Consider the following 60,948-nt stretch of genomic DNA (forward strand, 5'->3'; position numbering starts at 1 on the left):
TCCGTGTCCAATGCCTGCATCGCAACTCTGTCAGAATTAGTTTTGGGGTGGAAAAAGGTACCCAGATACATAGGTTTGTACAGTGGAACCTCTTACACTTTGCCTGAAAGGTGATCCAAAGGAGCCCTCAGGAACCAAGACCACAAAGGAGCTGCTTTTGAATGGAGAATTTTCCAGAGTTCCTTCCAGTCGTTGCTCAGAGGAACTGAGGTTTTTATCCTTGTATCTCTGCAGAAAAGCAGGGTGGAGGGAACACATATGGTGAGGTGCTCGGGTGAAATTGCCCTCCTTGCACAAACAGCCTGTTTGTGTCCATGTGATGCACGGTGAAGAGAAGCCTGCTGTTCTGTGAGTAAGCCTGCCAAAAGGGAGTTCTGGCCTTTTTGGCAAGTCTCTGAGGTGAGGTCTTTAGACAGGCTGGTTGTTTTGCAGGGGAAATGCCATTTCAGCTGTTTGTTGCCACGCTTGGTTGGTGCTTGTATGAAAAACATTCATCATCTAGACAAGCAGTGCTCTAGCACCAGGGAAGGGAAAAACCTCATGTACATCCAGTCTTCTCCATGAGCCTTATGTTGCCTTTCCACAGAGTCTCTAAATGCCTGTGGAAATCACGGGGGGGTGGGGGGGGCAAGGGGATGGGGAAGAGATGAGGGGCAGTTTGTGCGCATCCTGTGCCCACGGAGCAGGTATTACCTACAAAGAGCTAGGAACCCTTCACGGCATCCTGGACTTGTTTACTTTCCTTTTTGAGCGTGATGGTTTTGTAGGTACTTTGTGCATTTTAAGTAACTGTCAACTCTGCTGAGACAACAGGCGTCCTAGAGAGAGCCTCGCCGTACCCTTTTTGTTCGGGCTGTTTTATTCCCTCCTGAGATTAAAAGGGACTGTGGTCTTGCTTAGCAAAGGGAAGCGTGTGCATGCTTCCAAAGCAAAGGCAGGTAGGTGCGTGCTTGCTTAGCAAAGGCAGGTAGAGGCATGTGATGCGAAGGCAGATGGTTGCTTGTGAAGCCATGTCAGGTGGTGTGTGCGCTTCAGTGCTGGTGGGTCAGAGTTGAAGATGCACGAGCTGTGTGACAGCTCTGAGAGTGGGATGGCCAAGGAAGAAGCCTATGGTCCTAGCCCCCTGGGGAGAGAGTGAGATCACTAAAGGGAGGGAGGATTCTTAGACTCTGAGGGGTCTAGAAAGGGAGCTGAAAGGTTTGGGGCTCCCTTGCTGTGCTCTGCGCAGGCTGTGGCAGTGCTGGGGTTTATTTTGGAGTCAGTCTGAAAACAAAATGAGACAAGGGGGTTTTCTGTGCAGTTTGAAGCCCTGCAACTCTGCTGCCGGGGCTGCAGCCCAGGGTAGGCACCCTGTCCCCACAACTGCTGACCACGTTCTTTCCTTCTCTGCAGTGACCACGTCCAGCCCTACGAAGACACTTTACATCATGTCGGACACCAAAGTGTCTGCGCTGACCACGTCTGTGATGGGTGAGGCTACCTCAGTCCCTCTCAAACTGCCAGGCATCCAACCTTCCTCCTCCGCCAGCTCTCCTCCTAGCCCTGTCACCTTTGCCACCTCCCCATGTTGTGTCGTGTCATGGAGATCTGTGGTGCTGGGGCAGGCCTGAACTCCCCTCCCTGACAGCAGACGCGTTTCTGAAATCTGCTCATTTCCTCATCCTGCTGGCTCATTCTGTATTTACAGGTTTGTGTCCTTTACTTTTCTTGGATAATTTAGGACTGGTTTAAAGCAGCTGTATTTGCTATTGCCTTTGTCTGCAGTTACCCTTGTGGATGATGGTGATGGGATATACCCTTTTGGGTTAGGTTTTTATGGAAGGGGAAATGGTGGAATCACCATCCCCAGAGGTGTTCAAGGAGTGTTTAGGTGTTGTACCGAGGGATGTGATTTAGTGGGAAATGTTGGACTAGATGATCTTAGATGCTGTTTCCAACCGTGGTGATCCTATGATCCTAAGGTTTACACTTGTGGATTGTGATGAAGTGTTAGTGTTTAGTGCTAGAGCTAAGTGCTGAGGGTAACCCTTTGGGGTTAGGGTTTCATGTTACTGTTTTCTGTTAGGTTTAAAGGTTAAGGCTTAACACTTGATGTTAGTGATGGTGGGGGTGTGCCCACCTGGTTGGGGGTTTATGGCTTGTCCTTTTTGTTAGGGACAACAGCAGCACTTTTGAGATGGGAATGAGGGTTAAGCGTTAGCATTTTGGATTAGGGCTGAGGAGTATCTTTTGGGGTGAGTGTTAAGGATTAGCCTTTTAGGTTAAGGTAAAGGGTTAAGGGTTGTCCTGTGGAGTTAATGCTAAGGGATGCTGTAGTGTAAATGCTGAGACATGGCTTGAAACCTGATTTTTCACCTGGTAGAAAGGCAGGGCCAACCCAGAGCATGCAATGTTCCAGAATGACAGAAGGGGTGGAGCCAGGATCCACCCCTTCCCAGCCCTCATTGAAGGGTTGGCAGTGTAGGCAAAGGAGATCCCTGCCTACCTGAATCCTTCTGAAGATAAGCAGCTTCTTGCCTTGATTTCTGTGCCCACGGCTGTTGCCTTTGAGCAAATTCTCCCTTGCTGCAGCCTTGGACCTTGCTCCTCTGCTGTCATGGCATGAGGCCTGGCCTCATGGGGCGCAACCCTGCTGACTGATAGATGTGTTGGTTTGGTTGGGGGTGGATGCCGTAGCTAATGGCAAAACCATTTCCTTAGTGCAACTAAGGAGGTAAGTGAGAAAACAAGAGAGTCTTGAGAGGAAAGAGTGACTGATGGCAGCGCTGTACTGGAAGCAATAGAGAGGCTGACAGTGGCTGTCGGTGGCAGTAGAGCAATCCGAGTCTGTGTCTAAATGGTTCTTAGAGCTGTGTCTGTTCCTTGGAGAGGCCAAACAGTGTGGAGGTACTTGTACTCACAGTTGTTTGACTTAGGAATGAAGTGTTTCTCAGCTCATGCACCTGACAGCGTTGTGTTTACTTGTGCAGCTTTGCTTTGTGCATTGTAGAGCTGTCAGACAGATGTGGATTCATTTGCCACTCACTCAGCAGGAATGAGACTAGTAATACTTTCTGTAAATGCATTTCAGTTGAAAAAATGAGTTTGTTTTGGCTGTAGAAATGGTGTATTGGAGGGATTTTGGTGGATGTGGGCTAACAGGATAAGGATTCTATTGGCAACTGCTTTCTGTGACATGGAAAGGCTGTACTTTATTTTAGGGATGGAGCATGGGATTCTATTGACTCTTATTGAGAAAGGGGGAAATGGAAAGCCTCTGTGGGTAAGAATGTTTTGTGAGCTGTATTTTGGGTACTTTCATCTAAATAGGACTGTGTGAAAGGGTGTGTGTGATGGAGGAGAGAGAAAAGTGCCTCGTGTTGACTGTAAGGAAGGCATAACGTTAGAGCAGTGGAAAGGCAAATTTAAGAAACTGTGCTTGAAAACTTGAAGTTAGTGGCTGGCTGTGCTAAAATCTTCTTCCAAAGAGTTGCTCTTCAAGTATTTCCTGCTTTCTCTCTGTGAGAAACTGACGCCAGTGGCCTTCCACTGCAGCATGGCCATGCGGAAAGGCTGGGGAAGAAGACAGAGCTGGAGAAAGCACCAAAGAGAGGTACAGATACATAACAGGCATCTGGACTTGATGCACTGTCTTTCTGCCCAGGCTTTCTGTTTCTTCATTGCTGGGACAGTTCTCTGCAGTTTGCATCCCAGCTTTCTCCCAAGTCCTGGCTGCACAAAAATGCAAGCATTCAGAGGAAAAGGAAAAAGCAGAGGAGTGGGCTTCTGAGAAAAGAGTTGAGGGGGAGCGTGAGGAGGTTGAGGCAGAGTTTCAGAAAAGTGGTGCTTTCACTTAGGATTGCTCTGAGATTTCCTTGCCCTGGGTTATGATTGAGTGTAGCTATTGGTTTCTTGGTTCCTGTGTATGCATTGTTGGTAGACAGATTAGTGTGTGGAAAACACAGCTGAGAATCCGGGACATGGTAATGTACCAAATGGACTGAACTACTGGAAGGATTGTGGGAATGAGAAGAGAACCTGGATTTCTCTTGCACAACAAGCCTGTATCAGTTGTGTCTCCTTTCACTGAGCTGAACGCACGGTGTGTGTGAAGCCTTCTGATGGGAAACCCACGGTCCCACAAAGTGGGCGTGGAAATGAAATGGAGCTGACGTGCATCTGTGTGCTGAGTCATACTGCTGAGGACAGAGAGGAGCCCCAGCTGAAAAAGCAGCTTTGGTAAGAATAGTGGTGAAAGTAGGAGTGGGTATGGAAGGTTTAGACTGCTCTTGGAGGAAAGGTGAAAGTTTCAAATGTTCTGCAGATTCAGTATGCCTTGGTGTGCCACATCTGCCTGCCCTGTCAGCACTATGTCAGGCTTTTTTTCCTTTCCTTTTTAAGGTAGGAAAAACAGTTTCTGGCTAGGAGAAGAAGAAATGCAAGTCTTCCCTGCATTGCTCCTTGGGCAGTGGGTGCTGATGAGCAGTCCTTGTATGAGAATAATGTATTGTCATTTGATCTGTCTTTCCATTCCTTCAGCAACTGGGGTGTTGATGCAGCTGCACGTATCTCCTGTTTTGTCCTGCTTTGTGTAAAAGAATAGTATAGTATGCAATCTCTGTGTGAAATTTTCTTAAAGTATTTTACTTTATTTGCCCCTAGGAAGCAATGGCTTGGAAATGATGGCAGTGTCACCCAGCAGCCCACACAGTGACCTGATGTCTCATTGCTTGCGTCTGTTAACAACCACCACGATGAGAAAAGAACGTTTGCATGGATTCTGTGCTGACTGTGTCAGTACAGCCCTTAGGAGTGGTGTGGACATGGCATGGCAGGGAGAAGGGAATTCCCTTCTGATGGGAAAGTGCCCGAGGAGTGTTGACATCCCGTGTGTTGGTGCCCCATGCCCACCCCATGCCCCAAGCACTTCTGAATGAGCAGCACAGCTTTTGTGTCATTCAGCCACCTGTGGCAGAGCAGATCAGGCTTTCTGCAGGCGTCAGCAATCATCCCATCGCTTTCTGCCTTATAAGGAGTTGAAAACCTTTTCATTTTGGAATCCTACTTCCAAGCTTAACCACCTCCAGTGAAGCAGATGTCATTTTTCTTGTATCCTTCAATTCTGAGTCCATATTCTTCCAAAAGCAAAAGAGTTTGGAGGTAACCACCAATAGTTAAGTGAGTGATTTCAGTATGTATTTCTGATCGTGACAATTACTTCAGTTTAGAGGTCACAGTTAATGTACTCTGCCTGTTTTAATTCTGACCAAGGTTGTAGTTGTAGCTGACTTCCCAAGGCTGCAGTACGTGGTGGTGACACAGCCGTGGGCTTCTGCATTTGCATTAATCCCACATTTCCTTGCAGGTCAGCTTGTGCTGGAAGTGGACGGTATCAGAGTGTGAGTGAAGGTCAGTGCAGGAGCAGCTGTTGATGGGAGTCCAGGCTAATGAACTCTGGAGCATCTCCCAGTACGGTACCGGAGGAGGCAGGAATGATGTTAAGGAGCTCCTCAGCAGGAAGGTGGCTCATCCAAATGCTTGCTGACAGTTTGAAAGCCCAGACCCTTCCAGCCTCCACCTCAGAGGCAACATCTCCTTTGTCCGATCATGCAGCACCTGAGCAAGAGGGGGACCTGAGCTGGCTACACAAGAGTCATCTTAACTTCTTTGTTATTTTACTTCAGATAACTCCATTGGGTGACCCTGCTGTTGGTTTCTTAAAATTTGGATTACGTCTGATGGAGGCCCAGAAGTGATGTGGGCACTCACAGAGGTCACAACTGTTGCTGGGGTGGGAGCGTTTGTCCCACAGCTGGTGAGCAGAGCTGGTGCTGCACGCAGAGACTGGGCTCTGGGCCTTCCTTGAGAGAGATCGCCCTGTGAGAACCCGTCAGAAGCACTGCTGCAGCACGTGCATGAGCTGGGCACAGCTCAGGCTGAGCAGGCCGAGTGGGTGAACTGGGTTTGGTGCTGGGTGGTTGCTGGGAGGTGTCTCAGAAGAAAAGCTGGGCTGGGGTGGGCCCGCTGTGTCAGCCCTTGTCCCAGCTGGTGGTGAGAGCAGGGTGGAGGCTGATGGGTGCTGCCCACTGTCACTGCTGCTCTTACCATGTGGCACAGCAGTGCTCTGGTGTGTGAGCTGGGAGGGAGAAGGACAGCCACTGTGCCTGGCTAAGGCAGAGCTGAGGTCTGTTGAACACGTGGATCGTACCAGTGCAGCTATTGTGGCTGCAGTAGGGGTGGAAGACAAAGGGAGTTTTCTTCATGACAGCAACACCAGCCACTTGCTTCAAGGTGTGTAAATGTTGAGGAGATGGAGAACACTTGCTGTCAGAAATCATGGCAGCTGTACAGAATCTAGTTGTATTTTGGGGATGGTTCTTGTAACCAGTTGATTTTAAGACACTGTGCTACTCAAGAGTCTAAAGTGCATGATAGAAGAAAGCTGGGAAAATGCTTCTCCTTACTATTTTTCACTTGCAGATTCTTTCTTTAGGGATTCTTTCCAAAAGGAGATTTTGGGGATTGAGGCAGTTGAAGAAAGAGTGAAGCCAGGGGGCAGTCCCTGTGGAGAGGACCCCAGGAACTGAGCTTCCCCACCACTGTCTCAACGAGAAGACAGACGCAGTTCCCATTCCTGCTCTGCATATGGAAAAGTATGGCTGGATTTATTTGTTTGGGTTTTCTTCCCTTCTCTCATTTTGAAGGGGAAAAGCTGGAGCAGGGGGAGCACTACTGGTCCTTTGTTACCTCCATAACCGGTTGGATTCTGCATGTGCTGCAACAGGACAGCATTGCCAGGCTCCTTAACCTGCTGGGGCAGGGTGGGAGCAAAGAGCGTGAACTGCCCTCCTGCCAGCTGCACCTAGTTATAGTTTGCCAGGTCCCTGCTGCCCTGAATTTCACCTGAAAGGTTTGTTCTAGCTGCTTGCAGTAGTAAAATTTAGGGAAGAAATGGAAGTCAAGAGCTAAGGCTCTGCACAATAACTTTGCGTGGATTGAACTGTGGCACCTGAAGACTGTTTCCTGAATAATGCTGGCATTTTGCAGGTGTGTTGGTTTAACCCACTGAACTGATGTCTGTGAGCGCCAGTCTTCTCCACCTGAACAGTAAGAAAGCTGGGATATGCCCAGAAATTGCAGCAGTTGCTGTGAATACTCTCCCAAATGTTTGTTTCCTTTAGTGGTAGCTAATGACTCAGCACTGTGATATCCTGTCTCTGGCACGATCTGGAACGCTGCATCTCTTTGCAGATGTTGGGTGCCCATTTCCATGGACCCTCCTTTCTTTCTCTCCTCAGAAGCAGCACAGTGCGGTTCCCTGCGTTAGGGAGCAGCAGCCAGCAGGCTGCCAGAATGCCAGCTGGGCCTTGCAGCGCGCAAAGGGACGTGTTGGGGATGGACCATCCTTAGCACCACGCAAAAGTGAGTCTCTTCAGTCCTCTGTCATGAAGTATGGAAGAATGCATTTTAAGTATTACTTCTGAGCGGGTGCAGGACTGTAGGGATGTCAGGTAACCATGGTGGAAGCACTGGGGAGGCCGACAGCAGCAGCTGATGGCAGCAGTGTGACAGAAGGCCGTGTATAAGTGGTGGTGCTCAGAGCTGAGTGCATTCCTGAGAAAGGCACTCTTGACTTTATGGCGTTTTCTTTCACCTAGTGATATGTAGAAAGTTAGTGAAGAAAGGAACAACAAGAACAAAAATACCCTACTGCAAGGGCAACTGCATTTGGATATTTACAGCATGCTAGAGCGTTATGTGAGAACCAAGAACTCCGTGACCTGTAGGATGCAATGTCTTCTGAGAGATTATTGGAGGACTTTGTGGACGGAGACGTGTTTAGCTCACTCTGCATCATCTACACTGCCTAAGGAAGTTACACTGCAGTAAGAAAACCATGCTCTCTGAAAGCACAGTTTCCCATTGAGAAGAATTATTTGGCTGACCACCTTGGGGTCAAACTATAAAGCGGATTACAGGGCAAGTACAAGGGGCGAGACAAAAACGCCTAAGGCATGGTTTATTACTTCTCAAAGTAGAAATTAAGAAAGGGTTAGCTGAACTTCTCCCTAGAAATGCCTGTTAGTTTTGCTGGAATCCTTAGTGACTAATTCAGACAGACATCTGTGCTGCAAATGTCTGTAACTGTATGGATAAAGTTTATGATCTGCACGTCCTGTAAAGCTATAGCTACATTGTCTTTGATTTTTACTTAACAGATTGCAATGTCTTGCCTATGCTATATGAATTGCAAAGCTTGCCTGCAAGCTGGATCATCCAGCAGCTTTCACACTCTCCCTTTGTGGAAATGTAATCAACTCATTCAATGGTGGGATCATGAATGAGTCCAACGAGAAGGCAGCATCAACAGTGAAAGTTTGACTATAAACTGAAATAATGAATTACCATGGTTGAAGCTGAACCAGTAGTCCAGTAATAGTTCTATGAAGTCTCAACACCTACCAGATACTTTCTAATGAATTTAAAAGATTCTTAATGATAACTTCATAGTGCATGAGTTGGTTCCTTTACACAGGTTGGTTCTTCCTTAACTTATTCCATACAGGTTTTAGTATCACTCTAGGGATTTTTTTGATAGAAAAGGACTTCTTGAAGGTTATCACTTGTACATTATGCTTTTACATAACGTACAGTGTGGATTTGTTCCTAAGAAAATTGCATGAACAAAACGAGGAACAAATAAACTTTCATTTATTTCTTTCAAAAATTTTTTTTTAAATATGTATTTGCTGACCAACTTCCACACGGAGCTTTTGATCTCCTTGTTACAGCATGTAGATCATGGGATTAGTCAAGGGAAGACAACCGTATGGAAAAGAAAGGTTTCCCAATGGAAACCTTTTCCATTGGGACAGCCTCAGAGGGTAGGACATATATGTAGACAGCTGGGCCAAGCATGACAAAAACTACGATGATGTGGGAAATGCAGGTGGAGGTTATTTTGTTCTTTGTTTTGGTGTGTCTGGAGCTTCAGCAAGAGGATTATGTAGGAGATGAGGAGAAGTGCAAAGCACATGACAATGACAACTCCATTGTTGAGGAACATCAGAAGTTCCGCCGTGTAAGGTCAGCACAGGCCAAGTTCGCCAACTGACGCACATCACAGACAAAGTCGTCCAGGACGTTGGGGCCACAGAAGGGGAGCTTGATGGTGAGAGCAAATAGAATGATGCCATGAATGAAGCCACCGCCCCACGAAGCTCCAGCCAGGGCACAGCATACAGTCCTGTTCACAAGCATGGTGTAGTGGAGAGGCTTGCAAATAGCAACGTAATGGTCACAGGCTATGGCCAACAGCAGGAAAGCTGCTGCTGCTCCCAGGAAGTGAAGAAACAAAGGCTGGGTCAATCAGGCCTTGTAGGAGTTGATCTTAGGATTTGAGAAAAAGTCAGCCAGCATTTTGGGTGGGGTCACAGAACAGTAGCAGATATCCAAGAATGCCAGATTAGCCAGGAAAAAATGCATGGGTGATCCCAGCTGGGAATCCCCCTGAATTGTGAGAATGATAAGGATGTTGCTTGGGAGAATTATGATGTAGAACAGGAGGAAGAAGAAGAAGGGAATTGACTGGACTTTGTGGGATTGAGACAATCCTAGCAGAATAAACTCTCTAACTACAGTTTTCATGCTCCATTTTGACTCTTGCAAGCCCTGAAAAACAGACAGCAATAAACACACAATGCCAATATGTTGCAATATTTAAGCAACTTGGGCTACGCTTAGGCTACTGAAAATGCACATCCTGTGACCGTTACCTGGTTTTATGGAGGACCACATCCCTGTATGTAAAGGAACATCAGATTTATTGGGCCATACCATACGGCAGGCCGCCATTAACCATTCTATTATTGAATGGTTTTCATCATTATATTGATTACCTGCATATAATCTCTGTCTAAGAGCAGGATGGACGGTCATTGTGGCCAATTTGGCTATTTCCAGGCCATTCACCAGAACACTTTCTGCCCCAGAATCCCATAGTCTTAATAACCAAGCCGGCACACTTTCTCTAGGTTTCTGCCTGAATCGTTGGACTAAGTCCATCAGTTCTGTTGCCGTGTACGGTTGGGCTGTTACGTGCAAGTGGGTTTGAGTGGGGGGCCACTGATCAGGCGGCACCCCTGCTGGTCTGTCCTGTACTTTTTTTGTTTTTTGAGATATAACAGGACGGACTTCTAGTGCGTCCGTCAAAATTGGGGATTCAAGATCCGATTTAGATGGTTTATTTTCCTGATCAACACAGTCCGTTGATTCAGGAGCCTGGTCATTGTTTGTTGAAATACTACGAACTTGACCTATTGGAAGACGTAGAATTGGGTTTTTTTCCTGTTAATAGGCCAAGTTCCTGTTCTAACTTTTCAATACGATCTTTTAAAAGTTCATTTTCATTCACTGAAGTATTATTCCTTATTTTGGCATTGTTTAAAGCATTTAATAGCAGCCATGCCACTGTAGAAGCAGCTAATTGTCTCTCTCTAGTGACTAATATATCTTTGCCTAGTCCCTGAAAGTAATCCGCTAGGCGATATGGGGAAACGTTTCCCACAACACTTAGGGGACCCCATTTTTCAATGATAGTTGCCAATTCATAATAAGGGGATCCCGCAAATCCTGGGATCTGCCCTGGAATTATTTTATCTAGGGGGGTAGTGTTCTCCCCCTTGAACCATTTACAGAAATTCCAAAGAAAGGACATAGTGTAAGTTTCAGTATATTCGGCTTGCCTGCCTGGCTCGCCAAGTGTATAATCAATGAAAATTATATAAAGGAATATTATAGGAATATATATATATATATATATATATATATATATATATATATTAAGGAATATTAATAATATTAAGATGTTATAGTAATGAAATAAGCAAGAGAGTTAGGCACAGTGAGACAAAGAGAATAAATAGAAGGCTCACCCGTGTCGTGGGCTCGCTCAGGAAAGACCAGTGGAGTGGATCTTCCGAAGAGAGAGAGAGAGATCCTTCCCCACTGGTAGTCAGCTCTTAAATGGGTCTAGGAGAGGTGCAGCCAGGCTCCACCCCTTCCTGCAGCACAGGCGAATTGCTTTCACCTGTGTTCCCAGGGCTGCCTCATTACTCGCCTCAGGTGACTAATCAGAGGTTCAGGCCGTGACTCAGCAGTTCCCATACACTGAAGTAATCTACCTGGACTTGTGCAAGGCTTTGATATGGTCTCACTCCACATCCTTATCTCTGATTTGGAGATACGTGGATTTGAAAAGTGGATTAGTAGCTGGCTGTATGATTGCAGCCTGAGGGTTGTGGTCAGCAGCTCTGTGTCCAGGTGGAGGCTAACAATAAGTGGTTATATTAAGGAATCCCTCAGGGTTCCATCTTGGGACTGCTGTTTTTAATATCTTTGTTGGTGATCAAATAAATTCTTCACTGTGGGGGCTGTCAGGCACAGGAAGAGGTCCCCCAGAAAGGTTTTGGATTGCCCCATCCTATGAGGCATTCAGGGCCGGGGTGGATGTGGCTCTGGGCAACCTGATCTACTGCATGACAACCCTTCCCATGGCAGAGGGGTTGGAACTGTATGATCTTTAATATCGCTCCAACCTAAACCAGTCTATGATTCTCTGAATCTAACTCGGTTCAGTTGGTCAATCTGGGACCCAAATAAATATCTGTATAAACATGCCAAGGCACCCTAACAGCCTAACACAAGTGCACGTGGCTGGCACAGGATGGATCCCCTTCCACCCCAGTGCAAGGAGAAAGGATGAGGAAAAGCAGACAGGTTCTCAATGCCTTTTTTACATCTGTCTTTAATAGTCAGGCCCGTTATTCTCAGGGTACTCAGCCCCCTGAACTGGAAGACAGGGTGGGGAGCAGAATAAACTCTCCACAATTCAGAATAAAACAGCACGTGACCTGCTGCTCCACCCGGGCTGTCACACATCCGTGGGATTGGACTGGATCCACCTGAGGGTACTGAGGCAGTTGGTGGACGTGGCATCCTAGCAGCCCTAATCAATCAGGGAGTTCCCAGGTGACCAAATACTTGCTAATGTGGTGCCCATCTACAATAAGGATCATCCTGATGTCCTCCTATGACTACATGCCCACCTGGTGGATGAGATGCTGTGGGTGGAAGCTACCTGGACTGGAGCAAAGCCTCTGACACCGCCTCCTGTAGCATTCTCCTGGAGAAGCTGGCAGTCCATGGCTGGGATGGGTACACTCTTTGCTGAGTAAAAAACTGCTAGGAGGGCCAGGCCCAGAGAGATCCAGATGGAGTCCAGTTCTGAGAGGCGTTCCTCAGGGGTCGGCGCTGCAGCCTGTCCTGTTCAGTGTACTCACTGACGAGTCGGATGAGGGAATTGGGTGCACCCTCAGTAAGTTTGCAGATGACACCAAGTTAGGAGGAAGCGTCCCACAGACGGACTGAGATAGGCTGAATGACTGCGCTGACTGCAACTGCATGAGCTTTAAGAACGTCAAGAGCTGAGTGCTGCTTTTCGGCTACAGAAACCCCAGGCACCGTCACTACAGGCTTGGGGCAGAGCGGCTGTAAGGCTGCACGGACGAAAAGGGTCTGGGGTGCTGGTGACAGCCGGCAGTGCCCTCCAGTGGCCAAGGAGCCCAATGGCAGCCTGAAATGGGGCAGTCAGGAGCGGGGATGCGATCGTCGCTGTGATTTGCCAGTGGCCCCAGGGGATCTAAATTGCTAGCGGTTGTCCTTGTCCCATCAACTGCAGCCCAGCCCAGCCCAGCCGCTCCCTACAAGAAGACATGGCGGCCCTGGAGTGTATCCACAGAGGGGCACCAAAGCTGGGAGGGGTCTGGAGCGCAAGACTTAACGGGGAGTGGGAGAGGGAGCTGGGATGGTTCCGTGTGGAGAAGAGGAGGCTCAGGGCAGACCTTATCGCTCCGTCCAGCTACCTGGAGGGAGGTTACAGTGAGATGGGACCTCTTCTCCCAGGTAAATAGCAATAGGACTACGGGGAATGGCCTCACATTGCACCATGGGAGGTTCAGATTGGATAGTAAGAAAAGTTTCTCCCAGAAGGGGTGGCGAGGCATTGGCACAGGCTGCCCAGGGAAGCGGTGGAGTCTCTGGAGGTGTGTAAGGAAAGGGTAGCTGTGGTACTTCAGGACAGGGTTTGTTGGGCAGTGTTGGTGGCAGGTGGATGGTTAGACTGGATGAGCTTTCCAACCTTAATGATTCCGTGATTCTCCTCTCAGTACCTTACGTTCGCAGAAGTAGCACTAAATATACCATGGATCTTTCTAAAGTGCAGAAGGTTACAGTGAGCTGTGTCTGTTCCATAATGTTCTTCCATTGGCTCTGGAGCATCGTTCTCCAATTGATGTGGATCCAGGGTGGATCCAGGGTGTCCCTTAAGGAGACCTGCATAGGCAGGAAGAGCAGTTGCTTAATCTGACACTGCATGGACAACGTGACTGCCCATCTCCCCAGCCCTGTCTGCTTAATGCCACCTGGCACTTGCCTTGCTTTTCCTTACATCAGACTTCTCTTCTAAAGTCTGCACTGAATGTTTCAGATCCTTTGTAGCAGCTGCCACCTGCTCTCCTCAGAGGACACGGGTGCAGAAGGGTTTCTCTTACCTTTAAACAAAGAACAGTAAGCGTAACAAAGCGTAACACAGGTTACCAAGAAATAGAACGTACTCCTCAGCTGTATGCCTCCACTGAAGTTCTCTTTCCCAAAAGATGACTGTACAAGAAATACATAGATAGGAAATGATAAATATTAATATGAAAGGCATATTAATTAAACAGTAAGCTGGCTAAGGACACAGTGAGACAAACTGCTAAGGAGGGACAAACATTAGCTCCCTGAAACTCAAAGAACTGCACTCATTAAAAGGGCTATAAATGATCAGAGATTAAGGGGAGAGGAAATTGGGATAACAATAGAAACTGCAAAGGTTGAGACAGGCAGCTGGAAAGGTGGCTTCCAACGTGGTCAGCCTAATCAGGGCAGGTGGAAATACCTGTAAAATGAGGGCAGTTACATGCACAGAATGAGAGAGAGTTGTCAGTGCAAGAACAGCGGAAGATTGGTATTTCTTTCCATACAGTGAATATCCATCCTGAAAGGTCACGTTTTCTCATGATAGAAATTCCACTTATTGTGTGCGTGTTTCACTGACAGGATTGAACCAGGGCAGCTCATGAGGAGGTGCTGAGTGTTTGAAAAACACTGAAGATGACTTCAGGTTTTCAAGCAGAGCTCCACCGTGTGACCACAAGCAGCCGGTGCCATCTCGAGAGGCCCTGGTGTTCCTGAGGTACCTGCCTGGGACTAACAGTTGTCAGAGAGAACCTGCAGGAGACCAGAGCCCTTTGGGACTGCAGATGGAGCCTGGAAGGAGAGCCCCAAGGGATCTGATTGCTAGCAGTTGTCTTTGTCCCTGTACTGCAGCCCAGCCCGGCACTAAATCCTCCCCCCCACAATAAGACAGTGGATCGTTGGGGATGATCCACAGTTGAAGTGGCCACTGGAATCCAAGAAACTCTTCCTGGTTCTTAGTAGATATCCAGATATCCACGAAACATGCTGGATTATCTGTGGCAAACTCAGACTGAAAGAGTCGAGTGCAGGTCACGCCAAGTAACTGTGGTAGAATCCATTATTTGGGGAGAACATCTCCTTCCAGCTAGGGAAGTTAAGTGGAACAGTGTGAAAAGATCCATCCGGCCAATCCTCTGAGTAAGGGAAAATCAAATGTATTGTGCTATAGTGGCAGAAGGCAAACATTATTGGACTGTGCCTCAATTTACTAAAAGCTGTCTAATCCACTTAACCCATGAGCAAAAACAAATGGTCTAAGCGGAGTGAAGGACACTGATTTGTGACGTAACATGAGGAAGACAGTAGATTGCTGATGTAAGAACTGTCATGCTTGTGCCCTGACCAGTGCTGATTATGCTGGAGTAAAAGCCTCAGGCCAGCACCAGTGTACCGAAGGCCCAGGGGAATGACTGCAGATTGACTTTGCAGGACTCCAGCCCACGACAGCTCAGAGCAACAAATGCATCTTGGTATTAGTAGTTCCTTTTTGCAACGGGGCAGTAGCCATTTATCCCTTCACAAATGCCAGTGCTGAGAAACCAAAGGCTCTACAATATCGTTCATATATCTCTATGTGTAGAGAAAATGGCTTTGATCCAAAAAGCTAATAGTATAGACAGATAACAGAGAAGGCAGAATACCAGAAGGCATGCCACAACAGCAAAACGACACATCAGTGACAATGAGCTTGTCTTTCTCTGTTTATTTCAAATGTGTTTTTTTCTCTCTTCTGCATTGATTGCCATATTGTAGAAAGGATTGAAGGGAATAAAAAGCTAAATATATTAGAATATATAGAATATATAGATAGATAGATAATATATAGATATAGATAGATAATATAGATAATATAGATAGATAATATAGATAGATAATATAGATAATATATAGAATATATATATTAGTCGGGAAGAAAATGAATGTAAGCAACCTCAAAAACACTTCTTTATTTTTTGCATAAGCTTGACTTAGTAAAAGGTGCTCCTTTTCTGTAGGTATGAAACAACTGATACACCAGGAAATTTTGGCTGACCTCCCCAGATCACAGCCTTTAAAGGGATCATTAATTGCAATGGAGAAAGATTTTGGTGGGCTACGTCAAGGGGAAAATGAAAAAGCTTTGTTAGGATTATAAAGCACCAGGACTACAGCACCCTCTTATGGCTTCAATTCAAATGCACTGGGTGCCCTGCCACTGGCTGGGAGAGCGGGTAGAAGGCAAGGCCAAGTGAGGAGGAATTGAAGGAAGAATGGAGGGAGGGATGGAGGGAAGAAGAGATGGAGGGAGAGGGAAGCAGAGGGCAGGGGCTGCAGCTGCCCCACAGGGAGAGTGCAGGAGGGACAGAATGCATCCAAACGGCACCAAAAGGAGTCAGAAATTGTGCTGAGGGCTCCAGAGGACACTGGGTGCTACCTCTGGTGGGCTGTCCCCCCCAGCGTCACTCAGTGCCATCTCCTCGACTTCAGTACTGTGTTCAACCCACTGGATATCACAGAATCGTGGAATAATGGAGTTACTGCAGGGATAATGGGTACACATGGACAAAAGGACAAAGGGACTGATGGATGCAAGAATAGAGGGACACACAGACGCAGGAGCTTTGCTGGCGGTGTTTATTGGTGTTTCTTTATGGGAAAACAGACTGTGTTCTTTCAAAGATCTGGTGGCGATATGCAGGGATGATCAAGTCCTTATGGAACATGGTGGGGACAGCACCAGTGTTTCATCCTGAAAGTCAAAGTGCAGGCGGTGACCTTATGGTCACTTTATTTGGTCTGTATGGCACCAGAACCCTTTGTGTTCTTTGGGTGACCTTATGGGGTCCTTATGGTACCACGACGATCACCTGCACCTTACAGGGATGACACTGTTCTTCTTGGATCCTTTTTGATCTCCTCCACACCTCCCAGTCCAGAGGGATTTGGGGTCCCCCCACAGCCCAGGACCCTGCAGGATACAGGGGTCCCCCAGTGTCACTCACCTTGATAGGAAGATTCACAACCACGGGATCTGGGAGCACCAGCAGAGGGGGAAGGGAATGGGAGTTCCGTTTTCCTCGTAGCAACTTAAGCTGCAGTGGGAGAAATGAGGAGATCCCAGTGGGCACCAGAACCTCCTCAAAAACCACTGAGGACCTGGGGCTCCCCAAATGGGAGGCACCTCCTGAGGGCACCGTAGTACTCACTCCTAAATCAAAAGCTCCGCTTGCTCCCACCAGGAGCTGAGGAAGGAGGATGAGAGACAGTTTGGGTTGGAGTTAATAGGAAAGCATATGGCAGCGGGTGATGCCTTCGCAACAACCCCATATGGCCTCCCCTTGGTCTTAAAGGGAAAATCCCTACTGGTTCCCACAGACCCAATTGCTTCCACATGTCATCTGGAGTCCCTGGAATGTGGGGATCGGCTGGGGGTGGAGACCAGAAGGTGGAGATCCAAAGAAGGAAACAAGGGGACCCAAGAAGGGGGGCCGAGAGGATCCAAGGAGAGGGGACAGAGGGGACCTAAAGAGGAAACCCAAAGAGAAGAAACCAAGAAGACCCAAAGAAAGGGAATCAATAGGACTCACAAAGAGGAAACCAAGTGAACCCAGGGACCCAAAGAGAAGGAACCAAAGGAACCCAAAGCGAGGAAACCAAGGGGACAGAGGGGACCCAAAGAGCAGGAAGCAAGGGAACCCAAGGAGAAAGTGGTTGCGAGCCAGCCCGTTACCAAGAACCCGTCTGCACACCCTAGCCTGTGCCTGGAGGCACATGGAGGCGAGGAGCAGGAGCACGATGACAGCAACTGCTTTCATCTTCCACTGTACGCTGGGAGCTGGGTGAGGCTGCAAGAAGCCAGGGCTGCATTTATTCTCTTGGGACCCCCCTCATGTTCCCAAATGCCCCTGGGCTTGGCAGAGTCCCCTGGCACAGGCTGAGCCTGGCATGCAGCCAGCCCCTACCTTGGCTCCAGGGCATGGGAAGGAGCCAGGGATCAGGGGAAGGGCACTAAGTGCTGGGAACCCAATGGCACCGAGCCCCAAAGGGGGGAATCCTAATATCATGCCCGAATCCCAGAGTCCTATTGTCCTAGAATCCCGGAAGAACTAAGTTGGAGAAGACCTCTAAGAACATCAAGCCCAACCAAGGATGTGCCATGCCATTGTCCCCGCACCTACTCCCCAGCACCACAAGCCCGGGGCCCAGCAGGGTGACATGATGCAGATATGGTGACATGTCACAGGCTGTGGGTTTAGCGGTGGAATTGGCAGCACTGAGTTAATGGTTGGATGACCTGAGAGGTCTTTTCCAAGTTAAAAGAAGCCATGATTCCATGCTCAGCTGCTGGCTGAGCAGCCTGAGAACCTCGGACCCCATCACACTTTACGTTTCAGCATTGTACAGTCACAAAGAACTTAGGATTCCTTTTTAGATATCATCAAACCAGCAAAGAGGGTTTTCCTGAGTGGAACCTTTAATGTGAAGTTACTACCAAGTATCACCCACCTGCTTTGCCTTTATCTTAAAAACAGTCTTCACCTCACCTAAGTGTGATGTCAGTCTGTATTTAAATACAGCAAATAACACAGCACTGATAAGCTCCCTGACAAACGCTGCAGAGCAGAAGCAGCCCAAAGGAAACTCTTCCAGCTGACTGCTCTCTGGGCAATTTCCAAAGCAGACATTCAAGTGATCTTTTCAGAGCACAGCAGCTCTCTTATCTATGGGAAACGTCCCACAAGGCCGTGACCAGCTATCCATTCTGCCAGACATAACACTTAAAATTAGCACACCGCTTTTCCTTGAGGAACCGTTGAGCCATTTACAGTTCTGAGCCATTTATCAGTGTTTTATTATTTCTTTTCATCTGGATAAAACAAGAGTCACTTTCTTTGAAGCCATGACAGGAGGCTGGACCATCACGGGAACAAAACCAGTAGGACACCTTTTGTTCTGCTGAAACTCAGGCACACAGCCCAGTGACTCCAAACCCCAACACAAATTTTTGATTGCCTGACTGCGTGTCCTAAGGACAAATTGTCCTCATGGACAGAGGCAGCACTACTGCCGTTTCAGATTCACGATGCAGATTTCTGGATGTAACGTGGTGACTCCTGATGTTGGTTATGAGCAGAAAATACATGACGTGTCTCCTGATGAGACTGTAGGGGTCTTGTCACACCCAAGTGACTCCTTGACTTTATAGTTCTACGATACTGTGATTCTGTGGTTCCATGATTTGTTCATTCTATGAGTCTAAGACCCCACGATTCTGAGATTTCAAAGATCTAAAAGTCATGGTCTTTGGGTTTTGCAGCAGTAAATGACAAGGAAACCCAGCTGCCACTGCCAGATTTTTATTCACTCCCGATCTCCTGCTTGGCAACAAGGGCGCTGAGTGGACACTGCCAGGGACGCGTGTCTTTGTTGTCCTGTATTCTGATGTCCCTGTCACCCACCTGCTTCTATGTGTCCCCCTGTCCTCATGTCACCACGATGTCCCCGTATCACCATGATGTCCCCACTGTCCATGTCCCCATTGGCCTCTCACTTCTCAGTGTCCCCAGATGTCATGTTCCTAGGGCCCCAAGGGATCGGTCTCTCACCTTGGTGCCTCACAGGACTTAAGAGGACTCTGGCATACCTACTTGGACAAATCCTTGATATAGGGACCATCTCCAGGTGGTCCTGGAAGACAGAAGGCAAGTACCAGATGCTTGATTTGGTGGCTTGGGGCTCGGTGCCATTGGGTTCCCAGCACTCAGTGCCTGTCCCCTGATCCACGGCTCCTTCCCATGCCCTGGGGCCGAAGTACGAGCTGGCTGCAAACCAGGCTCAGCCTGTGCCAGGGGACTCTGCCAAGCCCAGGGGCATTTGGGAAGTTATTCAAGAGTTAAATAACTACGGCTGAAAAAAGGACCTGGGCTCATGGTCCTTTTTTCAAGCTGAGCCTTGCTGCCAACTCCTCGTCTCGAGTCCCCTCATCTCGCCTCACCTCCTGTCTTGTCTTGCCTTTTGTTTCGCCCCTTCTGGTGCCCCCTTCTGTCCTCCCCTCATCACATCTCACCTTTCATCTTGCCCTATCTGGTGTCCCCTTCTGGAATCCCTATCTGGTGTCATCTCATCTCACTTCTTATTGACCCCCTTCTGGTGTCCCATTCTGGCATCCCCTTCTCCCATCCCCTTCTCATCCCCCTTTGTCTCCTCTAGCCTTTTGTCTTACCTCTTTTGGATTCTCCTTCTGGCATCCCCTCATCTCACCTCACCTCTTTTGCCATCCTCTTCTGGCCTCCCCTTACCTCGTCTCGCTTCTTGTCTTGCCCCTTCTGGCTTTTTTTGTATTCCAGCAATACCAGAAGACATTCATTTTGTATTTTTTGTCACTGATGACACACTCCCTGGTGGTTCTCTCAGTCAGAAGGCAGCATCCAGAGATGCTGGAGGAATACGCTCTGAGGCACGTGATTTGATGTCCAGGAGCTGACCTCGATGCCCCTTGTCTCGTCTGAAGCTTCTCTCCTCCTACCCTGTGGGTTCTGTGATCCAGCAGGGATCATGCAGGGACACACACACAGCAGCAGTGGGAACCCAGAGTCCTTTCAGAGGAGATCCAATTCTGTCATGGCCTACTAACGGGGCAAAAAAGGTGACTCTCACATCCAGCGTGTTCTGATGGTAATAATGAAACTTAATGGTGCACGATTCCATGACTTGCACAAGGGGCAACGGGAAGGGAAGGGAAGAGAAAGAAACTGGTGGGAGATGCCACAAGGTAATGGAAGAGAAAGGAGACCAGGAGGAGACACCCCATGGGAAGGGAAAGGATGGAAATGGGAGAGATGACATAAGGGAAGGGAAGGCATGGGAAGGCAACTGTGGGGAAATGCCGTATAGGAAGGGAGGGCGACAGGGGAAATTGTGTAAGGGAAGAGAAGGGAATGGGATTGGGACTGGGAGAATTTGCCACATGGGAAGGGAAGAGAAAGAAACCAGGATGAGACATTACAAGGGAAGGGGACCAGGGGGAAAGGCTGGAACGAAAGGGAAGGGGACCGGTATGAGATGCTGTAAGGGAAGAGAAGGGAAGGAAACCGGGGTGATGATGCAAGGGAAGGGAAGGAGACCAGAGGGAGATGCGGGAAGGGAAGGGGACTGGGGGGAAACGCCGCAAGGGAGGGGAAGGGAAGGAAACTGGTGGGAGATGCTGCAAGGTAACGGCAGGGGACGGGAACGGGGCAGGGGAGAGACGCCGCAAGGGAGCTGAAGGGAAGGGGAGCGAGAAGAGAGCCGGCGGCGCCGGCGCTGACCAATGAGAGGGAGGCCGGTGGCGGGGCGGCGCCGGCGCTGACCAATGAGAGGCCGGGCCTTCGCCGTCGCCCCGCGCCGATGGCGGCCGGCTCAGCCTGCGTGCCGCCGTTCCCCACGGCTGAAGCGGCGGCCGGGCGAGGCTCAGAGCTGGCGGGCCTCTGCCCGGAGGGACCGCGTGCAGCATGGCAGGTTCGGCTGCTCAGTGTGCGAGGCCGGGAAAGCTCGCGGGCTGCGGCTCCAGGGCGGGCAGAGGAAGTCACAGCGCCGGTGCTGCTGGAACCCGCGTGCTGTCACGCTGCGTTTCCACGAGGACGGCGGGCCCTCCCCGAGGAGCCGAGGGCGGCTTTGCTGCTGTGTTCGTTACCCGATGAAGCCCGACGCAGAGGGGCTGGGCAGACAGTCTTGCTAAAGAGGCCCGTGCTAGAGCAGGATTGACAGCACGACTCCTTTCGTTCCCCTTGAGCCCTGGCCAGGCTGCGGGGAGAAAGCCACGAGGAGAAAGAGGGCAGCGGCTGTCCCCCCACACCGCTCCGTACGTTGGTTTATTCCGTGCGAGAAAGGCTGGAGCTGCTTGCAGCGGCTCTGGACGCCTCACCGTGGGATGGATGCATTGCTGTGCAACTTCCCCATGGCTGGGAGAGGTTCTCCAGATCCTCATTGCAAACGGGGCTCCGCAGTGACTGCGGGTCTGGGTGATGGTAAAGTACTGGGGCAGTTGGTGATGCACCTGAGCTCACGTGGCAATGAGGGATCGGGAGGGGGAGGGGGCAGACAGGTGGACCCCGGGGGTCAGAACGGGGGAGGCACAGACAGGAGGGGTGGAAGAGGACTACAGTGATCAGAATGGAGGAACTGAAAGGGGGAAAAAGGGGAGGGGAGGCGCAACCCCGGGGGTCACACAGAGCGACGGGGGAGGTTGTGGGCGACCAGTGGCAGGAGGAGGGGAGGAGGGCAGTGAAATACACGGGGCGGGGGAGGCGGGGAGACACAGGGCAGCTGCCCCCGCCGAGCGGAAGCCCCGAGCGCCACAGAGACCCCGCGGGGCCAACGCAGAGCGGCACGTGGCCCCCAGCCCCCTTAACCCCGGCCCCGCCCCGGTGCCCCCCCCGAACACCCACCTGTAGAAGCTGAGGCGGCGCTCGGAGCCCCGGGGTGCGCCGCCCCACTTCCGCCTCCTCCTCAGTCGCGGGGCTGGTGACGTCACTCAGCGGGGACGGCGCAGCGCCACAGCGACGGAGCGGCGCAGGCGCGCTGAGGCGCTGTCGCCATGGGGACGCCATCACGCATGCGCTGTCGTCACGAGGATGGCTTCACGCGCTGCAATGAGGGAGGGCGCACAGTCGCCACGGCACCAGATGGAAAACGGCGCTTGGAGACTGCAGCTGCGGGGCAGCAGCTCAGCACAGCGCTGCCGATGACTGGAGCCGAGCGAGAAGCGAAGGCGCTGGTCGGACTCCGTGCCGGGCTCGAACGCGCCTCGATCCGCGCGATCGCTCCCTCTCTTCCGGGGCTGCCCGGCTCAGCCAGGAGCCGCTCCCGGACACCGGGCGGGTCCCGCCTCTCGCGGTCAGCCGCCGCTTCTCGCAGCCCGGCAGCGCCTCGCCGCAACGACGGAGGACGGCTCGGTTCCTCCTCCGAGGGCAGCCGGATTCTGACGGGGGACGGACGGGACGGTGCCCCCGCGCCGCCTTCCCCTGACCGCCCGGCGTCCCTGAGGCACGGGGAGGGCGGCGGCGGGGACGCGGGGCGGCGGACCGCCGCTTTCCCCGCGCGGAGCCCCGTGGCTCCGCCATCCCGCCGTCGCCATCAGCATCTCCATGGCGGCGGCCCCGCGTCCGCAGCCGCCATTGGCGGAGAGCCCGCGCTCGGCCCCGCCTCCTCCGCTCTGTCATTGGTCGGTTCGCCGAGTGGGGCGGGCGCTCCGCGCGGGGTCCTTTCTGTCCGCGGGCGCGCCGTCATTGCGACATCACCGCGCGCGTCCCCGTGGCCCCGGCCCCGCTGCCCTCGCGATGCCTGCCATCGTGCGCCCGCTCCGCTTCCGGGGCCCCGGCTGCGGCTGCGGGAGGAGAAGGGCGGGGATGTGGGGGACCTCAGCGGGGCCGGGCCCGCGCCGCTCCGCCCCGCTCCGTGCGGGCCTTGCTGGAGAGCGGCGAGCGCGGGCTGGCGGCCGCCGGCAGGTGGGGGAGCGGGGCGTCCGGGCGGGCGGCGCGGCCCGGCGGTGGCGCTGGGGAACTCGCTGGAGACGAGCGGCTCCGCGGGCACCTTGGCGTTCCGCTCCAGGCGGTCGCGGTGCCGGCCCGAGGCCGGCGCTGTGCGGGGCGGGGCTGAGCGCGGGGCGATCGCCTCCTGCTCCTGCTGCCTTCGCTGCTGCCGGTAAAGCGGGCTTCTCGGCCGCCTGCACAAGGCGCGCTGCTGGCTCGCGTTCAGCCGAGCGTCGGCCCGCAGCTCCAGAGCCTTTTCCTCCACGCGGCCTTCCGGCCGCTCTGCCCCAAGCCTGCAGCGGTGCCTGGGCTTGTTGTGAACAAAGTGCGGGACCCGGCATTGAGTGATGTTGAACCTCGTGCCGCTGGCATCAGCCATCGATCGGCCTGTCTGTAGCCCTCTGCAGGGTCCTTAGGCAGATTATAGGAGGATGCCGTAGCTGAGGGGCGATGGGAGACAGGGAGGGGAGCATCCTGCCGTGCCACCGGCAGCCCGGGGACCACGTGCTGTGGGTGCCAGCACGGAGCTCCTCCATCCGTCAGCACGGGAGCTGCGGTTCTGGCTGCAGCGGCAAAAACTCAGCGCAGCCCTGCAGAGAGCGGTCCGGCAGCACGAGAAGAAGATGACGGCCGTGGAGTGCGAGAGCCTCAGCAGCGTCTGCAGCCTGCGAGGAGCTGAGCGGGGCTGGGAAGAGGAAGCTGTGGGAGTCCTGGGGGGGGACGCGCAATGACAGCATCAGTGGCAGAATCATCTGCTTCCTCCTCCGCTCCTGATACCGTGCGCTGGTTTTCTTTGAGAAGCCAGTGCAGAACCAGACTCCACTGTCACATCTGTGGGGTTCCACAGAACACACAGACATGGGGTAAGTTTAGGTTGGATATCAGGACAAACTTCTCTACAGGAAGGTTCTTAAGCACTGGAATGGGCTGCCCAGGGAGGTGGTTGAGTCACCATCCCCAAACGTGTTTAAAAACCATTTGGATGTGGTGCTCCAGGACATGATTTAGAGGAGGGTTGTTAGAGTTGGGGTACTTCAGGTTGTGGTTGGACTCGATGCTCTTGAAGGTCTTTTCCAACGTGAACGATTCTGTGATTCTACAGGGACACAGTGTGTTGGATTGCTGTTTGTTGCAGAACACCAGCACAGGGCAGGACTGGGGACTGGGAAGATCACAGAAGATCACAGAAAAACCAAGGTTAGAGAAGACCTACAAGATCATCCAGTCCAATCATCCACCTATCACCAATAGTTCTCACTAAACCATATCCCTCAACACAAAATCCGAATGTTCCTTGAACAACTCCAGGGTTGGTGACTCTACCACCTCCCTGGGCAGCCCATTCCACTGCCTGACCACTCTTTGAGAGAAGTAGTATTTCCTAACGTCCAGCCTAAATCTCCCCTGGTGCAGCTTGAAGCATTCCCTCTAGTTCTGTCACCAGTTACACGAGAGAAGAGGCCGAAGCCCAGCTCACTACAGCCTCCCTTCAGGTAGTTATAGAGAGCAATATGGTCTGCCCTGAGCCTCCTCTTCTCCACAATGAACACTCCCAGCTCCTTCAGCCCCCACCCATCAGGCCTGTGCTCCAGACCCCTCACCAGCTGTGTTGCCCTTCTTGGAACACGCTTTGGGGGCATCCTCCGGTGGGTTCAGATGGTCCTGTAGTCTTCTGGAAGGGTCTGGAAATGTTCCTGAAGTGTCTTGGGGTGTCTAGTGGATCCTGGACTCATCCAGAAGGGTCTAGAGATGTCCCAGAGGGTTTGTTGGGGTGACCAGAGGGTGCCCAGGGTTTCCTGGAGTGTTCCAGAGTTCTCGAATGGGGATTTTGAGGACAACCTCACATAGTGACACGTTCTTATGCTGCTTTGTCCCCATGGGATCGTCCCCAAAAATATCTGTTTCCATTAAAATAAATACTATGTCAATTTTGTTGTATTTTTTTCGCCACTTCCTTTCAGAAATGGATGGTTCTCGCTAAATCTCCGTGCAAAGCTCCACAGAAACAACTCCCCACAGGCCACCAGGTGACACCAGGACAACCGTCAGCAGTGTCGGCACCGGGACAACCACCTGTCCCCGAAGTTCTCACTGTCACTGTAACCGTGGAACCTGGGGCCATACCAACCCGTCTACCTCGAGAGCCCCATCAGCATCCTACAGCTCCTGGAGCCTGGTGACGCTGTCACCCTGGCTGTCCATGACTGTCCCAAGCTGTCCCCCCTGCCTTGGTGGCACAACTGCAGCATGGTGACATCCTCATTGAAGAGGTGACGAGGAGGATTACAGGGAGGGAGCTGGGGACAGTGGGGGGACACATGGGGTGTGACATGGGGTTGGTGGTATCATCATTGGTGGTACTATCATTGGGTGTCACCTTCACTGGATGCCATTGGGTGTCACTGAGTGTCACTGTCTTCAGGTGACACCATGACACAAGGTGACCTCGATGTGGAACAGCCATGACGCAGTGTCCCCATCCCTGGCTGTCACTGTTGTTATCGTCATCTGGTGTCACCATCACTTGTGTGTCACCATGTCTTGGATGACACTATTCCCTGTACACTGAGCACCACACAGAGGGTGGGACTCGACTGTCATCCGGCCCCGCAAGCCCTGCGTTGTCACCATGCTGTCACTGAGCCTCTTGCTGTCCTTTGTCACCCCTCCAGGTCTGCCTACAGTCGGCCTCTTGTGAGGTTCAGATATGCTATGTGGATCAGGCTTTGTTTTTAAAGTCCTCGGTGGCTGCTTGCTTTGTACTGCTGGCTGTTGTTTTGATAGGAGCAAGAGAAGTCTTGTGTGCTAAGAAGAACCTGGTGGTGGAGGGGAAAAAAATCCTCAGGGTTTGGATGCTTCCGTGTGTTACGAGTGATGGTGATACCGCTGCTCGATCAGTTTGAGTGCATGAAACAAGTCTGCAATCTTTTATTAATGGAGTAATGTGAAAGGAGTCCTATGGATTTGAGAGTTGACTTTAAGTCTGTGGGCATTTTCCAGGAGCTGGGGTAAGGGATGAGGCAAGGAAAGTTGTGGTAAGAGGATGAGGTGTAGGAATAAGAACAGCTTCCATTGATATCAACTCCCGCGGTTACTTTTTGACTTGGAATGCATGCTTTTTTTAATAAAGAACAAACTCATTGTGCAGCTTTTGAATGAATTCATTCACACCTGTTACTGTTTGGTGTTCTTCTCTACATGGAACTGCAATTGAAATGGAGACTCCTGGTCTGATTGCCAGCCCCCTCCCGCATGCTCAGATCAGCCAAGTTTGCAAGGCCTGGCTCTTGGTGCCCAGTTGTGCCCAAGGTCAGAGAGTTGGCTCTTCTCGGCTTTGAGATGTGTTTTCCAGTTGCATGTTGTGTTATTTCTGTTGCGTTGACCTCTTGAGCTACAGCCCCAACTGGGGATCCAAGTAAACTAACACAGCAGGAATGGTTGAGGTATATGTGAACTTGGATTGGAAATGCAATACCAAGGACTGCACAAATGTGGGACAGTTCTGTCAGTGTAAGGAAAGGCATCTGCTGGCTGAGTGCTTTGCTGGGTGGGCATCACCCTGCTGAAGAGTAGGCAGCTGTTGTCTTTGCAGAAGCCACATCCATGGGGATTGGAAAGCTTTTTCTGCCTTCCAGCTCTTGGCTGTTGATCTGAGAGCGGAGGTTCTTGCCTGGAAAGAACCACCAGCAGAAAGGATCCCATGCATGGCTTCTGAGCCCTTTCAGATAAACCAGCTGGATTAACGTGGCCTGTGACCTTGGTTTGGAGTTAAGCCAGCAGGCTTTGCCCAAAGCAGAATGACCTGTGGGCACAGCGTCCAGCAGGTAGAAGTGACCAACAGCTGGAGACAGCAGCAGCTTGAGCAGCGCTCTTGAGGGAAATCCTCACTGGGAACAAAGGCCCAGAAGAAGAGAGTAGCTTGTCCCTGTGTTCACATAGTAAGGTTTTCCTTTCTCACCTGACTGTTACCTCTCAGGTGGTGCCTACAGCTGTGTGATGTGCTCTGCAGGAATTGCTAATGTTTTGCATTTAACCTTGTCTTTCATCTTCTTTTAAAGCTTAGAGGCAACCTTAATTTCTACAGTCCTGAGCTCTGTGCCACAAGAGCTCTCCAGTTTCTACCTGTGATGTGAGACTGTATTGTGTCTACTCTATGTCAGGCTCTTCTTCTCTTTTCATTTTAAGCTAGGAAAATTCATTTCTGGGCCAGGAGAAGAAGAAATGCAACAATCTTCCCTGCACTGCTCAGTTTGCCTGAGTTGCCAAGTGCTCCTCATTTTTCTTGTATCCTTCAATTCCAAGTTCATATTTTCCCAAAAACAAAAGAATTCAAAAGTAACCACCTACAGTTAAGTAAGCGATTTCAGTATTTATTTCTGATTGTGGCAATTACTTCAGTTCAGAAGTCATACTTAATTTACGGTGCCTGTTTTAATTTTAACAAAGTTTGCAGTTGTAGCTGACTTCCCAAGGCTGCAGCACATGGTGGTGGCACAGCCTTGGGCTTCTGCATTTGTGCTAATCCTCTGTCTTGCAGGTCAGCTGGTGCTAGAAGTGGACGGCATCCCAGTGTGAATGAAGGTTTGTGTAGGAGCAGCTGCTGATGGGAGGAAGGAAGTGCAGGCTAATGGACTCTGAAGCATCTCCCAGTACGGTACCAGGGGAGGCAGTAGTGATGTTGGGGGGCAGTTGCAGAAGAACACGAGGAGCTCCTCAGCAGGAAGCTACAAACCCTGCAGAAAGCTGCAGGAGACTCAGAGCACGTGTGGATGCCCAGGAGGAAATGGAGGCCCAGTATTTGAGCAGCGCCTGGCCATGGAGTGCTTTCCAGTCCAAATGCTTAAAGCCACAGTCCAGTTAGAGAGGCTGACACACGTCCTGGGGCCTAAAGATGCTGCTAGAGAAGCCAGGACTGGCCCTGAGGCCTAAAAACAGAGCCAGAGAGACTGGCAGTGGCCACAGGACCTGAAGCCACAGCCAGAGTGGCCAGCAACAACTCTGGGGCATAAAGCCACAGCCCCAGCCAGAGAGGCTGGCACAAGTCCTGGGGTATAAAGCCACAGCCAGAGAGGTCTGCGCTGGCCCTGAAGTCTGAAGCTCCAGCCAGAGAGCCCAGCACCAGCCCTGGGCCATAATGCCACAGTTATAGCCACAGAGGCCAGCACCAGACCAGATGGGGCTTAAAGCCACATCTACAGCCGAACAGGCTGGCACCAGCTGTGGAGCCTAAAGCCAAATCCTGAAAGGTCGGCACCAGCCCCTGAGCCTGAAGCACAGCCAGAGAAGCCGGAACCAGGCCAAGGGCCTAAAGACAAAGCCACAGCTGGAGAGGCCTGCACTGGCCCCAGGTCCTAAAGCCACAACCACAGCCAGAGAGGCTGGCACCACTGCTGTGGCCTAAAGCCGAAGCTGGAGAAGCCGGCACTGTCCCCAGGACTTCAATCCACAGCCTGAAAGGCTGACACCGGCTCCAGGGCCTAAAGCCAGGCACAAGAGGCCAGCACCAGCTTCGGGTCTAAACCACAGCCACAAAGGCCTACGCCGGCCCCGGGGCCTGAAGGTGCAGCCACAGCCCGAGAGGCCGGAACCAGGCCAAGGGCCTAAAGCCACATCTGCAGCCCGAGAGGCCGGCACCAGCCCTGGGGCCCAAAGCCAGAGGCACAGGCCAGCTCCGGCCCCAGGGCACACAGATGTGCCTTCCTATTGGTTTCTACTGATTCCTATAGGACTCCATTGACCACTCTGAGGCCATACTGGTCCTTACTGGTTTTTACTTAGCCATACTGGACTTTTCTGGTCTATACTGGTGTGCACTCCTCCCAGTTCCTACTAGTTCCTCTGGGACTCTACTGACCACAACGAGGCCATATTGAGTTTTTATTGGGCTGCATAAGAGTCATGTTCACTTCTCTGTTGCTTTACTTCAATTAACCCCCATTCAGTTAACCCCATTCACCCCACTGGGTGACCCTGGTGTTGATTTCCTAAAATTTGGATCTAGGAGGTGACCACTCCCTTTGCTTATGATGAAAGCACAGAAGTGATGCAGGCACTCTCTGAGGTCACAATGGTTGCTGGGGTGGGAGCGTTTGTGCCACAGCTGGTGAGCAGAGCTGGTGCTCTCGTGAGCGTGCTGCACACGGAGACTGAGCTCTGTGCTTTTCTTGAGAGAGATCACCCTGTGAGAGCCCATTGGAAGCACCACTGCGGTGTGTGTGAGCTGGGCACAGCACAGACTGAGCAGGCTGACCAGGTGAGCTGGGTTTGGTGCTGGGTGGTTGCCAGTGATGTCTCAGCAGAAAAGCTGGGCTGGGGAGGAGTTCTCAGCTCCAGCGCTGCCCTTCTGAATGGCTGTTTCCAGAGGAAACATGTTCTTCTTGAGATTCCATCCCATGTTTCGGTGAGGATGACGAAATGTCATTCCTCCCCTGGAAAATTGCTGCCAGGCCCCCACCTTCATGTCAGACCTAAAAAAGGAAGCAGAGTGCAGACTTCATAGAGTGCAACTTGTGTCTCACTGCTCCATGGATTGCTTGGTGTGCCATACCCAGCAGGTGTTTCAGCAAACCGCGCTGAAGTCACGGCAGAGAGCCGGGTGCTCAGCTGGGCACATGGACGGTCAGCACACCTGTGGGGGAAAAGGGGACCTGGGGGCACTTGCTGACAGAAGCCATGGCAGTCAGACACAAGCTGCAGCTAGTGATGGGCAATTCTTGCAGACAGCTGAGATCCATGCATTGCCCTCCTCAAGAGACTACATTGCGTAGCAGAAGAAAGCTGGGAAAATGCTTCTTCCTCATGATTTTTCACTTGCTGATACTTTCTGTAAGGGTTCCTGTCCAAAAGGAGAACTCGGAGATCAAGGCAGTTGAAGAACGAGTGAAGCCAGCTCCTTCTAAGAGCGAAGGAGGTTCCTGTGGAGAGAACCCTCAGACCTTGCAAGTCTTCCTCTGACACTTCAGCCATCATGGCTCAGCAAGGAGATGACCGTGGTTCTAATTCCTGCTCTGTGAGAGGAAAGGTATGGCTGGGTTTCCTTTGCTTGATGTTTCTTTCTTTTTCCCATGTTTAAGGGAAGGGGTGGAGCAGGAGGAGCCCTACTGGTCCTTTGTCACCTCAAAAACCACTTGGATTTTGCGCTCCCTGCTGACAGTCTGGGCTAATGACGTGGACATGGCTTAGGCTGTATTTTCCCTTAGTGATAATTAATCTCTCAGCACTCTGATAATCTATCTCTGGCACAATCTGGAACCTCTCTGCAAACCTTGGCTGCCCGTTCCCACTGACGTTTCTTCCTTTCTCTCCCCAGAAGCAGCGCAGCGCGCTTCCCCGTGTTTGGGAGCAGCAGCCAGCAGGCTGCCGGAGATCCAACCGCATCTTGCAGCGCGCAGAGGGACGCGATGGGAACAGAGCGTCCTTACTGCCACGCAAAAGTGAGTTTCTTGAGGCCTCTGTTATGAAGGATGGAGGAATGAATTTTGAGTATTACTTCTGAGTGGGTGCAGTGCTGCAGGGGATGTCAAATAAGCCACTGTGGAAGTGTTGGAGAGACCGACAGCGGCAGTTGGTGGCAGCAGTGAGGCAGAAGTCTGCATATAAATGCTTAGAGTCGAGTGAATTCCTTTTAGAGCCACAAAATGTGTCTCAACTTTTGCACCTGATGGTGTTTTGTTTGGTGATGCACCTCTGCTCTGTCAAATGGAGCTGTCAGGGAGGCTGGGGTTCTTCTGCTGTCATCTGAGCAAGAATGAGACTTTTGGTTTTTTGTTGTTTGGGGGATGGATTTGGTCTGACAGGACAATACTTCTACAGGCTACTGGTTTCTGTTAAATCAGCAAATTGTATTTTGTTGTAGGGACGGAGCCTGCGCGTCTGTGGAATGGTGCTGGGCAAGGGGGGAAGCGGAAAGCCTCCGCAGGTAAGCAGCTCTTGTGAGCTGTGGTGTGGGTACCTGCCTCTAAATAGGGCTGCATGCAGGGCTGTGTGTGATGGAGAGGAAAGGACACTGCAGATCTGTGTTGACTGCAGAAATGGCACAGTGTTGAATCAGCAGAAAGGCAAATGGAAGAAACTATGCTTGAAGACCAGAAATTTGTGTCTGACTGTGCTAAAGTCTTCCTCCAAAGAGATGTTCTTCATGTCTTTCTTGTTTCCTTTCTGTCAGAAGCTGATGCCAGTGGCCTTCCTCTGAAGCGCAGCCTTGCAGAAAGGCAGGGGGAAGCTACAGACCATGACATGGCACCCAAGAGAGGTACAGACGCACAACAGGCATCTGGGTTTGGTGCACTGTCTTTCTAACTAGGCTTTCTGTCTGTTCTTCCTGGGACTGTTCTCACTGCGTGTTGCTTGGGGTCTTAATCCCCGGGACTTATAGTTACCTTTCCTGTGCTGATTTGAAATACAAACCCACAGTTCATCCACGATCCTAAGATCCGTGACTGTGAACACTGCAGATGAGATGTGCTAGCATTGTGACCCATTTTGCAGACCGAAAGTAGTATTGGACTCTTGTTATATCTTCTTGCTTCTTCTTTCTTGCCAGAGATAGGTGCTGAGCCCAATGGAAAGATCTACACGAAAGCGGTGCAGGAAGTCCTTTCTGAGAGAGCTCATCTCCAGGCTGGAGGGCTTCCTACAACAGCAGGTCCCAGCTCAGGGAGAAGACCTTCCCCTGCAGCGTGCCCCCGCTCTGTCTCCAAGTCCCTGGCTGGATGTAAACGCAAGGGCTTGGAAGAAGAGCAGCAAACAGCAGCGCAGTTGCCTGCTACCAAAAGAGCGAGGGGTCAGAGCGGAGACAGCGTGCCGGCTCCAGCAGCACAGCCTGGGCCTGCTGCAGCACGGAGCTCCAAGCTAAGAGGTAAGAAGGTGCTGTGGTACCCACCCTGTAGGGTAGGTGCTGCCCTTATCAAGCACACTGAAGTTGCATAGGGTTTGCTTTGCTTTTTCCTTCTCTGCAGAGGGGAAAAGAGTTGAAGCCTACAAAGTCCAAAGGCAGTGAGGTGCCACAGTATGTAACCCCGACTCCATTAACTCCATGGTAGTCTTCTGCACCTTTCCACTGGAAATGTCATTCACTGAGAGGCTTCCAATTTCCTTTGTCTTTTTTCTGCCATCTGTTTTTATGGTACCCATGTTTCTGCAGTTTTGCTGCTGACAGAACGAATTCAGTTTTATTCTTGCTTTATAGCAAGAAGACAACGAAAAGAGAGAAGAGTGGAATTGAAGAAGGCTTCTCTGAGAGCTGCCGCTGCACGTGCAGAGGTGAGTCCTTGGTGAGCACAGACACGGCTCTTGTTGTTCTCAGTGCCTCTGCCTGTCAGACATGAAAGCTATTGCAGAATCCCAAGGCAAGCAATGTAATAGAAAAACACCCAGCTGTATGTTTAAGGAAATCACACTGTCAGTGACAGCTGCCTAGGGGAGCTTGGATGCCTTCCTCTGGCTTGAGAAGGACACTGTTGGTAACGGCTGGAGGGTTTTTCTGTGATAAAGAGCCTTGCCATGTCAGGCACTGCGACCTTTGGGACCTCGTTCCCCCAGCAGAGCATGAATCTTACCATAGGCAGCGTGTTATGAGAAGGAATGTCAGTGACCTGAATGGCAGGAACGTGCTGTGCTGCATGGGGCCGTTCTGGAAGGTTTACTGATCAGACTTTCTTAATGAGATCGCCCTAGATTGTTTCTGTCCTATCTCTATACTTGCCTTATTTCTTTCCAGTCATCCGCAATGAACACCCTTGTGGAGATGATGCAGAAGCTGCAGCTGAAGGACTGAGAGGAAGAGCATCAGAAGGCAGCGGCTGCAGCACGCAGAGTTACAGGGCAGCGTTCTGAGTGCCACCCAACTTGGCACTCCATGTTTGGTTGTAGTCAATAAAAAATAGTCACAATTAGAGATTGACAAAGAGCGCACGGCCTGATTTGTCCAGTGGCATTCCATGAGCTGCTGCACTACTGCTGGTCCAGAGTAGAAACTATGCAGCTTCGGACCACCAAGCTGCCATCCTGGCATTGTTCTTCTTGGAGGCAGTGGAACTTGGAGGTTCTCCTGCTGTTGCTGACACCTGACGTTGCCTAGGGAGGACTTGGCCACTGCACTCTGCTCCACCCCCTGTGCCACACACACACGAGTGCAGCCCACCACCCTTCCACCTGCCATGCAAACGCACCATCCCATCTTGCACACTTCAGCCACATGGCTTTCCTCCTCCTCCCCCCACCAGATCCCATTCCTGCTTCCCCTTCCCCACCCCGCCCCCCCATTGCTTTGGCCCCAGTAGCGTGCCACCCCCCGCAGCCCTCCAGTTTGCATGAGGCTTTGCTTCCTTCGTGCACAACCCCTCCATTGCTGTGCCCCTTGTTGCAGCCTTCTTTTGCAGCACCATTTAGCGATTTCACAGAATCACAGAATTGCCAGGGTTGGAAGGGACCTCAAGGATCATGAATCTCCAACCCCCCTGCCACACGCAGGGCCACCAACCATTCCACCTAATGCTAGACCAGACTGCCCAGGGCCCCATCCAATCTGGCTTTGAACACCTCCAGGGACGGGGCATCCACAACCTCTCTGGGCAGCCTGTTCCAGTACCTCACCACTCTCTCCGTAAAGAATTTCCCCCTGACGTCCAACCTAAATCTCCTTTCCCTCAGCTTAAAACCATTTCCCCTTGTCCTGCTGTCACTCACCCTTTCAAAGAGTTGATTCCCCTCCTCTTTGTAGGCTCCCTTTAGGTACTGAAAGGCTGCAATGAGGTCACCCCGCAGCCTTCTTTTCTCCAGGCTGAACAAGCCCAGCTCTTTCAGCCTGTCCTCGTAGGGGAGGTGCTCCAGTCCCCTGATCATCTTCGTGGCCCTCCTCTGGACCCTCTCCAACAGCTCCCTGTCTTTCTTGTACTGGGGGCTCCAGACCTGGACGCAGTATTCCAGATGGGGCCTCACAAGAGCAGAGTAGAGGGGAGCAATCACCTCTCTGTCCCTGCTGGCCACCCCTCTTCTGATGGAGCCCAAGATCCCATTTGCCTTCCGAGCCGCAAGGGCACACTGCTGGCTCATGTTAAGTTTGTCATCTATCAAGACCCCCAGGTCCTTCTCCACGGGGCTGCTCTCAAGGACCTCTCCTTCCAGTCTGTAGGGATGCTTGGGATTCCTCCGGCCCAAGTGCAAAACTCTGCACTTTGCCGAGTTGAACCTCATCAGGTTCACCCGGGCCCACCTTTCTAGCCTCTCGAGGTCCCTCTGAATGGCATCCCGTCCTTCAACCGTGTCAACCACACCACTCAGCTTGGTGTCGTCAGCAAACTTGCTGAGGGTGCACTCGATTCCGTCATCGATGTCATTGATAAAGATGTTAAAGAGCACCGGTCCCAAGACAGATACCTGGGGGACGCCGCTCGTTACTGGCCTCCACCTGGACATGGAGCCATTGATGACCACCCTCTGTCTGCGGCCTTTCAACCAGTTTCTTATCCATCGAGTGGTCCACCCATCAAATCCACATCCCTCCAGTTTGGAGAGAAGGATGTGGTGGGGGACCATGTCAAAGGCCTTGCTCAAGTCCAGGTAAATGACATTGGTCGCCTTTCCCTTGTCCACCGATGCCGTCACTCCATCATAAAAGGCCACCAGGTTGGTCAAGCATGACCTTCCTCTGGTGAAGCCGTGCTGGCTGTCACGGATCACACGCCCTTTCCTCATGTGATCAAGCATGTCATCCAGGATGATCTGTTCCATCATCTTCCCAGGCACAGAGGTGAGACTCACTGGCCTGTAGTTCCTGGGGTCCTCCTTGCTCCCTTTCTTGTAAATGGGAGTGACGTGACCCTTCCTCCAGTCATCCGGGACCACACCAGACAGCCACGACTTCTCAAATATGATGGAGAGCGGCTCGGCAACCACCTCAGCCAGCTCCTTCAGAACCCTGGGATGCACGCCATCCGGCCCCATAGACTTGTACACATTCAGTCTCATGAGGCGGTCTCGGACCTGCTCTGCCCTCACAGCAGGGGGGGATTTACCACCCCAGTCCCCACCCAGAGGTGTAGGGATGCAGGGCTCAGGGACGGAAGGAGTACTGGAGTCCTGGCTGCAAGTGAAGACCGAGGCAAAGAACTCATTCAGTACCTCGGCCTTCTCTTCGCCCGTTGAAACCAGTTCTCCTTTTACATTTACCAAAGGAGGTACACTCGCTTTGGCCTGTCTCTTCTGGTTAATGTACCTATAGAAAGTCTTCCTGTTGTTTTTCATGTCCCTCGCCAAGTTCAGTTCCACCTGCGCCTTGGCTTTCCTGATCCCACATCTGCAAGTCCGGACAACATCCCAGTATTCTTCCCAGGTGGCACGCCCTTGTTTCCAGAGTTTGTACACACCTTTCTTCGCCCTCAGCTCCCTCAGCAGGTCCTTACTGAGCCACGCCGGCATCCTCCCTCCTCTGCCCGCTTTCTTGTTCAGTGGGACAGAGAGTTCTTGCGCTCTTAGGAAGGCGTCCTTGAAGAGTAACCAGCTCTCTTCAGCATTTTTGTTTTTAAAGAGAGCATCCCAGGGGATCTCGGCCAACAGTCTATTGAACAGCTTAAAGTTTGCTCTCCCAAAGTTCAGGGTCCTGATGCCACTCTTCACCAGGCCCACAGTTCTCGAGATCACAAACTCAACCAGAGCGTGGTCATTGCAACCCAGGCTGCCTCCAACCTTAACACCATTAATTATTTCCTCCACATTGGTGAGCAGCAGGTCCAGCAGCGCTTCACCTCTGGTCGGTCTGTCCAACACCTGGACCAGAAAGTTATCATCAACACATTCCAGGAGCCTCCTGACCTCTTGCAACTCGCCATGTGATCTATCCAGGAGATATCCGGATGGTTGAAGTCCCCCATCAGGACAAGAGCCCGTGAGCACGAAGCCTCCCGCATCTGAAGAAAGAAAGCCTCGTCAACAGTCTCCCCTTGATCAGGTGGCCTGTAGTATACTCCTATCACCAGCTGGCCTTTGTTAGACCCATTCCTAATTCTAACCCACAGGCTCTCAACCTGATCATGACTGTTTCTCAGAGGAAGCTCCTCACAGTCTATCCACTCTTTGACATAGAGGGCTACTCCCCCACCCTTCCTACCTAGCCTCTCTCTTCTAAAGAGCTGATAGCCCTCAATGGTGGTATTCCAGTTATGGGAACCATCCCACCACGTTTCCGTGATAGCAACAAGGTCGTAATTTTCTAAGCACATCACGGTTTCCAACTCATCCTGCTTGTTTCCCAGGCTGCGTGCATTAGTATAAAGGCACTTCAGCTCGGCTTTCCATCGCACCGCCTTTATAGATGGTCTAGGTTCCCCTAGAACAGCAGCATCCCCAACACCCCCCTGCCCCAGTCCATCCCTTCGTACTTGACTGTCGTCGCCCAGCAGGTTCGGTACGAGCCCTGGAATGACCCGCTCAAGCTCGACATCCCTGATTTTGCTCCCTTCCCCCTTCATACCTAGTTTAAAGACCTGTCAATGAGTCCTGCTAGTTCCTCAGCTAAGATCCTCCTCCCCCTCAGAGACAGACTACTTTCATTTGCTGCCATCATGCCAGGTGCTGAGTAAGTTTCCCCATGGTCGAAAAACCCAAAATCCCTGGATTTGCACCAACTTTTGAGCCATTTATTTATGAGGTGTGTTTTTTGGTATCTCTCGGTATCCCGCCCTGCCACTGAAGGTATGGAAGAAAACACGACCTGCACACTCGCTCCCTCGACTACCCACCCCAGTCCCCTGAAGTCTTTCTTGATAGCTCTGAGACTTCTCTCTGCAACTTTGTCACTGCCAGCCTGGATTATCAATAACGGGTAATAATCAGAAGGGCGAATCAGACCAGGAAGTCTCCTAGAAATGTCTCTGACCCGTGCCCCAGGGAGGCAGCACACCTCCCTGCGGGTAGGGTCAGGCCGACATATAGGACCTTCCGTTCCTCTCAGCAGGGAGTCTCCTACAACAACCACCCTTCTGTCCTTCCGGGCAGAGGCAGTCTTGAGGCGTGGGGCCAAGTGCTTTTCCCAAGGCAACCTCACAGGTTGACCTCCCCCTACATCCCCACTCACCTCTCCCTCGAGTTCCAGGGCCTCAAACCTATTACTCAGAGGCACCTGGGGAGCCGAGGATGGTCGGGATGGGGGACGCCTACTTTGTCGAGCCGGTATATGTTTCCACTCCTCCCCCTTTCTTGAATTGTTCATAGGAGGAGGAGAGGACAGGAGGCTCACTGCAGCACTTTCAGCCCGCCGGCTCCCCGCACCCACGTGCCGCTTCCCCTCTCCCACCTGTTTACGAGGCAGGGGGGAGTGACGTGCTCTACATGATGCCTCAGTTATGCGCCCAGATCTCGGGGCCGATAGGGACTGGCACCACCAGTCAATCTCCTTCTCACACTCTTTTATGGTCCTCAGCCTCTCTACCTCCTCTTTCAGGTCAACCACAAGGCTGAGTAAGTCATGCAGTTGGTCACATCTTATACATCTACCACTGTCATCACCCAGCACTGCAAAGGCCGGGCTCTGGCACTCATGACAGCCAGCGACCTGTGTACTAGCATCTCGCGTTGGGGCCTCAGTCTGAGTCTCCACACTCTTTTTGGCCGCAGTGTTTTTTCTGCGGGAGCATGGGACTTCCGCCTGGGACTCCACAATTCTTGTGCTATTAGCCTTCCTCCGGGGTGCAGGCATTGCCAACCAGCAGGCACACCAACACTATTAGATAGCCTTAACGGGGTGTGCCTGATCAGGCCCGCCCTGCTGCCCGTAGTGCTGGCACTGCCCCGCACCGCTGCCGGGTCGTTAACAGGAGCCCCGCACTTATCACTCACCCTGGCAATGACAACCGTCCCTGCTGGGGAGTTCCGTGCAGGAGTGGCTTACTGAATCTCCTCGACAGATAAGCCCAGGTGTTTCCCACACACCTTCTCTGGTGGGCAGCGACGCGTCGCTCCCCGAGGCTTTTTAAAGCAAGAAGGGGTGGGTGCGGAACCGTTGCCCTGGCAACGCCCCCGCCGCGACGTCCGCTCTCGCGAGAACTGCCCGGCCGAGAGCTGCCCGGCTACTCTGCTCTCTCCGGGATCCCTGAGTGAGGGAAGCGACCGAAACCCCCTTGTACCTCGCCATCAGTCGCTGCGCTTCTGGCTGGACCAGCTCCGAAGCGGCGATCCTCGGCAATCAAGGCAAGGGCAAGATGTGGTCTTTTGAGTGCTGCTCTCTTTCCACTTCCATGCTTTCCTTTTGTACCTCTACACTCCTGGTAGCCCTGGGGTCTCACATGAATTGAGAGCAGTCCTGTTGTCTCCACAGTGGCATCCAGTGGCACCCAGTAGCAATGAGGTAGCAGGCAGGAACAGGCAATATGTACCAGTGTGTCAGTGTTTGTCTCGCTGCTGCCAGCACCATAAGACAAGGGGCTGCTTGTCACAGACTAGGAACACGACACAGGGTTCTTGTGCAAAAATTCCCCTTTATTTTCCCATGCAAGGCTTTTATAGTCTAACACGTGTATTCAGGACATTTCCACTAAAAATCCATTGGCTAGAAGGCAAGCAAGTTTCAAAACAGATCTTCATAACAGCAGCAAGTGTATCTTACGCTTAGATACTGTAAGAAACATGCTCAAGGTCAACAATTTCTAATCAGGCAAAGATCTCTGTGAAGAGCAGTTTGTTCATTATTGCAATAATGGGCGCACAGCTCCTATTGACCAGGGAGAAATTGTACAACTAGTCAGCAAAATCCATCCCGTTATGTACCCTGGGTCTGACACAAGTAAAGCCTCTCCTGGCACTCATTGGTTGAACATCTCAGGCTCACAATCTTCTAACACTATGGCTACATTACACTTCCATAGCTACATTACACTTCCATAGCTACGTTTACACTTCCACACAATGTCTGCTATCAATCCATTGTCTATGGGAATATTCTGGACTTTTTATTGTGATAGAAGGACAATATTTTCACTTGTTCTGTCTCTTCTTTACCTTAGTGAGTGTACCAATTCTTCCTAGGTCGAAACGCCCCAGTCTCAACTTGACTCTGTTCAGGAGTTTTCTTTGTAAAAGGTTTCTTATCCTATGCTATATACAGAAAATACTGAAACTTCCACCGCAAAAAAAACCAATCTGCCTCTCACAGGCCCATGGCCATTCTGGGCCCTTCTGGACACAAATGAAAGAGGATTGTATTTGCACCATGGTAAAACATAGTATCATTATTATGATTATTAATATCATTATTCAACCTGCTGGATCATCCTGAAATCTAGGTCCATCTGTCCACATGTGGGTCATTCAAGTCTCCTGTAGACACAAAAGGAAAGAAAATGCACTCAGTCACATTTGATTGCAAGCATTAAAAAGGTGACATCTATCAGGTGCTTATTCAGGATAACTTTACCAAACACTTTCTTGCTTCTCACACTTAGCGATTTTTGGGTATAGATAGTACCACTGATATTGCTCCAATCTGAGGCATTTTCAGCAGTACAGGTTGTTGCAAAATCCCATAGGATCTTTTCCTGGCTTGGTATGAACTTCTAGGATGGTTGTATTCACAGATAGACAAATGGCTTTCATGTTGAGGCAGCCACCCCTACTTTATCTATTAGTTAATTGGTTGGCAGCATTATACAATTGCAAACACCACCCAGATTCAAGTATTTCTGAAAGAAACTTAACCAACTAGTTGGTGTGTTCAGCGATGCCCTTAGCCTGAGAATAGCAGGGAGTGTGGCATACCCAACAAACCCCTTCCTACATGGCCCAGTCTTAGAATCGTAGAATCATAGAGTCCTTAGAGTTGGAAGGGACCTCTGAAGGTCATCTAGCCCAACTCCCCTGCAGTGCACAAGGTCACCACAGCTCCATCAGGCTGCCCAGGGCCTGATCCAGCCTCACTTGGAAAATCTCCAGGGGCAGGGCATCAACCACATCAGTGGTCCATGTCTGCCTGTGCCTCACCACCCTCACTGTAAAATACTTCTTCCTTATATCTAACCTAAATCTACCCTCTTTGAGTTTGAAGCCATTTCCCTTTGCCCTTGCCACAGAAGCTACTAAGGATTCTGTCCCCTTCTTTCCTGTAGCTCCCCTTTAGATACTGACAGGCTGCTCTCAGGTTGCCTTGCAGCCTTCTCTTCTACAGGCTGCACAGCCTCACCTCTCTGCCTGTCCTCGTAAGAGAGGTGTTCCATTCTGTGGATCAGTTTTGTGGCCCTTCTTTGTATGTGCTGCAACAGCTCCATGTCTCCCCTGTACTGAGGACTCCACATCTGGATGCAGTACTCCAGGTAAATTCTCAGCAGCACACAGTAGAGGTGCAGGATCACCTATCTTACCCTGCTGGCCACGCTTCTTCTGAAGCAACCCAGAGTACGGCTGGCTTTCTGGGCTGTGAGGGCACATTGCTGGCTCACGTCCAGCTTCCCATCCATGGTCGTGTCAACCACACCTCACAGCTTGGGATTTCATGATTGACAAAAAAAAAAAAAAAAGGATAGCACAAATGGCGTTGGAACTGTGCAGAGTGTCACTCGCCCCACGCTTCAAGGTAACAGCTATGTACCATCCTGTGGTTTTACCTGCGTGACCATGGAGAGGGTATGAGGATGTGGGATGGCAAAACCCACCTCAGCCCTACAGGCATGGGTATGTGAAGTGCAAAGGAAAACAATCACAAGAAAGGCTCCTTCCAGGAAAATGGCAGCTCCACTTTCCAGTGAGCCTGATGGACTGATCTTATCTCTGAGGTTGTCAGTGCGCCTTCTGGTTTCTACACACAAAAGATGAGTTATGAATACATAAATCAGAACTCGAGGAGCCCTGCCTGCGGCTAGGTAGAGGAAAGGGGCAATTGGGTTTATTGGACTGCATGGATTCAATGGCCTGGCACATCAGGGCCACGGAAATAGGAGGCTCCAGCTGACACTGGTGCACAGTGTACTCTAATGCCATCAAGTTATAAAGGAACAAAACCGATTTGTATTTCAGGAGTGACAGGGGAACACAAGAGTTAACTCTGCTAGAGGCCAAAGTGAGCCTAACTAAATGAGTGGCAAAAGAATGTTTATGATTACCATTGTGACTGGCCCAGAGGCTCTGTGCATCCCTGCTCCAGATTGCTTTGGGAGATAGCACTTCAAGGACCCAAAAAGAGTATTGGTGGGCTTTCAGTACAGCTGCCTTGGAGATGGAGGGCATTAAACAGCTGTATAGCTCAGCTGGTCTCTCAGAGGACCCTTCTGTTGCAGGATTGCTAAGAGCAGAAAAACAGCAGGTGCCGATCGCTGCTGAAATGGCATGTTGACATCAATATTGCATCAGCAGGGACTCCCTGTTTCTCATTCATCATCTGATTCACCACCTGCAGAATCAAGGAGTAATCAGCAAGATTCACTCACCCATTTGGTCGTCTAGACTCACTAATGTCCTATTTGGCCCAATAGTCTAGTGGGGAATAGAGGATGAGAGGACTATCATGGCCGGAATGAAGTCACGCCCTTGCTAAGCACTGCTGTGCCAGGCATGCTAGAATTCCAGTATGAACTGGAGTCAAAGGCAGCCAAGTGATATGTCACAATGACAATGGCAGTGCATTTTTCTCCACCCGTCTGGCAGTAGAGTGCAGGCCATATTTGGCTTTTAGTCAGAGGGGCAATATGGAACAGTATTTAGGCATGTGTGTTATACTCAGCCACCCTGAATATGGCTAGGCAATGAAGGATGTACATGAGACAGAGACCATTTTACCCCCAGGGCAGCTGGGGAATACAGCTTGGGCTGAAGAGAGAGAGAGACGTAGTTCTCCTTATGGCACATGAATCCATTTTCTCAGCTCTGTATTTCTGGGTGCTGTTTTGCACAAAATGAGTAGAGAAGAGGTTCAATTGACTCCACATAGGTATCTTTCACTTAACTTATAGAGATTTCCCACCAAAAGAATATCTCCAGATTCAGAACGAGGTACCTCAGTCAACTCATCTGAGTAATTTTCTTCTGCTTGGGCACCTGTGATCCCTGCCTGTCACTGCCCAGGTGTCCTGTCTGTGTTGGGACAAGGGAAGGTGGCTTTTCCACTTAACTCTGTCTCTGACAGGAGCAGTGACACTGCTGGGAAGGAAAGTGTTCTCCCACACAGAGGAAAGGAACATCAAGGACTCCTTCAGTATTTTTCCACATATCATCCTGTGGAGCCCTAGGGACATCTGCAGGGAGCCCACAGGGATGGAGAAAGGGATCCCTTATGCCTCTGCTGCTGAGCTGGGCTGGGCTTCTGGGACACAGGGAGCTCATACAGCTGCTGGTACAGGAGCAGCTTCTCTGCACAGTGCAGGACTTTGAAGACATGACCTGTAGGTGACAATGAGGAGACAGAAGGGAGAGAAATGCAACACGCTGTGTAGAAGGGAGAAGGCTGAGTTCACGGAAGGATCAATGCTCGCAGACCTTAACACAGTAAGTCTACATTGGCAGGGCAAAGTACACAAGACCATGCAATCTCTCCTGGTCCTGTTAGACCAGCATATCAGTCAGGAGGCACTCCATGCTTCTTTATTGCAGAGCAGGACCTGCCCAGCTGAGGGCTTCGGTGCTGCAGCATCAGAGCACAGCCCTGAGGGCTGCGTGTCCCAGGACGGCTGCAGGCTGTGCAGCCGGGGCTGCAGCCGGGTGCCCAGGGCTGTCCTGCAGAGCAGGTCCCTGCTGTGCCCCAGGGGCTGTGTGCCGGGGCAGGGACTCTGCCGCCTGCCAGGCTCAGCACTCCACACTCAGCACTCAGCACTCAGCCTGCCCGGGGAGCTGCCCAGGGCGCTGTGGGGAGACGTGGGGGGGAAGGAGCCCCCGGCAGGGCAGGGCAGGGCAGGAGCCTTCTGCTGCCACAGCTGCTGCCTGAGGTAGGGGCTCTTGACACTTCTGTGGAGACTTTCCATGTATCCATCTTTCACATAAGGACCTTGCGGAGTATGAGTTTTATTTTTCACCTAAATGAAAGCACAAATGTGTTTGAATTAATCACTGAGGCTCTTGCATCAAGAAGGAGATATTTGAAGCAGCTCCTGTAAGGAACAGCTTCAGAATGTAAATATGGGCACGGACAGATAGGGAACTTTTGAAGTAAGGCTCTGCAATGCGGTTTTGGACTGTGCTGCTTGGGAGGTGTGTGTGCAGCTGGGTAAGGAGCAGGCTTCCTGGAGTGCCCCCTGTAACCGCACTGCTGATGGGGGATGTTAAGCTCCAGTTCTGCTACAGATCCTGTCCTAGGGGAGTTGTCTTAAGACCATGTTGCCCCTCCCCTTAACACTTCTGACGATTGGTGCAGTGAGATTTTTTCTGATTAAGGAATGAGCTTGTTCTCCGCAGGAGACATCAGCTCGAGGCTACCACTGTGGCGGTGCCCTGGAAAGCTGCCGCAAGCCCCAAGATGGGCACAGCTCCTGTGTTCCCATCCTCCAGTCTGAGAGCCTTTGCTCCTATGATGTGAATCAGAAGCCTCACCATCTCCCTTTCCTCCTCCCCCACAGAGCTGAGCTGAGAGACAGCAGTTTGGCACTGGCCCTCTGCACAGCCCGGGCTCTTCTCCAGAGCAACCTGTGTGTGCAGCCATCCTCCAGCTGAGCAAGGGGCAGCATGGGGCAGGTAGGAACAAGCCTGATGGACAGAGCAGCTTGACTCTTCTCTTAGTGACAGTGAGGGGGTTTTACATCTGTGCACTGACTTATGCTTACACCTGGAAAGCAAACTGATTTAACAATTTCACAATTTATTTTGTGGGGAATCCTAATCCAAAAACAGGTGTGAAGTTTAATCATTTGGAGACTGCACACAACAAAGGTTTTTCATCCTATTACTCATATAGAATTTGAAGAATCTGCATTCTGCAAATTGATTTGAAGTCAGGTTTTTCCCGTATCAAAATCGCAAAATGTGAAGAGGTTTCGTTCAGTGCTGATCTCATGAGCATCTCTCTCTCCCTTTCCCAGCATATCAGCATGAGCTCTGTGATTCTAACTCTATGGACCCATCTCTGAAGGATAGAAAAGTAGGATAAGAAGAATCCCATCTCATTTTCTTACGCAGACTGATGGACAATGTGCCAATTTCATGACTCGTGATAAACAGAGCCACTGGAGAGAAACTGAATAATTCAAAGCAGGGATCCAGGTGCAGAAAACATCCCCTTCAAATCTAGAAGACTCTGGTGGAAACCTCCAGGTCCCGAGAGATTTAGAAAAGAGTGACTCTTCTGAAGACTTTTTCCACAATCCTCATGTCTTATCCTTGCACAGAACTACATCCCAAGAGGCAGCAGATGCCGAACAGCAGCTCCATCAGTGAGTTCCTCCTGCTGGCGTTGGCAGACACGCAGCAGCTGCAGCTCCTGCACTTCTGACTCTTGCTGGGCATCTACCTGGCTGCCCTCCTGGGCAACGGCCTCATCAGCACAGCCGTAGCCTGCCACCACCACCTGCACACCCCCCTGGACTTCTTCCTCCTCAACCTCGCCCTCCTCGACCTGGGCTGCATCTCCACCACTCTCCCCAAAGCCATGGCCAATGCCCTCTGGGACACCAGACACATCTCCTATGCTGGATGTGCTACACAGACCTTTATGTTTGTCTTTCTGATATCGGCAGAATACTGCATTCTCACCATCATGTCCTATGACCGCTACGTTGCCATCTGCAAGCCCCTGCACTACGGGACCTTGATGGACAGCAGAGCTTGTGCCACCTTGACAGCAGCTACCTGGGTCACTGGGGTTCTCTATTCCCTGCTGCACACTGCCAATACATTTTCCCTGCCTCTTTGCCAAGGCAGTGCCATCAATCAGTTCTTCTGTGAAATCCCCCAGATTCTCAAGCTCTCCTGCTCAGAATCAGACATCCTCAGGGAAACTGGGATTCTTGCTTTTATTTTTTCTGTAGACCTTGAATGTTTTGTTTTTATTGTTGTGTCATATGCACAGATCTTCAGAGTTGTGCTGAGGATGCCCTCTGAGCAGGGACGGCACAAAGCCTTCTCCATGTGCCTCCCTCACCTGGCTGTTGTCACCTTGTTTGTCAGCACTGTGATTTTTGCCTACCTAAAGCCCTCTTCTATTTCCTCCCAATCCCTTGACCTGATGGTTTCATTTCTGTACTCAGTGTTACCTCCCACTGTGAATCCCTTCATCTACAGCATGAGGAACCAGGAGTTCAAGGACGCTTTGCGGACTCTTAGAAGAATCCCACAGTAGCTCAGAAACTATTATAACAATATTTTGTTATTTTTCTTTGTTGCTATTTCTTAAAACTTGGATTTTGAATTTAAGCCTCCCACTTGTTAGTTGTTTATTTTGACCCAGTCATCTCATGTACCTACAGAGGTAGGGTTCCTCTGTAGATAAACACTATAACTGAGCCAGAAGAAGTTCATTTCTTCCAGCAGCCATTTCTCTCCTTCTGCTCTGGACCTGGTGGAACAAAGTTGTTATGCAGGAGGATTTCAGGGACCAGAAGCCCAGCTGCCAAATGGAACAGCAGCCCTGGTGTCCCTGGGTGATGCTCCTCACTGCCTGGTTGTCTCCCGCTATCTGTGCCCACTGAGCTGGGGCTGCTTCTTTGCTGGGGCCATGGCGATGGGCAGGGGCAGGAGGTGGTCTTTTGAGTGCTGGTCTTTCCACTCCCATGCTTTCCTACACTCCTGTACCCATGCTGTACCTCTACACTCCTGGTAGCCCTCGGGTCTCATGTCATTTCACAACAGTCCTGTTGCATCTCACAGTGGCAGTCCTGTGGTTGCAGAGTTGCTCTTTTCTTTTTTATTTGCTGGCGTTCTCCACAGACTGAAGGACACAGGCTGAGAGGCCCAGGTGATCTGGAAGTGATTGAGTGCTGAACCAAGAGCTCCTTTCTTGGTGGCATTTATTCTGGTATTATAAAACCATAGAATGTCTTGGGTTGAAAGGGGCCTTAACAATTCCTTCCTAACTACCCGTCAAGAGAAGGGTTGCCTCCCACTAGATCAGGTTGCCCAGGGCTGAATCCAGCCGGGCCTTGAGGACCTCCAGATTGCCCTCTTTCTCTGTACCAGTGCCTTCCCACTCCCTGAGTAACTACGTTCCTGCTATTGTATAATCCAAATGTCTTGTCTCTTGGTTTAAAATGTTGCCCCATTTTGTATCACGTTCTTCCTAAGCAAAAAGTTGGTCTCTCTCCTGTTTATAAGCTCTCTTTAATTATTTAAATGCTGCAGTGAGGCTTCTCTAGAACTCTCTCCAGACTGACCTCAACCTATCTTCACATGAGAGGTGCTCCAGCACTCTGGTGGTGCTGCTCTGGACCCACTCCAACAGTTTCACATCCTTCTTGTGCTGGCAACCTCAGAGCTGGATGCACTACTCCAGCTGGGGCATTACAAGGGCAGAGTAGAGGGGGACAATTCCTTCCCTCCACTGCTGGGCACTCCTATCTGATGCAGCCTGGAACACAGTTGACCTTCTGGGCTGCGAGAGCACATTGCTGACTCACGTCCAGCTTTTCACTCATCAGGATTCCCAAGTCCTTCTCTGCAGGGCTGCTCTCTACGAGATCTTCTCCCACTCTGTACAAATATCTGAGATTGCCCTGACCCATGTGCAGTGCATTGTGCTTGACGTTGTTGAATCTTATTAGGTTCATGTGGGCCACCTTCTCAAATCCAACCAGGTCTCTCTGAATGGTGTCCCTTCCTTCTGCTGTGTCAATTGCACCCTTCAGCTTGGTGTGATCACCAAACTTGCTAAGGGAACACTTGATCCCATTGTCTATGCCATTCATAAAGATGTTACAGATCACCTGTCCAAAGGACAACATTCGTCACAGGCCTCCATCTGGACATAGGGCTGTAGATTTGACTTGAATATCCAGGAGTGTGTCTACACATCTTTTGGTTACATCTTTTGATTTTGATTTTCATTGCAGGGAAAGAAATTCTCTGGGCAGCCAGTTCCAGTGATCAGCAGCCTCCAGTAAATAAATTCTTCCCTGGACTTGGACGAAATGTTATGTGTTTCATCTGGATCCATTTGCCCCTTGTCCTTTTGCTAGGCATCACTGAGAAGAGCCTGGCTCCCACTTCTTCTGGCCTCCCCTCAGATGTTTATATACACTGTCAAGGTACGTCTCCTTGGAGCTTCTCATCTCCAGGCTGGACATGCCCTGCTCTCATAGCCTCACCTGTTAGGAAGGTGAACCCAGTCCACTTTTTGAAGCTCTTTGTTGGTCCTGTTTCATTAAGCCAGTGCTCCGTGTGTACTGGTGAGTGAGTGATGTTAGCAGTGCTGAACAGAGAGGAACAATCCCCTGCCTTGATCTGCTGGCTATGTTAGCCCTACTGCTGCCCAGCAGCTTTCAACCTCCTTTGCAGAAACAGCACATTGCTAGCTCATGGTGAGCTCGTTGTCCACAAGGAGCCCAAGTTCCTTCTGACAAAGCTGCAGGGAAGATCACAGTCAATCAATCCCCCTCCTGCACTGATGCAGGGTGTTTGTTCTCCCTGTGTACTGAGTCTCCTGTTCCCATAAAATAAAGCCCTGTTGCTGATAACCGCTGCACAAACAATAGCTGACATGCAGGACCTGTCCAGTGCCCAAGCCACTCCTCCTTACCAGCAGGACTGAGAAGAATATGACACTGGTCACTGTGATGTTTGGAATCAAACTCTGTAACCCAAGTAAGATTACAAAGCAGGTCTGGTTTATTCAGCGGTGTGTGTACACTGGGTGCAAGGGGGATAGATCCACATAACTTGCACACCATCTGGAAAAATTGTGCTACAGATATAGGTCAAACTAATACATAATCAATTGTTTTCCCGGAATTTGCATGCGTACTCGTTACACCCTCAAGAGTTCATTAGCATGCAGACCCACCCCTGTTGTGCGCATGCGGTGGGTTGTGGGATGAAGATTTGTTGTCTTCCTCATGAAGGCTTCTGACCTTTCTTGCTGTAAACTTCTGACCTTTCGGGGGGAATCCCTCCAAAGTGGTTTCTTCTAGCTCTGTGGACATCTCATCACCTCCCTGACAAATGTCTCTGTGTTGTACTCAAACCTTATTGGTGTGGCTTCATCCCCCTCACTATCCCAGACCCAGTGTCTGCCATCCCTTATTTTTCTAACAAGCTCTACATTCTTACTTCTATAAACTATCTCTAACTATTGTCCCTTCATCCCCCCTTGTTCTCAGTCACTGTGAAGCTTTCTTACATTTTTATGTTCACTTATGGGGCCCTTCTCACCTTTCAGGACCTGCCCAGGAAATTCCATTCCTAGATGGATATTGTCACATCCCGACAGATGTGATCAACAAAATCTCCATGTTTCTGTCCATGTCTAAGAAAGAGACACAGTCTTTTCTGGGTGTAGTGGTTTTTTGGAGAATGCATGTTCCAGACTGTAGCCTCACTGTAAGCCCCCTGTAGCAGGTGACTCCGAAGAAGAATAATTTTGCATGGGGTCCTGAGCAGCAGCAGGCTTTTGAACAGATAAAAGAGAAGATTGTGGTAAATCCCCCCCCGCTGTGAGGACAGAGCAGGTCCGAGACCGCCTCATGAGACTGAATGTGTACAAGTCTATGGGGCCGGATGGCGTGCATCCCAGGGTTCTGAAGGAGCTGGCTGAGGTGGTTGCCGAGCCGCTCTCCATCATATTTGAGAAGTCGTGGCTGTCAGGTGAGGTCCCGGATGACTGGAGGAAGGGTCACGTCACTCCCATTTACAAGAAAGGGAGCAAGGAGGACCCCGGGAACTACAGGCCGGTGAGTCTCACCTCTGTGCCTGGGAAGATGATGGAACAGATCATCCTGGATGACATGCTTGATCACATGAGGAAAGGGCGTGTGATCCGTGACAGCCAGCACGGCTTCACCAGAGGAAGGTCATGCTTGACCAACCTGGTGGCCTTTTATGATGGAGTGACGGCATCGGTGGACAAGGGAAAGGCGACCAATGTCATTTACCTGGACTTGAGCAAGGCCTTTGACATGGTCCCCCACCACATCCTTCTCTCCAAACTGGAGGGATGTGGATTTGATGGGTGGACCACTCGATGGATAAGAAACTGGTTGAAAGGCCGCAGACAGAGGGTGGTCATCAATGGCTCCATGTCCAGGTGGAGGCCAGTAACGAGCGGCGTCCCCCAGGTATCTGTCTTGGGACCGGTGCTCTTTAACATCTTTATCAATGACATCGATGACGGAATCGAGTGCACCCTCAGCAAGTTTGCTGACGACACCAAGCTGAGTGGTGTGGTTGACACGGTTGAAGGACGGGATGCCATTCAGAGGGACCTCGAGAGGCTAGAAAGGTGGGCCCGGGTGAACCTGATGAGGTTCAACTCGGCAAAGTGCAGAGTTTTGCACTTGGGCCGGAGGAATCCCAAGCATCCCTACAGACTGGAAGGAGAGGTCCTTGAGAGCAGCCCCGTGGAGAAGGACCTGGGGGTCTTGATAGATGACAAACTTAACATGAGCCAGCAGTGTGCCCTTGCGGCTCGGAAGGCAAATGGGATCTTGGGCTCCATCAGAAGAGGGGTGGCCAGCAGGGACAGAGAGGTGATTGCTCCCCTCTACTCTGCTCTTGTGAGGCCCCATCTGGAATACTGCGTCCAGGTCTGGAGCCCCCAGTACAAGAAAGACAGGGAGCTGTTGGAGAGGGTCCAGAGGAGGGCCACGAAGATGATCAGGGGACTGGAGCACCTCCCCTACGAGGACAGGCTGAAAGAGCTGGGCTTGTTCAGCCTGGAGAAAAGAAGGCTGCGGGGTGACCTCATTGCAGCCTTTCAGTACCTAAAGGGAGCCTACAAAGAGGAGGGGAATCAACTCTTTGAAAGGGTGAGTGACAGCAGGACAAGGGGAAATGGTTTTAAGCTGAGGGAAGGGAGATTTAGGTTGGACGTCAGGGGGAAATTCTTTACGGAGAGAGTGGTGAGGTACTGGAACAGGCTGCCCAGAGAGGTTGTGGATGCCCCGTCCCTGGAGGTGTTCAAAGCCAGATTGGATGGGGCCCTGGGCAGTCTGGTCTAGCATTAGGTGGAATGGTTGGTGGCCCTGCGTGTGGCAGGGGGGTTGGAGATTCATGATCCTTGAGGTCCCTTCCAACCCTGGCAATTCTGTGATTCTGTGAAATCGCTAAATGGTGCTGCAAAAGAAGGCTGCAACAAGGGGCACAGCAATGGAGGGGTTGTGCACGAAGGAAGCAAAGCCTCATGCGAACTGGAGGGCTGCGGGGGCTGGCACGCTACTGGGGCCAAAGCAATGGGGGGGCGGGGTGGGGAAGGGGAAGCAGGAATGGGATCTGGTGGGGGGAGGAGGAGGAAAGCCATGTGGCTGAAGTGTGCAAGATGGGATGGTGCGTTTGCATGGCAGGTGGAAGGGTGGTGGGCTGCACTCGTGTGTGTGTGGCACAGGGGGTGGAGCAGAGTGCAGTGGCCAAGTCCTCCCTAGGCAACGTCAGGTGTCAGCAACAGCAGGAGAACCTCCAAGTTCCACTGCCTCCAAGAAGAACAATGCCAGGATGGCAGCTTGGTGGTCCGAAGCTGCATAGTTTCTACTCTGGACCAGCAGTAGTGCAGCAGCTCATGGAATGCCACTGGACAAATCAGGCCGTGCGCTCTTTGTCAATCTCTAATTGTGACTATTTTTTATTGACTACAACCAAACATGGAGTGCCAAGTTGGGTGGCACTCAGAACGCTGCCCTGTAACTCTGCGTGCTGCAGCCGCTGCCTTCTGATGCTCTTCCTCTCAGTCCTTCAGCTGCAGCTTCTGCATCATCTCCACAAGGGTGTTCATTGCGGATGACTGGAAAGAAATAAGGCAAGTATAGAGATAGGACAGAAACAATCTAGGGCGATCTCATTAAGAAAGTCTGATCAGTAAACCTTCCAGAACGGCCCCATGCAGCACAGCACGTTCCTGCCATTCAGGTCACTGACATTCCTTCTCATAACACGCTGCCTATGGTAAGATTCATGCTCTGCTGGGGGAACGAGGTCCCAAAGGTCGCAGTGCCTGACATGGCAAGGCTCTTTATCACAGAAAAACCCTCCAGCCGTTACCAACAGTGTCCTTCTCAAGCCAGAGGAAGGCATCCAAGCTCCCCTAGGCAGCTGTCACTGACAGTGTGATTTCCTTAAACATACAGCTGGGTGTTTTTCTATTACATTGCTTGCCTTGGGATTCTGCAATAGCTTTCATGTCTGACAGGCAGAGGCACTGAGAACAACAAGAGCCGTGTCTGTGCTCACCAAGGACTCACCTCTGCACGTGCAGCGGCAGCTCTCAGAGAAGCCTTCTTCAATTCCACTCTTCTCTCTTTTCGTTGTCTTCTTGCTATAAAGCAAGAATAAAACTGAATTCGTTCTGTCAGCAGCAAAACTGCAGAAACATGGGTACCATAAAAACAGATGGCAGAAAAAAGACAAAGGAAATTGGAAGCCTCTCAGTGAATGACATTTCCAGTGGAAAGGTGCAGAAGACTACCATGGAGTTAATGGAGTCGGGGTTACATACTGTGGCACCTCACTGCCTTTGGACTTTGTAGGCTTCAACTCTTTTCCCCTCTGCAGAGAAGGAAAAAGCAAAGCAAACCCTATGCAACTTCAGTGTGCTTGATAAGGGCAGCACCTACCCTACAGGGTGGGTACCACAGCACCTTCTTACCTCTTAGCTTGGAGCTCCGTGCTGCAGCAGGCCCAGGCTGTGCTGCTGGAGCCGGCACGCTGTCTCCGCTCTGACCCCTCGCTCTTTTGGTAGCAGGCAACTGCGCTGCTGTTTGCTGCTCTTCTTCCAAGCCCTTGCGTTTACATCCAGCCAGGGACTTGGAGACAGAGCGGGGGCACGCTGCAGGGGAAGGTCTTCTCCCTGAGCTGGGACCTGCTGTTGTAGGAAGCCCTCCAGCCTGGAGATGAGCTCTCTCAGAAAGGACTTCCTGCACCGCTTTCGTGTAGATCTTTCCATTGGGCTCAGCACCTATCTCTGGCAAGAAAGAAGAAGCAAGAAGATATAACAAGAGTCCAATACTACTTTCGGTCTGCAAAATGGGTCACAATGCTAGCACATCTCATCTGCAGTGTTCACAGTCACGGATCTTAGGATCGTGGATGAACTGTGGGTTTGTATTTCAAATCAGCACAGGAAAGGTAACTATAAGTCCCGGGGATTAAGACCCCAAGCAACACGCAGTGAGAACAGTCCCAGGAAGAACAGACAGAAAGCCTAGTTAGAAAGACAGTGCACCAAACCCAGATGCCTGTTGTGCGTCTGTACCTCTCTTGGGTGCCATGTCATGGTCTGTAGCTTCCCCCTGCCTTTCTGCAAGGCTGCGCTTCAGAGGAAGGCCACTGGCATCAGCTTCTGACAGAAAGGAAACAAGAAAGACATGAAGAACATCTCTTTGGAGGAAGACTTTAGCACAGTCAGACACAAATTTCTGGTCTTCAAGCATAGTTTCTTCCATTTGCCTTTCTGCTGATTCAACACTGTGCCATTTCTGCAGTCAACACAGATCTGCAGTGTCCTTTCCTCTCCATCACACACAGCCCTGCATGCAGCCCTATTTAGAGGCAGGTACCCACACCACAGCTCACAAGAGCTGCTTACCTGCGGAGGCTTTCCGCTTCCCCCCTTGCCCAGCACCATTCCACAGACGCGCAGGCTCCGTCCCTACAACAAAATACAATTTGCTGATTTAACAGAAACCAGTAGCCTGTAGAAGTATTGTCCTGTCAGACCAAATCCATCCCCAAAACAACAAAAAACCAAAAGTCTTTCTTGCTCAGATGACAGCAGAAGAACCCCAGCCTCCCTGACAGCTCCATTTGACAGAGCAGAGGTGCATCACCAAACAAAACAGTATCAGGTGCAAAAGTTGAGACACATTTTGTGGCTCTAAAAGGAATTCACTCGACTCTAAGCATTTATATGCAGACTTCTGCCTCACTGCTGCCACCAACTGCCGCTGTCGGTCTCTCCAACACTTCCACAGTGGCTTATTTGACATCCCCTGCAGCACTGCACCCACTCAGAAGTAATACTCAAAATTCATTCCTCCATCCTTCATAACAGAGGCCTCAAGAAACTCACTTTTGCGTGGCAGTAAGGACGCTCTGTTCCCATCGCGTCCCTCTGCGCGCTGCAAGATGCGGTTGGATCTCCGGCAGCCTGCTGGCTGCTGCTCCCAAACACGGGGAAGCGCGCTGCGCTGCTTCTGGGGAGAGAAAGGAAGAAACGTCAGTGGGAACGGGCAGCCAAGGTTTGCAGAGAGGTTCCAGATTGTGCCAGAGATAGATTATCAGAGTGCTGAGAGATTAATTATCACTAAGGGAAAATACAGCCTAAGCCATGTCCACGTCATTAGCCCAGACTGTCAGCAGGGAGCGCAAAATCCAAGTGGTTTTTGAGGTGACAAAGGACCAGTAGGGCTCCTCCTGCTCCACCCCTTCCCTTAAACATGGGAAAAAGAAAGAAACATCAAGCAAAGGAAACCCAGCCATACCTTTCCTCTCACAGAGCAGGAATTAGAACCACGGTCATCTCCTTGCTGAGCCATGATGGCTGAAGTGTCAGAGGAAGACTTGCAAGGTCTGAGGGTTCTCTCCACAGGAACCTCCTTCGCTCTTAGAAGGAGCTGGCTTCACTCGTTCTTCAACTGCCTTGATCTCCGAGTTCTCCTTTTGGACAGGAACCCTTACAGAAAGTATCAGCAAGTGAAAAATCATGAGGAAGAAGCATTTTCCCAGCTTTCTTCTGCTACGCAATGTAGTCTCTTGAGGAGGGCAATGCATGGATCTCAGCTGTCTGCAAGAATTGCCCATCACTAGCTGCAGCTTGTGTCTGACTGCCATGGCTTCTGTCAGCAAGTGCCCCCAGGTCCCCTTTTCCCCCACAGGTGTGCTGACCGTCCATGTGCCCAGCTGAGCACCCGGCTCTCTGCCGTGACTTCAGCGCGGTTTGCTGAAACACCTGCTGGGTATGGCACACCAAGCAATCCATGGAGCAGTGAGACACAAGTTGCACTCTATGAAGTCTGCACTCTGCTTCCTTTTTTAGGTCTGACATGAAGGTGGGGGCCTGGCAGCAATTTTCCAGGGGAGGAATGACATTTCGTCATCCTCACCGAAACATGGGATGGAATCTCAAGAAGAACATGTTTCCTCTGGAAACAGCCATTCAGAAGGGCAGCGCTGGAGCTGAGAACTCCTCCCCAGCCCAGCTTTTCTGCTGAGACATCACTGGCAACCACCCAGCACCAAACCCAGCTCACCTGGTCAGCCTGCTCAGTCTGTGCTGTGCCCAGCTCACACACACCGCAGTGGTGCTTCCAATGGGCTCTCACAGGGTGATCTCTCTCAAGAAAAGCACAGAGCTCAGTCTCCGTGTGCAGCACGCTCACGAGAGCACCAGCTCTGCTCACCAGCTGTGGCACAAACGCTCCCACCCCAGCAACCATTGTGACCTCAGAGAGTGCCTGCATCACTTCTGTGCTTTCATCATAAGCAAAGGGAGTGGTCACCTCCTAGATCCAAATTTTAGGAAATCAACACCAGGGTCACCCAGTGGGGTGAATGGGGTTAACTGAATGGGGGTTAATTGAAGTAAAGCAACAGAGAAGTGAACATGACTCTTATGCAGCCCAATAAAAACTCAATATGGCCTCGTTGTGGTCAGTAGAGTCCCAGAGGAACTAGTAGGAACTGGGAGGAGTGCACACCAGTATAGACCAGAAAAGTCCAGTATGGCTAAGTAAAAACCAGTAAGGACCAGTATGGCCTCAGAGTGGTCAATGGAGTCCTATAGGAATCAGTAGAAACCAATAGGAAGGCACATCTGTGTGCCCTGGGGCCGGAGCTGGCCTGTGCCTCTGGCTTTGGGCCCCAGGGCTGGTGCCGGCCTCTCGGGCTGCAGATGTGGCTTTAGGCCCTTGGCCTGGTTCCGGCCTCTCGGGCTGTGGCTGCACCTTCAGGCCCCGGGGCCGGCGTAGGCCTTTGTGGCTGTGGTTTAGACCCGAAGCTGGTGCTGGCCTCTTGTGCCTGGCTTTAGGCCCTGGAGCCGGTGTCAGCCTTTCAGGCTGTGGATTGAAGTCCTGGGGACAGTGCCGGCTTCTCCAGCTTCGGCTTTAGGCCACAGCAGTGGTGCCAGCCTCTCTGGCTGTGGTTGTGGCTTTAGGACCTGGGGCCAGTGCAGGCCTCTCCAGCTGTGGCTTTGTCTTTAGGCCCTTGGCCTGGTTCCGGCTTCTCTGGCTGTGCTTCAGGCTCAGGGGCTGGTGCCGACCTTTCAGGATTTGGCTTTAGGCTCCACAGCTGGTGCCAGCCTGTTCGGCTGTAGATGTGGCTTTAAGCCCCATCTGGTCTGGTGCTGGCCTCTGTGGCTATAACTGTGGCATTATGGCCCAGGGCTGGTGCTGGGCTCTCTGGCTGGAGCTTCAGACTTCAGGGCCAGCGCAGACCTCTCTGGCTGTGGCTTTATACCCCAGGACTTGTGCCAGCCTCTCTGGCTGGGGCTGTGGCTTTATGCCCCAGAGTTGTTGCTGGCCACTCTGGCTGTGGCTTCAGGTCCTGTGGCCACTGCCAGTCTCTCTGGCTCTGTTTTTAGGCCTCAGGGCCAGTCCTGGCTTCTCTAGCAGCATCTTTAGGCCCCAGGACGTGTGTCAGCCTCTCTAACTGGACTGTGGCTTTAAGCATTTGGACTGGAAAGCACTCCATGGCCAGGCGCTGCTCAAATACTGGGCCTCCATTTCCTCCTGGGCATCCACACGTGCTCTGAGTCTCCTGCAGCTTTCTGCAGGGTTTGTAGCTTCCTGCTGAGGAGCTCCTCGTGTTCTTCTGCAACTGCCCCCCAACATCACTACTGCCTCCCCTGGTACCGTACTGGGAGATGCTTCAGAGTCCATTAGCCTGCACTTCCTTCCTCCCATCAGCAGCTGCTCCTACACAAACCTTCATTCACACTGGGATGCCGTCCACTTCTAGCACCAGCTGACCTGCAAGACAGAGGATTAGCACAAATGCAGAAGCCCAAGGCTGTGCCACCACCATGTGCTGCAGCCTTGGGAAGTCAGCTACAACTGCAAACTTTGTTAAAATTAAAACAGGCACCGTAAATTAAGTATGACTTCTGAACTGAAGTAATTGCCACAATCAGAAATAAATACTGAAATCGCTTACTTAACTGTAGGTGGTTACTTTTGAATTCTTTTGTTTTTGGGAAAATATGAACTTGGAATTGAAGGATACAAGAAAAATGAGGAGCACTTGGCAACTCAGGCAAACTGAGCAGTGCAGGGAAGATTGTTGCATTTCTTCTTCTCCTGGCCCAGAAATGAATTTTCCTAGCTTAAAATGAAAAGAGAAGAAGAGCCTGACATAGAGTAGACACAATACAGTCTCACATCACAGGTAGAAACTGGAGAGCTCTTGTGGCACAAAGCTCAGGACTGTAGAAATTAAGGTTGCCTCTAAGCTTTAAAAGAAGATGAAAGACAAGGTTAAATGCAAAACATTAGCAATTCCTGCAGAGCACATCACACAGCTGTAGGCACCACCTGAGAGGTAACAGTCAGGTGAGAAAGGAAAACCTTACTATGTGAACACAGGGACAAGCTACTCTCTTCTTCTGGGCCTTTGTTCCCAGTGAGGATTTCCCTCAAGAGCGCTGCTCAAGCTGCTGCTGTCTCCAGCTGTTGGTCACTTCTACCTGCTGGACGCTGTGCCCACAGGTCATTCTGCTTTGGGCAAAGCCTGCTGGCTTAACTCCAAACCAAGGTCACAGGCCACGTTAATCCAGCTGGTTTATCTGAAAGGGCTCAGAAGCCATGCATGGGATCCTTTCTGCTGGTGGTTCTTTCCAGGCAAGAACCTCCGCTCTCAGATCAACAGCCAAGAGCTGGAAGGCAGAAAAAGCTTTCCAATCCCCATGGATGTGGCTTCTGCAAAGACAACAGCTGCCTACTCTTCAGCAGGGTGATGCCCACCCAGCAAAGCACTCAGCCAGCAGATGCCTTTCCTTACACTGACAGAACTGTCCCACATTTGTGCAGTCCTTGGTATTGCATTTCCAATCCAAGTTCACATATACCTCAACCATTCCTGCTGTGTTAGTTTACTTGGATCCCCAGTTGGGGCTGTAGCTCAAGAGGTCAACGCAACAGAAATAACACAACATGCAACTGGAAAACACATCTCAAAGCCGAGAAGAGCCAACTCTCTGACCTTGGGCACAACTGGGCACCAAGAGCCAGGCCTTGCAAACTTGGCTGATCTGAGCATGCGGGAGGGGGCTGGCAATCAGACCAGGAGTCTCCATTTCAATTGCAGTTCCATGTAGAGAAGAACACCAAACAGTAACAGGTGTGAATGAATTCATTCAAAAGCTGCACAATGAGTTTGTTCTTTATTAAAAAAAGCATGCATTCCAAGTCAAAAAGTAACCGCGGGAGTTGATATCAATGGAAGCTGTTCTTATTCCTACACCTCATCCTCTTACCACAACTTTCCTTGCCTCATCCCTTACCCCAGCTCCTGGAAAATGCCCACAGACTTAAAGTCAACTCTCAAATCCATAGGACTCCTTTCACATTACTCCATTAATAAAAGATTGCAGACTTGTTTCATGCACTCAAACTGATCGAGCAGCGGTATCACCATCACTCGTAACACACGGAAGCATCCAAACCCTGAGGATTTTTTTCCCCTCCACCACCAGGTTCTTCTTAGCACACAAGACTTCTCTTGCTCCTATCAAAACAACAGCCAGCAGTACAAAGCAAGCAGCCACCGAGGACTTTAAAAACAAAGCCTGATCCACATAGCATATCTGAACCTCACAAGAGGCCGACTGTAGGCAGACCTGGAGGGGTGACAAAGGACAGCAAGAGGCTCAGTGACAGCATGGTGACAACGCAGGGCTTGCGGGGCCGGATGACAGTCGAGTCCCACCCTCTGTGTGGTGCTCAGTGTACAGGGAATAGTGTCATCCAAGACATGGTGACACACAAGTGATGGTGACACCAGATGACGATAACAACAGTGACAGCCAGGGATGGGGACACTGCGTCATGGCTGTTCCACATCGAGGTCACCTTGTGTCATGGTGTCACCTGAAGACAGTGACACTCAGTGACACCCAATGGCATCCAGTGAAGGTGACACCCAATGATAGTACCACCAACGATGATACCACCAACCCCATGTCACACCCCATGTGTCCCCCAACTGTCCCCAGCTCCCTCCCTGTAATCCTCCTCGTCACCTCTTCAATGAGGATGTCACCATGCTGCAGTTGTGCCACCAAGGCAGGGGGGACAGCTTGGGACAGTCATGGACAGCCAGGGTGACAGCGTCACCAGGCTCCAGGAGCTGTAGGACGCTGATGGGGCTCTCGAGGTAGACGGGTTGGTATGGCCCCAGGTTCCACGGTTACAGTGACAGTGAGAACTTCGGGGACAGGTGGTTGTCCCGGTGCCGACACTGCTGACGGTTGTCCTGGTGTCACCTGGTGGCCTGTGGGGAGTTGTTTCTGTGGAGCTTTGCACGGAGATTTAGCGAGAACCATCCATTTCTGAAAGGAAGTGGCGAAAAAAATACAACAAAATTGACATAGTATTTATTTTAATGGAAACAGATATTTTTGGGGACGATCCCATGGGGACAAAGCAGCATAAGAACGTGTCACTATGTGAGGTTGTCCTCAAAATCCCCATTCGAGAACTCTGGAACACTCCAGGAAACCCTGGGCACCCTCTGGTCACCCCAACAAACCCTCTGGGACATCTCTAGACCCTTCTGGATGAGTCCAGGATCCACTAGACACCCCAAGACACTTCAGGAACATTTCCAGACCCTTCCAGAAGACTACAGGACCATCTGAACCCACCGGAGGATGCCCCCAAAGCGTGTTCCAAGAAGGGCAACACAGCTGGTGAGGGGTCTGGAGCACAGGCCTGATGGGTGGGGGCTGAAGGAGCTGGGAGTGTTCATTGTGGAGAAGAGGAGGCTCAGGGCAGACCATATTGCTCTCTATAACTACCTGAAGGGAGGCTGTAGTGAGCTGGGCTTCGGCCTCTTCTCTCGTGTAACTGGTGACAGAACTAGAGGGAATGCTTCAAGCTGCACCAGGGGAGATTTAGGCTGGACGTTAGGAAATACTACTTCTCTCAAAGAGTGGTCAGGCAGTGGAATGGGCTGCCCAGGGAGGTGGTAGAGTCACCAACCCTGGAGTTGTTCAAGGAACATTCGGATTTTGTGTTGAGGGATATGGTTTAGTGAGAACTATTGGTGATAGGTGGATGATTGGACTGGATGATCTTGTAGGTCTTCTCTAACCTTGGTTTTTCTGTGATCTTCTGTGATCTTCCCAGTCCCCAGTCCTGCCCTGTGCTGGTGTTCTGCAACAAACAGCAATCCAACACACTGTGTCCCTGTAGAATCACAGAATCGTTCACGTTGGAAAAGACCTTCAAGAGCATTGAGTCCAACCACAACCTGAAGTACCCCAACTCTAACAACCCTCCTCTAAATCATGTCCCGGAGCACCACATCCAAACGGTTTTTAAACACGTTTGGGGATGGTGACTCAACCACCTCCCTGGGCAGCCCACTTGGAGTCTGCAGCGAAGAGCCTCAGGAGAGACCCGAAGCTGACTCCTGGGATTCTGGAGTCGAGTGTACAGGGGGTCCGAAAAGTGCTACACTCCAACTGAGAAGGAGATCTTAGCTGCGTATGAGGGAGTTCAGGCTGCTTCTGAAGTAATCAGTACTGAACCATAGCTCCTTTGGCACCTTGACTGCCAGTGTTGAACTGGATGTTCAAGGGAAAGCTTCCCTCCATCCATCATGATATTGATGCCACTTGGAGTAAGCTGACTGCGCTGATTACACAATGAGCGCAGATGGGGAACCACAGCCATCCAGGAATCCTGGAGGTGATCATGGACTGGTCTGAACATAAAAATGTTTGGAACGTCATGAGCAGAAGAAGTATTGTGTGCTAAAGAGGCATCACCATACAATGAAATACCAGAAAATGAAAAGAAATATGCCCTGTTCACTGATGGATCGTGTCATATTGTGGGGAAGCATCACAGATGCTGTGTGGAGCCCCACACGATGAGTTGCAGAGGCCACTGAAGGGAAAGGAGTATCAAGCCAATTTGCAGACGTAAAGGTTGTCCAGCTGGCCATAGATGTTGCTGAACAGGAGAGGTGGCCAATGCCTTATCTTTACACTGACTCATGGATGGTGGCAAATGCTCTATGGGGGTGGTTACAGCAGTGGGAGCACAATAACTGGCAGTGGAGGGGTAAACCCATTTGGGCTGCTGAAATGTGGAAAGATATTGCTGCCCAAATAAAGACTATGGTTGTAAAGGTGCACCATGTAGATGCTCATGTGCCCAAGAGTCGGGCTACTGAAGAACAGCAAAATAACCATTAGGTAGACCAAGCTGCCAAAATTGAGGTGGCTCAAATAGACGTGGACTGGCAGAAAACAAGGGTGAATTATTTCTAGCTCGGTGGGCCCTTGAGACCTCGGGCCATCAAGGGAGAGATGTAACACATAAGTGGACTAGAGACCGAGGGGTGGACTTAACAATGGATGCTATTGCACGGGCTATTAATGACTGTGACACATGCGCCACTATTAAACAAGCCAAGAGGATAAAACCTCTCTGGGAGGAAGGGCGATAGCAAAAGTATAAATATGGGGAGCTGTGGCAGCTTGATTCTATCACCTTGCCACGATCTCACAGTGGTAAGTGTTATGTGCTCACCATGGTGGAGGCAACCACTGGGTGGCTTGAAACATATGCAGTACCCCATGCTACTGCCCAAAACACCATATTTGGTGTGGAGAAACAAGTCCTTTGGCGACATGGCACCC

General features: G+C 51.1%; 2 protein-coding genes and 1 long non-coding RNA gene across 29 annotated transcripts in view; 2 read left to right on the forward strand and 1 right to left on the reverse strand.

The window, feature by feature from the left end:
• The window catches only part of LOC149911918 (uncharacterized), an 11,173-nt gene extending 1,915 nt beyond the window's left edge, over positions 1 to 9,258 (forward strand). For 4 of the 16 annotated variants that reach the window (XR_016462693.1, XR_016462704.1, XR_016462706.1 and 1 more), the window contains 4 exons: positions 1,393 to 1,687; positions 4,642 to 5,139; positions 5,345 to 6,632; positions 7,278 to 9,258. This is a non-coding gene — a long non-coding RNA (uncharacterized LOC149911918). Of the gene's footprint in view, positions 1 to 234; positions 1,688 to 4,641; positions 5,158 to 5,344; positions 6,633 to 7,277 lie in introns of all 16 variants that reach the window. The other 12 variants (XR_016462695.1, XR_016462700.1, XR_016462707.1 and 9 more) reach the window with 12 other exon arrangements.
• Positions 9,259 to 23,640: 14,382 nt separating this feature from the next.
• On the forward strand, positions 23,641 to 33,815 carry LOC149911919 (zinc finger CCCH domain-containing protein 11A-like). Of its 7 annotated transcripts, none has more exons than XM_090133024.1 (10): positions 23,641 to 24,541; positions 25,010 to 25,318; positions 27,586 to 29,301; positions 29,879 to 30,069; positions 30,358 to 30,481; positions 30,904 to 30,966; positions 31,213 to 31,299; positions 31,591 to 31,905; positions 32,236 to 32,309; positions 32,767 to 33,810. In XM_090133024.1, exons 4-10 carry the CDS (start codon positions 30,016 to 30,018, stop codon positions 32,821 to 32,823), a joined length of 774 nt encoding a protein of 257 aa, XP_089989150.1. In that variant the 5' UTR covers positions 23,641 to 24,541; positions 25,010 to 25,318; positions 27,586 to 29,301; positions 29,879 to 30,015; the 3' UTR covers positions 32,824 to 33,810. The 7 variants fall into 7 exon arrangements, 6 of the variants coding, with proteins under 6 accessions (XP_089989150.1, XP_089989151.1, XP_089989154.1 ...); XM_090133025.1 differs by having other exon boundaries at positions 23,641 to 23,911; XR_016462692.1 differs by lacking the exons at positions 23,641 to 24,541; positions 25,010 to 25,318 and adding an exon at positions 32,006 to 32,055 and having other exon boundaries at positions 25,331 to 29,301; positions 32,767 to 32,806.
• A 16,500-nt stretch (positions 33,816 to 50,315) lies between these two features.
• LOC149911920 (zinc finger CCCH domain-containing protein 11A-like) lies at positions 50,316 to 59,640 on the reverse strand. 6 transcript variants are annotated; one of them, XM_090133019.1, is made up of 10 exons: positions 59,095 to 59,640; positions 58,318 to 58,626; positions 54,335 to 56,050; positions 53,567 to 53,757; positions 53,155 to 53,278; positions 52,672 to 52,734; positions 52,339 to 52,425; positions 51,733 to 52,047; positions 51,329 to 51,402; positions 50,318 to 50,871 (listed from the first exon to the last, which is right to left on the reverse strand). In XM_090133019.1, exons 4-10 carry the CDS (start codon positions 53,618 to 53,620, stop codon positions 50,815 to 50,817), a joined length of 774 nt encoding a protein of 257 aa, XP_089989145.1. In that variant the 5' UTR covers positions 53,621 to 53,757; positions 54,335 to 56,050; positions 58,318 to 58,626; positions 59,095 to 59,640; the 3' UTR covers positions 50,318 to 50,814. The 6 variants fall into 6 exon arrangements, 5 of the variants coding, with proteins under 5 accessions (XP_089989148.1, XP_089989145.1, XP_089989146.1 ...); XR_016462691.1 differs by lacking the exons at positions 58,318 to 58,626; positions 59,095 to 59,640 and adding an exon at positions 51,583 to 51,632 and having other exon boundaries at positions 50,832 to 50,871; positions 54,335 to 58,304; XM_090133022.1 differs by lacking the exons at positions 58,318 to 58,626; positions 59,095 to 59,640 and having other exon boundaries at positions 50,316 to 50,871; positions 51,318 to 51,402; positions 54,335 to 58,304.
• Positions 59,641 to 60,948: the final 1,308 nt, after the last annotated feature.

Source organism: Phasianus colchicus, unplaced genomic scaffold (genome assembly GCF_987193195.1).
Source record: "Phasianus colchicus unplaced genomic scaffold, bPhaCol1.hap1.1 HAP1_SCAFFOLD_51, whole genome shotgun sequence".
In the NCBI taxonomy this organism is placed as follows: domain Eukaryota; kingdom Metazoa; phylum Chordata; class Aves; order Galliformes; family Phasianidae; genus Phasianus; species Phasianus colchicus.

Excerpts from the sequence above, each read along its gene's own strand:
- LOC149911919 (XM_090133024.1), top strand. The coding sequence starts at position 30,016 with ATGGCTCAGCAAGGAGATGACCGTGGTTCTAATTCCTGCTCTGTGAGA. Across the intron at positions 31,300-31,590 it reads TGACATGGCACCCAAGAGAG|AGATAGGTGCTGAGCCCAAT; the intron begins GTACAGACGCAC and ends CTTTCTTGCCAG. Across the intron at positions 31,906-32,235 it reads ACGGAGCTCCAAGCTAAGAG|CAAGAAGACAACGAAAAGAG; the intron begins GTAAGAAGGTGC and ends CTTGCTTTATAG.
- LOC149911920 (XM_090133019.1), bottom strand. The coding sequence starts at position 53,620 with ATGGCTCAGCAAGGAGATGACCGTGGTTCTAATTCCTGCTCTGTGAGA. Across the intron at positions 52,426-52,671 it reads GAAGCGGAAAGCCTCCGCAG|AAGCTGATGCCAGTGGCCTT; the intron begins GTAAGCAGCTCT and ends CCTTTCTGTCAG. Across the intron at positions 52,048-52,338 it reads TGACATGGCACCCAAGAGAG|AGATAGGTGCTGAGCCCAAT; the intron begins GTACAGACGCAC and ends CTTTCTTGCCAG.